The sequence below is a fragment of the Oncorhynchus clarkii genome, chromosome 5, assembly GCF_045791955.1.
Source record: "Oncorhynchus clarkii lewisi isolate Uvic-CL-2024 chromosome 5, UVic_Ocla_1.0, whole genome shotgun sequence".
NCBI classification, from domain to species: Eukaryota; Metazoa; Chordata; class Actinopteri; order Salmoniformes; family Salmonidae; genus Oncorhynchus; species Oncorhynchus clarkii.
The window spans coordinates 96,065,721-96,137,809 of NC_092151.1; the positions used below are offsets into that span (position 1 = coordinate 96,065,721).

At 42.4% G+C, this 72,089-nt stretch overlaps 2 protein-coding genes across 5 annotated transcripts in view; one reads left to right on the top strand and one right to left on the bottom strand.

Moving 5' to 3' along the window:
* Window positions 1-25,425: 25,425 nt before the first annotated feature.
* Window positions 25,426-55,783, top strand: LOC139410295 (cyclic nucleotide gated channel subunit alpha 3a). The gene is made up of 6 exons (XM_071155785.1): window positions 25,426-25,532; window positions 26,127-26,243; window positions 26,398-26,571; window positions 37,754-37,855; window positions 37,993-38,099; window positions 54,393-55,783. Exons 1-6 carry the CDS (start codon window positions 25,426-25,428, stop codon window positions 55,781-55,783), a joined length of 1,998 nt encoding a protein of 665 aa, XP_071011886.1.
* A 12,822-nt stretch (window positions 55,784-68,605) lies between these two features.
* Window positions 68,606-72,089, bottom strand: part of LOC139409592 (ubiquitin-protein ligase E3A-like) — a 50,395-nt gene continuing 46,911 nt past the window's right edge. For all 4 annotated transcript variants that reach the window (XM_071154980.1, XM_071154982.1, XM_071154981.1 and 1 more), the window contains exon 14: window positions 68,606-71,612. In XM_071154980.1, coding sequence (XP_071011081.1) covers window positions 71,492-71,612 — 121 coding nt within the window. In that variant the 3' untranslated portion in view covers window positions 68,606-71,491. The remainder of the gene's footprint in view (window positions 71,613-72,089) is intronic.

Here is a 72,089-nt window from a genome sequence, read left to right on the forward strand (position 1 = left end):
GCTCTGAGGGTCAGGTCTTTCCTACTGATGAATCAACAGGGTCAACAGAAGGTAGGCTCTGAGGGTCAGGTCTTTCCTACTGATGAGTCAACAGGGTCAACAGAAGGTAGGCTCTGAGGGTCAGGTCTTTCCTACTGATGAGTCAACAGGGTCAACAGAAGGTAGGCTCTGAGGGTCAGGTCTTTCCTACTGATGAGTCAACAGGGTCAACAGAAGGTAGGCTCTGAGGGTCAGGTCTTTCCTACTGATGAGTCAACAGGGTCAACAGAAGGTAGGCTCTGAGGGTCAGGTCTTTCCTACTGATGAGTCAACAGAAGGTAGGCTCTGATGGTCAGGTCTTTCCTACTGATGAGTCAACAGGGTCAATAGAAGGTAGGCTCTGAGGGTCAGGTCTTTCCTACTGATGAGTCAACAGGGTCAACAGAAGGTAGGCTCTGAGGGTCTTGACACATTCCTGAATAACATTGCAACATCTAAGGGAATGGCATCTAAAACAATTGCAAAATCTTTAGGTGTTACAGGGACCTTGTAAAGTGATCAGAATTCTTTATAACTGAGTAAAAGACCCTCTGCATTTACCAGTTGGCTCACCAATAGGATATTATTTAGAAACCAATATTCCGAAAACAAATAAGTATTTTTATACAATATATCCCGATTATTCCATATATAATATCTGTGTGGAGAAACATTGTGTTTATAAATTAAGGACCCTGACAAGAAAACCTGCCGATGAAAAGCAGAAAGTTTCACTGGAACTTTGTCAATATTATAATTGCAAAACAAATCAAATCAAATTTTATTTGTCACATACACATGGTTAGCAGATGTTAATGCGAGTGTAGCGAAATGCTTGTAGTGTAGCGAAATGCTTGTAAACATGAAGTTAAGGCCACCAAAAGTAGAGAAGACGTGATGAGGAATAAAATTCTACATGGAAGTGTGTCTTCTTAGGAATTGTTTTATACAATTTATCTTAAAAGTATTATTTAAGGTAGTAAAGTCCGGAAAATTCAGCCCATCATTTTCATAAGTTTTCATTACAACAGTTTTCCTAATGTGGTTTTTCCACAGAAAGTTGAAAAGCATCTGGTCTATCTCCTTGCTTATTTTACGGTCAAGATATAAAGATAGAGCACCATATGCTAGTCTAGCCTTGGTTATTAGGACTCTACCTTTTAAAGATAAGTCCCTCTGTAGCCATTGATTCAGTTTCTTCTGGGTTGTTTTAATAAGAGGGTTAAAATGTAGTAAGCCTCTAGACTTCTGATCCTTTGTAATGGTTATGCCTAAATATGTAAGTTCTTCTTTTACTGGGATACCATAATATGAAGGTGTTACACAATCTTTGACAGCTATGAGTTCACATGTATTAATGTTAAGATATAGACCAGATGCTTTGGAAAAGGATTGTATCACATTGATCGATATGTGAATTTGGTTAGCATCTTTCAGAAAAAGTGTAGTATCGTCAGTCAGCTGACTTATAATAATTTATTTACCAGCTATGGAAATACCTTGTACAGGACTATTATTTTAAGAATTTGTAAGAAGTTGGATGATTAATAAAAACAGGTACGGAGAGATAGGACAAACTTATATTATCCAGTTCATTTAATCTATATATATTATCCAGTTAATTTAATCTATATATATTATCCAGTTTATTGAATCTATATTATCCAGTTTATTTAATCTATATTATACAGTTTATTTACTCTATATATATTATACAGTTTATTTAATCTATATATATTATCCAGTTTATTTAATCTATATTATACAGTTTATTTACTCTATATATATTATACAGTTTATTTACTCTATATATATTATACAGTTTATTTACTCTATATATATTATACAGTTTATTTACTCTATATATATTATACAGTTTATTTAATCTATATTATACAGTTTATTTACTCTATATATATTATCCAGTTTATTTACTCTATATATATTATACAGTTTATTTAATCTATATATATTATCCAGTTTATTGAATCTATATTATCCAGTTTATTTAATCTATATTATACAGTTTATTTACTCTATATATATTATCCAGTTTATTTACTCTATATTATCCAGTTTATTTAATTCTCCTAACATTATGTTAGCATAGCTACTCAGTGTATGGATTCTCCTAACATTACGTTAGCTTCTCAGTGGGAAGAAAAAGTATGTGATCCCTTTGGAATTATCTGGATTTCTGCATGAATTGATCATAAAATTTGATCTTCATCTAAGTCACAACAATAAACAAACATAGTCTGCTTAAACTAATAACACACAAAGTATTGTATTTTTCTTGTCTATATTGAATATGTCATTTAAACATTCACAGTGTAGGTTAGGGAAAGAATGTGAAGCCCTAGACTAATGACTTCTCCAAAAGCTAATTGGAGTCAGGAGTCAGCTAACTTGGAGTCCAATCAATGAGACCAGATTGGAGATGTTGGTTAGAGCTGCCTTGCCCTATAAAAAACACTCACAAATTGTGAGTTTGCTATTCACAAGAAGCATTGCCTGATGTGAACTATGCCTAAAAAAAAAGATCTCAGAAGACCTAATATTAAGAATGGTTGACTTGCATAAAACTGGAAAGGGTTACAAAAGTATCTCTAAAAGCCTTGACGTTCATCAGTCCACGGTAAGACAAATTGTATATAAATAGAGAAAGTTCAGCACTGTTGCTACTCTCCCTAGGAGTGGCCGTCCTGCAAAGATGACTGCAAGAGCACAGCGCAGAATGCTCAATGAGGTTAAGTATAATCCTAGAATCCTAGTGTCAGCTAAACAAGAATGGTGTTCATGGGAGGACACCACGGAAGAAGCCCCTGCTGTCCAAAAAAAACATTGCTTCACATCTGAAGTTTGCAGAAGTGCACCTGGATGTTTCACAGCGCTACTGGCAAAATATTCTGTGGACAGATGAAACTAAAGTTGAGTTGTTTGGAAGGAACACACGACACTATGTGTGGAGAGAAAAAAAGGCACAGCACACCGACATCAAAACCTCAACCCAACTGTAAAGTATGGTGGAGGGAGCATCATGGTTTGGGGCATATTTGCTGCCTCAGGTCCTGGACAGCTTGTCATCAAGACATGTCATCAAGACATTTTGCAGAAGAATGCAAGGCTATCTGTCCACCTATTGAAGCTCAACAGAAGTTGGGTGATGCAACAGGACAACGACCAAAAACACAGAAGTAAATCAACAGAATGGATTCAAAAGAACAAAATACACCTTGTGGGGTGGCCCAGTCAGTCCTGACCTCAACCCGTTTGAGATACCGTGGCATGACCTCAAGAGAGCAGTTCACACCAGACATCGCAAGACTATTGCTGAACTGAAACAGTTTTGTATAGAGGAATGGTCCAAATTCCTCCTGACTGTTGTGTAGGTCTGATCCGCATCTACAGAAAACGTTTTGTTGAGGTTATTGCTGCCAAAGGAGGGTCAACCAGTTATTAAATCCAAGGGTTCACATACTTTTTCCACCCTGCACTGTGAATGTTTCCACGGTGTGTTCAATAAAGACATGAAAACGTATAATTGTTTTTCTGTTATTAGTTTAAGCTGACTGTGTTTGTCTATTGTTGTGACCTAGATGAAGATCAGATCAAAGTTTATGACCAATTTATGCAGAAATCCAGGTATTTCCAAAGGGTTCACATACTTTTTCTTGACACTATGTGATTTGACTCTCTACTCTCACACATGTTTACACCGTTGGTGGCATCTCTCCGTGTGAAACAGTTGGTGGCATCAACGGTGTCAAATGGAGAAATGCCACTTTCTTAACCTCTCTCTCTCCGAAGGAGGTTCCAGACAGAGGCCCCACAGTCCCCCATGCTGCAGAACCATACGCAACAACTGCGTTTCCAGGGTGGCCCCACCAGGGCCCCAGGAGACCCCAGTTAAAGCCGTCATGTCTCCAGACCCAGCCTGAACCTGACGCAGCAGGGGCCTGAGCTCCATCCTGTCTCTAGACCCAGCCTGAATTTTACGCAGCAGGGGCCTGAACTCCATCCTGTCTCCGGACCCAGCCTGAACCTGACGCAGCAGGGGCCTGACCTCCATCCTGTCTCCAGACCCAGCCTGAACCTGACGCAGCAGGGGCCTGAGCATCCTGTCTCTAGACCCAGCCTGAACCTGACGCAGAAGGAGTATACATTGCTCATCGCACTCTAGCGACTCCTTGTGTCGGGCTGAGCACCTTCAGGCTGACTCGGTCGTCAGTTGAACAGTGTTTCCTCTGACACATTGGTGCGGCTGGCTTCCGGGGTTAAGCGGGCGGTTGTTAAATAGCATGGTTTGGCGGGTCATGTTTTGGAGGACGCATGTTGAACTCAATCTTCACCTCTCCCGAGCTCGTAGGGAAGTTGCAGTGAGGAGACAAGATCTTAATAGGATTTGATGAAATTGGAGAGAGAGAGAAAAAAAGAGACATAGCAACTCTTTCAAACGAATAGCGACAAGCAAAATCACATCCTCCAAAGTGTGTGTACAGCGACTTCGGAAAGTGACCCCTTGACCTATTCCTAATTTTGTTACGTTACAGCCTTATTCTAAAATGGATTACAGTTTTCATCATCAATCTACACACGTTACCCCATAATGACATCACAATACCCCATAATGACATCACAATACCCCATAATGACATCACAATACCCCATAATGACATCACAATACCCCATAATGACATCACAATACCCCATAATGACATCACAATACCCCATAATGACATCACAATACCCCATAATGACATCACAATACCCCATAATGAAAAAGCAAAAACAGGTTTCTAGAACATTTTGCTCATTTATTACAAACAAAAAACTGAAATATCACATTTACATAAGTATTCAGACCTTTTACTCAGTACTTTGTTGAAGCTCTTTTGGCAGTGATTACAGCCTTGATTCGTCTTGGGTAGGACGCTACAAGCTTGGCACACCTGTATTTGGGGAGTTTCTCCCATTCCTCTCTGCAGATCCTCTCAAGCTCTGTCAGGTTGGATGGGGAGCGTCGCTGCACAGCTATTCTCAGGTATCTCCAGAGATGTTAGATCGGGTTCAAGTCCAGGCTCTGGCTGGGCCACTCAAGGACATTCAGAGACTTGTCCCAAACCCACTCTTGCATTGTCTTGTCTTTGTGCTTAGGGTCGTTATCCTGTTGGAAGGTGAACCTTCGCCCCAGTCTAAGGTCCTGAGCGCTCTGGAGCAGGTTTCCATCAAGGTTCTCTCTGTACTTTGCTTCGATCCTGACTAGTCTCCCAGGCCCTGCTGCTGAAAAACATCCCCACAGCATGATGCTGCCACTACCATGATTCACCGTTGGGATGGTGCCAGGTTCCCTCCAGACATGACACTTGGCATTCAGACCAAAGAGTTCAATCTTGGTTTCATTAGATCAGATAATCTTGTTTCTCATGGTCTGAGAGTCTTTAGATGCCTTTTGGCAAACTCCAAGCTGGCTGTCATGTGCCTTTTACTGAGGAGTGGCTTCTGTCTGGACACTCTACCAAAAAGGCCTGATTGGTGGAGTGCTGCAGAGATGGTTGTCCTTCTGGAAGATTCTCCCATCCCCACAGAGGAATTCTAGAGCTCTGTCAGAGTGACCATCAGGTTTTTGGTCGCCTCCCTGACCAAGGCCACTCTCCCCCTATTGCTCAGTTTGGCCAGGCGGCCAGCTCTAGGAAGAGTCTTGGTGGTTCCAAATTTCTTCCATTTAATAATGATGGAGGCCACTGTGTTCTTGAGGACCTTCAATGCTGCAGACATTTTTTAATAACATTTCCCAGATCTGTGGCACAATCCTGTCTAAGAGCTCCATGGGACATTTCTTTGACCTCATGGCTCAGTTTTAGCTCTGACATGTGCTGTCAACTGTGGGACCTTATATAGACAGGTGTGTGCCTTCCCAAGTCATGTCCAATCAATTTAATTTACCACAGTTGGACTCCAATCAAGTGGCAGAAACAAGGAAGATAACTGGAAACAGGATGCACCAGAGCTCAATTTTGAGTCTCATAGCAAAGGGTCTGAATACTTATGTAAAGTAAATAAGGTATTTCTGTTTTTTATTTTTAATACATTTGCTGAAGAAAAAAAACAACTGTATTTTGCCTAGTCGTTATGAGGCATTGTGTGTAGATATTCGAGGATTTAAAAAAATATTTTAGCCATTTTAGAATAAGGCTGTAACGTAACAACATGTGGAAAGAGTGAAAGGGGTCTGAATGCTTTCCGAAGACACAGTACAGTATATACATATATGTCTCGTCATTGGGCATAAAGAATATTTCCATATGTTTCTCACTTAATTAAAGATGCGTTATAAAGGTTTTATATCATTTCAGCCAGTAGTTTTGAAAGTAGCACTCAGGAGCCAATGGTGGACGACGCCATCTATATCGTTCTATGTAATGGAGCCAATGGTGGACGACGCCATCTATATCGTTCTATGTAATGGAGCCAATGGTGGACGACGCCATCTATATCGTTCTATGTAATGGAGCCAATGGTGGACGACGTCACCTATATCGTTCTATGTAATGGAGCCAATGGCTCATCATCTATATCGTTCTATGTAATGGAGCCAATGGCTCATCATCTTTATCGTTCTATGTAATGGAGCCAATGGCTCATCATCTATATCGTTCTATGTAATGGAGCCAATGGCTCATCATCTATATTGTTCTATATAATGGAGCCAATGGTGGACGACGTCATCTCTATCGTTCGATATGATGCTTCTTCATTCCCATTTATATGATGTTACCAATTCCAGTTCGTACAATATGTTAACGAATACGTAAGCGCTTAAGATCCCGTGAAACTCTTTTTCAATCTCATCTGGAAACCTTACACAACTTTTATTTTGATGTCAAGGGGAGAGATTTAGAGAGTCAAGGAGAGAGAGAGACCCGGAGGAGGGTTTAACGAGAACACAGTACCTTGACCAATCAGGGAATAATCATTTGCAGTAATACGAGTGGTTTTCTATACTGATTTTTACTGATGATCTGAATGATGTCCAGGTTATAAATACACTGCTGGGGCTCCTAGTCCTGATTATTATGAGTGCTTATGTTCAATTAGCAGATCCAATTGAACGCTGTGTAATTGTGTTGATTACATACAGTATGACGGTGACTGTCCTCTCCTGTTTTCTATGTTGAGAACTCGGTAGTGTGTGTTGTAGCCGAGGACAGACGATTTTTAAGCACTACGCTCCTCAGCGGTCCCATTCTGTGAGCTTGTGTGGCTTGCCACTTTGCTGCTGAGCCGTTGTTGCTCCTTATAGCAGGGCAGAAATTTGACGAAATGACTTGTTGAAATAGTGGCAACCTATGACGGTGCCATATTGAAAGTCACCGAGCTCTTCAGTGCAGGCCATTCTACTGCCAATGTTTGTCTATGGAGATTGCATGGCTGAGTGCTAGATTTGTGTGGCTGAAATAGCTGAATCCACTCATTTGAAGGTGGGTCCACATTATGCTGTATATATATGGGAGCTTTAAAGCTGTTTCATAATTATTTTGTCACCGTTTGATGTGGTGACACAAGAACGGATCATTCATTAATTAATTAATTGCTATTAGGGCTCAAACTTTTAATTGAGTGAATTTGTAATCTTCACATTTTAATTGATTTATATATTTAATTGATTTAAATATATACATATATGTATATATATATATATATATCTATATATATATTGTGTACATTGTAAACTACTGCAGGCCTCTCATTCAGCTCAGGCAGAAATGAAGCCGAGTCTAGAGGTGTCTGAACCAGCCTTGTAAACAGTACATGAGTATGTTGAGTACTGATGATCGCGTGGGTTCGAGAACACACCACTCTACCCTCAATGGGATGGAGACATGACAAAAGATGAGATGACAAAAGATGCTGCCATGGTAACTCAGCAGGAATACGCATGGAGTTAATTTCTGTTGTTCTGCTCAGAACACAACAGGAGCGGTAAAACACACCCACCTCCAGGTGTTCAACAGCATGGGTAATGTGGTTACTGGATGTATGTGTTTCCATAGCCAGGTTCTTCTTCCCCTGGTCCACATCAGTAGCAGAACACTTTACAGTACACCAGGTTAGTCCTCTGGTTAGTCCTCTGGTTAGTCCTCTGGTCAGTCCTCTGGTCAGTCCTCTGGTTAGTCCTCTGGTCAGTCCTCTGGTCAGTCCTCTGGTTAGTCCTCTGGTCAGTCCTCTGGTCAGTCCTCTGGTCAGTCCTCTGGTTAGTCCTCTGGTCAGTCCTCTGGTCAGTCCTCTGGTTAGTCCTCAGGTCAGTCCTCTGGTCAGTCCTCTGGTCAGTCCTCTGGTCAGTCCTCTGGTTAGTCCTCTGGTTAGTCCTCTGGTCAGTCCTATGGTCAGTCCTCTGGTCAGTCCTCTGGTTAGTCCTCTGGTCAGTCCTCTGGTCAGTCCTCTGGTTAGTCCTCTGGTCAGTCCTCTGGTCAGTCCTCTGGTTAGTCCTCTGGTTAGTCCTCTGGTCAGTCCTCTGGTCAGTCCTCTGGTCAGTCCTCTGGTTAGTCCTCTGGTCAGTCCTCTGGTCAGTCCTCTGGTTAGTCCTCTGGTCAGTCCTCTGGTCAGTCCTCTGGTTAGTCCTCTGGTCAGTCCTCTGGTTAGTCCTCTGGTTAGTACTCTGGTCAGTCCTCTGGTCAGTCCTCTGGTTAGTCCTCTGGTCAGTCCTCTGGTCAGTCCTCTGGTTAGTCCTCTGGTTAGTCCTCTGGTCAGTCCTCTGGTTAGTCCTCTGGTTAGTCCTCTGGTTAGTCCTCTGGTCAGTCCTCTGGTCAGTCCTCTGGTTAGTCCTCTGGTCAGTCCTCTGGTCAGTCCTCTGGTTAGTCCTCTGGTTAGTCCTCTGGTCAGTCCTCTGGTCAGTCCTCTGGTTAGTCCTCTGGTTAGTCCTCTGGTCAGTCCTCTGGTCAGTCCTCTGGTTAGTCCTCTGGTCAGTCCTCTGGTCAGTCCTCTGGTTAGTCCTCTGGTCAGTCCTCTGGTTAGTCCTCTGGTTAGTCCTCTGGTCAGTCCTCTGGTCAGTCCTCTGGTTAGTCCTCTGGTCAGTCCTCTGGTCAGTCCTCTGGTCAGTCCTCTGATCAATTCTCTGGTCAATTATCTGATCAATTCTCTGATCAATTCTCTGGTCAGTCCTCTGATCAATTCTCCGGTCAGTCCTCTGATCAATTCTCTGGTCAGTCCTCTGGTCAGTCCTCTGATCAATTCTCTGGTCAGTCTTCTGATCAATTCTCTGGTCAGTCCTCTGGTCAGTCAACCTTGAGGACAACAAAAGCACTTATAGGCTATAGGATGTTCTGCTAACCTATGAAAGGTCAGTCTCTCTGTGTAACCTATGAAAGGTCACATTCTCTCTGTGTAACCTATGAAAGGTCACATTCTCTCTGTGTAACCTATGAAAGGCCACAGTCTCTCTGTGTAACCTATGAAAGGTCACAATCTCTCTGTGTAACCTATGAAAGGTCACAGTCTCTCTGTGTAACCTAGGAAAGGTCACAATCTCTCTGTGTAACCTATGAAAGGTCACAGTCTCTCTGTGTAACCTATGAAAGGTCACAGGCTAAATAAGCCCTTATAGATGTTTAGGACTGCTGTCGTTGTATGTCCACCTCCACCACAGTATTATATACTGGATCCCTTTGCAGAATACCTGACAGAGTAACTGCGTATTTTGATTATCCCCCCAGACGTCTGCATGTATGGAGACCGTTGACTCTGGAGGAGATAGACGGCATCACGGTCACTTTCAACCAGGCTAAAATAGTTCTGGTTCTGGTGGGACTATGCCTTTTTAACTCTGCACCCAAAGACTGTTGATTTATAAACTATTGAGTTGACAAATTCCTGATTCTTTGGTGGATTAAGGTGAACAGAAAATGTTTGCCTGTCTGGCTCTTGTCCGCCAGAGATTTGGAGGTGAGATCATCATGCCCAGGGATCATCATGCTCAGGAATCATCATGCCCAGGAATCATCATGCCCAGGGATCATCATGCCCAGGGATCATCATGCCCAGGGATCATCATGCCCAGGGATCATCATGCCCAGGGATCATCATGCCCAGGGATCATCGTGCCCGGGGATCATCATGCCCGGGAATCATCATGCCCAGGGATCATCATGCCCAGGGATCATCATGCCCAGGGATCATCATGCCCAGGGATCATCGTGCCCAGGAATCATCGTGCCCAGGGATCATCGTGCCCAGGGATCATCGTGCCCAGGGATCATCATGCCCAGGGATCCTCATGCCCAGGGATCATCGTGCCCCCCTGATCCAGGTTCTGGAGTCTCTAAGCAGGCCTGTAGACCAGGAGGACCTGGCTCTCCTGGGGGACCAGGTCACTCACTGCCTGTCCGGCCCTGTCCGGGGTTATCGTCAGACGGGGCCACAGTGTCTCCTGACCCCTCCTGTCTCAGCCTCCAGTATTTATGCTGCAGTAGTTTATGTGTCGGGGGGCTAGGGTCAGTCTGTTGAGTGTTATATCTGGAGTATTTCTCCTGTCTTATCCGGTGTCTTGTGTGAATGTAAGTATGCTCTCTTTATATCGCTCTCTCTCTTGGAGGACCTGAGCCCTAGGACCATGCCTCAGGACTACCTGGCATGATAACTCCTTGCTGTCCCCAGTTCACCTGGCCGTGCTGCTGCTCCAGTTTCAACTGTTCTGCCTGCGGCTATGGAACCCTGACCTGTTCACCGGACGTGCTACCTGTCCCAGACCTGCTGTTTTCAACTCTCTAGAGACAGCAGGAGTGGTAGAGATACTCTGAATGATCGGCTATGAAAAGCCAACTGACATTTACTCCTGAGGTGCTGACTTGCTGCACCCTCGACAACCACTGTGATTATTATTATTTGACCCTGCTGGTCATCTATGATGTCACGAACCGGCTCGAAGCCCGTAACAAAAGGGAGACAAAGTGGAGATAAGTAATAACAAAATATATGTATTAACTGAAGTAACGTAAATACAATTAACAACGGTGTGTGTTTAGTCAGTAGTGTAAGTGAGTGTGTGTTTAGTCAGTAGTCAGTAGTGTAAGTGAGTGTGTGTTTAGTCAGTAGTGTAAGTGAGTGTGTGTTTAGTCAGTAGTGTAAGTGAGTGTGTGTTTAGTCAGTAGTCAGTAGTGTAAGTGAGTGTGTGTTTAGTCAGTAGTGTAAGTGAGTGTGTGTTTAGTCAGTAGTGTAAGTGAGTGTGTGTTTAGTCAGTAGTGTAAGTGAGTGTGTGTTTAGTCAGTAGTGTAAGTGAGTGGTCGCGTGTATACATATGATAATGAGGGGTGTTGAAAGGTGCCAACGCAAACCAAACCATATAGCCACAAAAATGCCACAACCAAAATCTGTCTGTGTCTGCATGGAGAGAGTCTCCCCAATGAATGTGGAAGAGGTCTATTTATCCCCGGGACACACCCAGGCTCAGGTGTTTCCCATGTAGCTGACGACCCTCCCAACTCCGCCCACCGGCATCCTAATAAGGAAACAAGAACAAAGAGAGAATACGGCAGACAGAGTGGGAGGGTCGTCACAATGAACATTTGAACATCTTGGCCATGTTCTGTTATAATCTCCACCCGGCACAGCCAGAAGAGGACAGGCCACCCCTCATAGCCTGGTTCCTCTCTAGGTTTCTTCCTAGGTTCGGGCCTTTCTAGCCACCGTGCTTCTACACCTGCATTGCTTGCTGTTTGGGATTTTAGGCTGGGTCTCTGTACAGCACTTTGAGATATCAGCTGATGAAAGAAGGGATTTATAAATCAATTTGATTGATCACCATGGGACAAACACCTTCCTTCAACAGGCTGCCAAAGAGGCTGAACTGCCACACACTGAGAAGTGTGGTGTCTAGCAGCCTCCATGTTGTGGCTTCCATGTCTCCATGTTGTGGCCTCCATGTTGTGGCCTCCATGTCTCCATGTTGTGGCCTCCATGTTGTGGCCTCCATGTCTCCATGTTGTGGCCTCCATGTTGTGGCCTCCATGTTGTGGCCTCCATTTTGTGGCCTCCATGTTGTGGCCTCCATGTCTCCATTTTGTGGCCTCCATGTTGTGGCCTCCATGTCTCCATTTTGTGGCCTCCATGTTGTGGCCTCCATGTTGTGGCCTCCATGTCTCCATGTTGTGGCCTCCATGTTGTGGACCCCATGTTTCCATGTTGTGGCCTCCATGTTGTGGACCCCATGTCTCCATGTTGTGGCCTCCATGTTGTGGACCCCATGTCTCCATGTTGTGGACCCCATGTCTCCATGTTGTGGCCTCCATGTTGTGGACCCCATGTCTCCATGTTGTGGACCCCATGTCTCCATGTTGTGGCCTCCATGTTGTGGTCTCCATGTTGTGATCTCCATGTTGTGGCCTCCATGTTGTGGCCTCCATGTCTCCATGTTGTGGCCTCCATGTTGTGGCCTCCATGTCTCCATGTTGTGATCTCCATGTTGTGGCCTCCATGTTGTGGCCTCCATGTCTCCATGTTGTGGCCTCCATGTTGTGGCCTCCATGTTGTGACCTCCATGTTGTGGCCTCCATGTTGTGACCTCCATGTTGTGGCCTCCATGTTGTGGCCTCGTTACTGTAATTTAGTAGCATTTCCGAGTGCTCATACTCTTGTCAGTAATTGTACTTCTACTTGAGTAGAATATTTCAGGACTCTATTAATGAATTGCTTTCATTTATTTTCAAATATAAATAGAAATAGAATAATATATTTTTCCATTCAGATGTGCCTTGTAGCAACTCCATATTATGACTTAGTTCCTACAGTAGAATCATGGGGAAAAAATCATGGTTAACAACATTCAGGTAACATTAGTGAAATTGGCTAATTATGAAGATTGTTTATCATTTTTAAAGGAAGTCAATTACTTTTACTCTGAGTACATTTTAAATTGGGTACTTTTATTTCAGATGGGGTTTTTACACCCGTAATTTGACTCCTTCTTGAGTAATATATTTCAGTACTCTTTCCACCTCTGCCATTTTCCCAAATTGCGAATAAATTAGTGTCACTGTGTGTTTCTTTTAAAATGGCAAAATGCTGTTTTTTGTTTGTTTTATGGATTAGATGATGACATTAACTATGAAGCTGCTCCAATAGGATTGCAGATATTGTTGTAGGGATTTTGAATGAGTGGTTGATAGACTGCTGTGTAATAATGACTCTGCTCTCCTTTGGCTGAAAGATTTCTATTGGCGAAGAGGTTGGAAATCCAATCACTCCTCAGCAGTGTAATCAAGCAGAGGATCACAAGCCTCTATTATAGAAACACACACACACACACACACACACACACACACACACACACACACACACACACACACACACGTAATCAGCTGGTGATTGGGAACGACTGCTCAAGTGCAATTATGTAATTTAGTTGACTCATTGAATTAATGAATTCAACTCATTGAATTGTTACTTGTGTTATAAGACCTGCAGCGTTGCAGTTCTTGGACACACTCAAACCGGTGCGCCTGGCAACTACTACCATACCCCGTTCAAAGGCACTTTAATCTTTTGTTTTGCCAAAGGCCATTTTTGCCTTTATCTGTGGTCTAGTAGTCTTTTTGCTAGCTAGGGCCATCTACTTTTAGTGCTAACTGTCTTCCCTGTAGCATGGTTGGTGTGTGAACTGCTGACTGTCTTCCCTGTAGCCTAGTTGGTGTGTGAACTGCTGACTGTCTTCCCTGTAGCCTAGTTGGTGTGTGAACTGCTGACTGTCTTCCCTGTAGCCTAGTTGGTGTGTGAACTGCTGACTGTCTTCCCTGTAGACTAGTTGGTGTGTGAACTGCTGACTGTCTTCCCTGTAGACTAGTTGGTGTGTGAACTGCTGACTGTCTTCCCTGTAGACTAGTTGGTGTGTGAACTGCTGACTCTCTTCCCTGTAGACTAGTTGGTGTGTGAACTGACACTAGACAGACGATGGACCAGACTACCTATCTACATGTATTAGCAGAGTGACTGACACTAGACAGACGATGGACCAGACTACCTATCTACATGTATTAGCAGAGTGACTGACACTAGACAGACGATGGACCAGACTACCTATCTACATGTATTAGCAGAGTGACTGACACTAGACAGACGATGGACCAGACTACCTATCTACATGTATCAGCAGAGTGACTGACACTAGACAGACTATGGACCAGACTACCTATCTATATGTATTAGCAGAGTGACTGACACTAGACAGACGATGGACCAGACTACCTATCTACATGTATTAGCAGAGTGACTGACACTAGACAGACGATGGACCAGACTACCTATCTACATGTATTAGCAGAGTGACTGACACTAGACAGACGATGGACCAGACTACCTATCTACATGTATCAGCAGAGTGACTGACACTAGACAGACTATGGACCAGACTACCTATCTACATGTATTAGCAGAGTGACTGACACTAGACAGACGATGGACCAGACTACCTATCTACATGTATTAGCAGAGTGACTGACACTAGACAGACGATGGACCAGACTACCTATCTACATGTATTAGCAGAGTGACTGACACTAGACAGACGATGGACCAGACTACCTATCTACATGTATTAGCAGAGTGACTGACACTAGACAGACGATGGACCAGACTACCTATCTACATGTATTAGCAGAGTGACTGACACTAGACAGACGATGGACCAGACTACCTATCTACATGTATTAGCAGAGTGACTGACACTAGACAGACTATGGACCAGACTACCTATCTACATGTATTAGCAGAGTGACTGACACTAGACATACGATGGACCAGACTACCTATCTACATGTATTAGCAGAGTGACTGACACTAGACAGACGATGGACCAGACTACCTATCTACATGTATTAGCAGAGTGACTGACACTAGACAGACGATGGACCAGACTACCTATCTACATGTATTAGCAGAGTGACTGACACTAGACAGACGATGGACCAGACTACCTATCTACATGTATCAGCAGAGTGACTGACACTAGACAGACGATGGACCAGACTACCTATCTACATGTATTAGCAGAGTGACTGACACTAGACAGACGATGGACCAGACTACCTATCTACATGTATTAGCAGAGTGACTGACACTAGACAGACGATGGACCAGACTACCTATCTACATGTATTAGCAGAGTGACTGACACTAGACAGACGATGGACCAGACTACCTATCTACATGTATTAGCAGAGTGACTGACACTAGACAGACGATGGACCAGACTACCTATCTACATGTATTAGCAGAGTGACTGACACTAGACAGACGATGGACCAGACTACCTATCTACATGTATTAGCAGAGTGACTGACACTAGACAGACGATGGACCAGACTACCTATCTACATGTATTAGCAGAGTGACTGACACTAGACAGACTATGGACCAGACTACCTATCTACATGTATTAGCAGAGTGACTGACACTAGACAGACGATGGACCAGACTACCTATCTACATGTATTAGCAGAGTGACTGACACTAGACAGACGATGGACCAGACTACCTATCTACATGTATTAGCAGAGTGACTGACACTAGACAGACGATGGACCAGACTACCTATCTACATGTATTAGCAGAGTGACTGACACTAGACAGACTATGGACCAGACTACCTATCTACATGTATCAGCAGAGTGACTGACACTAGACAGACGATGGACCAGACTACCTATCTACATGTATTAGCAGAGTGACTGACACTAGACAGACGATGGACCAGACTACCTATCTACATGTATTAGCAGAGTGACTGACACTAGACAGACGATGGACCAGACTACCTATCTACATGTATTAGCAGAGTGACTGACACTAGACAGACGATGGACCAGACTACCTATCTACATGTATTAGCAGAGTGACTGACACTAGACAGACGATGGACCAGACTACCTATCTACATGTATTAGCAGAGTGACTGACACTAGACAGACGATGGACCAGACTACCTATCTACATGTATTAGCAGAGTGACTGACACTAGACAGACGATGGACCAGACTACCTATCTACATGTATTAGCAGAGTGACTGACACTAGACAGACGATGGACCAGACTACCTATCTACATGTATTAGCAGAGTGACTGACACTAGACAGACGATGGACTACACAGAGTGTAATGTATGTATACGTTCTCCATCAATAACCTAGTAACTACGTGGTAAGCACTTCTTCTACATCTTGATAACGCCCTATAGACTCTGGACAGTAGACCTGTTGATCCCACCCCCTATAGACTCTGGACAGTAGACCTGTTGATCCCACCCCCTATAGACTCTGGACAGTAGACCTGTTGATCCCACCCCCTATAGACTCTGGACAGTAGACCTGTTGATCCCACCCCCTATAGACTCTGGACAGTAGACCTGTTGATCCCACCCCCTATAGACTCTGGACAGTAGACCTGTTGATCCCACCCCCTATAGACTCTGGACAGTAGACCTGTTGATCCCACCCCCTATAGACTCTGGACAGTAGACCTGTTGAACCCACCCCCTATAGACTCTGGACAGTAGACCTGTTGAACCCACCCCCTATAGACTCTGGATAGTAGACCTGTTGAATCAACCCCCTATAGACTCTGGACAGTAGACCTGTTGAACCCACCCCCTATAGACTCTGGATAGTAGACCTATTGAACCCACCCCCTATAGACTCTGGATAGTAGACCTGTTGAACCCACCCCCTATAGACTCTGGATAGTAGACCTGTTGAACCCACCCCCTATAGACTCTGGACAGTAGACTTGTTGAACCCACCCCCTATAGACTCTGGATAGTAGACCTGTTGAATCAACCCCCTATAGACTCTGGACAGTAGACCTGTTGAACCCACACCCTATAGACTCTGGACAGTAGACCTGTTGAACCCACCCCCTATAGACTCTGGATAGTAGACCTGTTGAACCCACCCCCTATACACTCTGAATAGGATGAGAGGTATCATGAGTAGGAGGAGAGGTGTGTCATGAGTAGGAGGAGAGGTATCATGAGTAGGAGGAGAGGTATCATGAGTAGGAGGAGAGGTATCATTAGTAGGAGGAGAGGTGTCATGAGTAGGAGGAGAGGTATCATGAGTAGGAGGAGAGGTATCATGAGTAGGAGGAGAGGTTTCATGAGAGGTGTCATGAGTAGGAGGAGAGGTATCATGAGTAGGAGGAGAGGTTTCATGAGAGGTGTCATGAGTAGGAGGAGAGGTATCATGAGTAGGAGGAGAGGTATCATGAGTAGGAGGAGAGGTATCATGAGAGGTGTCATGAGTAGGAGGAGAGGTATCATGAGTAGGAGGAGAGGTATCATGAGAGGTGTCATGAGTAGGAGGAGAGGTATCATGAGAGGTGTCATGAGTAGGAGGAGAGGTGTCATGAGTAGGAGGAGAGGTGTCATGAGTAGGAGGAGAAGTATCATGAGTAGGAGGAGAGGTATCATGAGTAGGAGGAGAGGTATCATGAGTAGGAGGAGAGGTGTCATGAGTAGGAGGAGAGGTATCATGAGTAGGAGGAGAGGTGTCATGAGAGGTGTCATGAGTAGGAGGAGAGGTATCATGAGTAGGAGGAGAGGTATCATGAGTAGGAGGAGAGGTGTCATGAGTAGGAGGAGAGGTATCATGAGTAGGAGGAGAGGTGTCATGAGTAGGAGGAGAGGTATCATGAGTAGGAGGAGAGGTATCATGAGTAGGAGGAGAGGTGTCATGAGTAGGAGGAGAGGTATCATGAGTAGGAGGAGAGGTATCATGAGTAGGAGGAGAGGTGTCATGAGTAGGAGTAGAGGTATCATGAGTAGGAGGAGAGGTATCATGAGTAGGAGGAGAGGTGTCATGAGTAGGAGTAGAGGTATCATGAGTAGGAGGAGAGGTATCATGAGTAGGAGGAGAGGTATCATGAGTAGGAGGAGAGGTGTCATGAGTAGGAGGAGAGGTATCATCAGTAGGAGGAGAGGTATCATGAGTAGGAGGAGAGAATTCATGTTGACACGGATATTAATGCATTTATGTGTGATCAGCCTCTTCATTTGATGCAGTGACAGACATCATATATTGACAATAACTTTAGTTTGAATCTGTGGATTTCTAAAGCTTAAATTTGCTATTTTGTGATCAGTGAGAATTTTAACGTCTCAAAATCAAATCTCCAAATCAAAATGACTTGAATGTTTTCTTGACATTTAAATGAAGCTGTAGGGCCAGTAATGCTCAGTATTAACCTATGCAATGATTTGGAAATTAAAGAAGTCTACCGTTGATCTGGGTGCATTGTATTTGTTGACTGTTTGTACTCAGTACATGACAGGAAACAAAAATATGAAACAAAACCCTGACCTTTTTTCTGTTTAACCTTTTGTGTGACTTAAAATGACACATAAATAGCAGAGCATCCTTGATAGAAAAATACAGTTTCTTTGCCTGTTGAATATTCATAATTTGAGCACCATGTGGCTCCGCCTCCTGGCAGACAGCACGGTTGATTTTCTCCTGTTAGCGTGAACTGTCTGTCTACTGTCTGTCTGTGGTGCTGAAGATTCCACAGAAAGGGGCTTCTAAAAGTCACTCACAAATTCTCTACTATTTGTATTACAATTGGGATTGGGATTTGTTTTGGGGGTCAAAGAAGAAAGAAACCAAACGACGTAGGATTACAATTATAAAAAAATGTAAAAAAGGAATTATCCAATGTCAACTTGAACTGAATGACTTCGGCTGTCGCAGCGTGAGGAGAGAACACAATAGGCTACATTCAGGTGGGTACAATTGCTTTAGTGGTCTCCATAGGATAGATAGTTTTAGTGTTATCTGTCACTAATCCACAGGTAGACGTGTTAACAGTAGTGGTCTCCACACCACAGATCATATATGTTAACAGTATTGGTCTCCACACCACAGATCATATATGTTAACAGTAGTGGTCTCCACACCACAGATCATATATGTTAATAGTATTGGTCTCCACACCACAGATCATATATGTTAACAGTATTGGTCTCCACACCACATATCATATATGTTAACAGTAGTGGTCTCCACACCACAGATCATATATGTTAACAGTAGTGGTCTCCACACCACAGATCATATATGTTAACAGTAGTGGTCTCCACACCACAGATCATATATGTTAACAGTAGTGGTCTCCACACCACAGAACATATATGTTAACAGTAGTGGTCTCCACACCACAGATCATATATGTTAACAGTAGTGGTCTCCACACCACAGATCATATATGTTAACAGTAGTGGTCTCCACACCACAGAACATATATGTTAACAGTAGTGGTCTCCACACCACAGATCATATATGTTAACAGTATTGGTCTCCACACCACAGATCATATGTTAACAGTAGTGGTCTCCACACCACAGATCATATATGTGGTCTCCACACCACAGATCATATATGTTAACAGTAGTGGTCTCCACACCACAGATCATATATGTTAACAGTAGTGGTCTCCACACCACAGATCATATATGTTAACAGTATTGGTCTCCACACCACAGATCATATATGTTAACAGTATTGGTCTCCACACCACAGATCATATATGTTAACAGTAGTGGTCTCCACACCACAGATCATATATGTTAACAGTAGGGGTCTCCACACCACAGATCATATATGTTAACAGTAGTGGCCTCCACACCACAGATCATATATGTTAACAGTAGTGGTCTCCACACCACAGATCATATATGTTAACAGTAGTGGTCTCCACACCACAGATCATATATGTTAACAGTATTGGTCTCCACACCACAGATCATATATGTTAACAGTATTGGTCTCCACACCACAGATCATATATGTTAACAGTAGTGGTCTCCACACCACAGATCATATATGTTAACAGTAGTGGTCTCCACACCACAGATCATATATGTTAACAGTAGTGGTCTCCACACCACAGATCATATATGTTAACAGTAGTGGTCTCCACACCACAGATCATATGTGTTAACAGTAGTGGTCTCCACACCACAGATCATATATGTTAACAGTAGTGGTCTCCACACTACAGATCATATATGTTAACAGTAGTGGTCTCCACACCACAGATCATATATGTTAACAGTAGTGGTCTCCACACCACAGATCATATATGTTAACAGTAGGGGTCTCCACACCACAGATCATATATGTTAACAATAGTGGTCTCCACACCACAGATCATATATGTTAACAGTAGTGGTCTCCACACCACAAATCATATATGTTAACAGTAGTGGTCTCCACACCACAGATCATATATGTTAACAGTAGTGGTCTCCACACCACAGATCATATACAATGCCTTGCGAAAGTATTCGGCCCCCTTGAACTTTGCGACCTTTTGCCACATTTCAGGCTTCAAACATAAAGATATAAAACTGTATTTTTTTGTGAAGAATCAACAACAAGTGGGACACAATCATGAAGTGGAACGACATTTATTGGATATTTCTAACTTTTTAACAAATCAAAAACTGAAAAATTGTGCGTGCAAAATTATTCAGCCCCCTTAAGTTAATACTTTGTAGCGCCACCTTTTGTTGCGATTACAGCTGTAAGTCGCTTGGGGTATGTCTCTATCAGTTTTGCACATCGAGAGACTGACATTTTTTCCCATTCCTCCTTGCAAAACAGCTCGAGCTCAGTGAGGTTGGAAGGAGAGAATTTGTGAACAGCAGTTTTCAGTTCTTTCCACAGATTCTCGATTGGATTCAGGTCTGGACTTTGACTTGGCCATTCTAACACCTGGATATGTTTATTTTTGAACCATTCCATTGTAGATTTTGCTTTATGTTTTGGATCACTGTCTTGTTGGAAGACAAATCTCCGTCCCAGTCTCAGGTCTTTTGCAGACTCCATCAGGTTTTCCTCCAGAATGGTCCTGTATTTGGCTCCATCCATCTTCCCATCAATTTTAACCATCTTCCCTGTCCCTGCTGAAGAAAAGCAGGCCCAAACCATGATGCTGCCACCACCATGTTTGACAGTGGGGATGGTGTGTTCAGGGTGATGAGCTGTGTTGCTTTTACGCCAAACATAACGTTTTGCATTGTTGCCAAAAAGTTCAATTTTGGTTTCATCTGACCAGAGCACCTTCTTCCACATGTTTGGTGTGTCTCCCAGGTGGCTTGTGGCAAACTTTAAACAACACTTTTTATGGATATCTTTGAGAAATGGCTTTCTTCTTGCCACTCTTCCATAAAGGCCAGATTTGTGCAATATACGACTGATTGTTGTCCTATGGACAGAGTCTCCCACCTCAGCTGTTGATCTCTCTCTCATCCAGAGTGATCATGGGCCTCTTGGCTGCATCTCTGATCAGTCTTCTCCTTGTATGAGCTGAAAGTTTAGAGGGACGGCCAGGTCTTGGTAGATTTGCAGTGGTCTGATACTCCTTCCATTTCAATATTATCGCTTGCACAGTGCTCCTTGGGATGTTTAAAGCTTGGGAAATCTTTTTGTATCCAAATCCGGCTTTAAACTTCTTCACAACAGTATCTCGGACCTGCCTGGTGTGTTCCTTGTTCTTCATGATGCTCTCTGCGCTTTTAACGGACCTCTGAGACTATCACAGTGCAGGTGCATTTATACGGAGACTTGATTACACACAGGTGGATTGTATTTATCATCATTAGTCATTTAGGTCAACATTGGATCATTCAGAGATCCTCACTGAACTTCTGGAGAGAGTTTGCTGCACTGAAAGTAAAGGGGCTGAATCATTTTGCACGCCCAATTTTTCAGTTTTTGATTTGTTAAAAAAGTTTGAAATATCCAATAAATGTCGTTCCACTTCATGATTGTGTCCCACTTGTTGTTGATTCTTCACAAAAAAATACAGTTTTATATCTTTATGTTTGAAGCCTGAAATGTGGCAAAAGGTCGCAAAGTTCAAGGGGGCCGAATACTTTCGCAAGGCACTGTATGTTAACAGTAGTGGTCTCCACACCACAGATCATATATGTTAACAGTAGTGGTCTCCACACCACAGAACATATCAGGTACACATATTAACAGTAGTGGTCTCCACACCACATATCAGGTACATGTGTGAAGCATGGGGGTGACAGCATCATGTTGTGGGGGTGCTTTGCTGCAGGAGGGACTGGTGCACATCACACAATAGATGGCATCATGAGGGAGGGAAAATGATGTGGATATATTGAAGCAACTTCTCAAGACATCAGTCAGGAGTTAAAGTTAAAGTTTGGTTGCGAATGGGTCTTCCAAATGGACAATAACCTAAAGTATACTTCCAAAGTTGTGGCAAAATGGCTTAAGGACAACAAAGTCAAGGTATTGGAGTAGCCATCACAAAGCCCTGACCTCAATCCTATAGAAAATGTATGGGCAGAACTGAAAAAGCGTGCACGAGCAAAGAGGGCTACAAACCTGACTCAGTCACACCAGTTCTGTCAGGAGGAATGGGCCAAAATTCACCCAACTTCTTGTGGGAAGCTTGTGGAAGGCTACCTGAAACGTTTGACCCGAGTTAAACAATTTAAAGGCAACGCTCCCAAATACTAATTGAGTGTATGTAAACTTCTGACCCACTGGGAATGTGATGAAAGAAATAAAAGCTGAAATAAATATTCCGCTCCACTATTATTCTGACATTTCACATATTTAAAATATAGTGGTGATCCTAACTGATCTAAGACAGGGAATTTTTTACTAGGATTAAATGTTAAGGAATTGTGAAAAACTGAGTTTAAATGTATTTGGCTAAGGTGTATGTAAACTTCCGACTTCAACTGTAGGTCTATGTACTTATGTACTTGTCTATGTCATGTTAGTTGAAGCTAACTATTAGTTTTACGCAACGATTGTTTGCTAAGGTGGAATGTTTGATTAGCTTTGCTATCTAGCAAGCTGAGATCTCATTGCTCAAATTGGTAATCCAATGTTTTGAAAACAGCTTGCTAGCCCCCTTCTCCAGTACATAACATGCAAATATCTAATGTATATATAATATATATATAATACATTTCTAATGTTATCCTAGCTACTGTTACTTCTCTGTACTGTTTCTTTAGGCATTGACAGGCTCTACTAGTACCAGTTTATTCCCTGATGTTGTCCATGTTCTTTAATGGATACCCTCCGTTTATACATTCATCAACTGATCACTCATTAATTCTCCCTTCCTCCGATGTATTCCATATTGCCCACTTCCTCACCAGACAGTATCAAAATAACGAATATTCACTCAACATGTCACGTTCTGACCTTTATTTCCGTTGTTTTGTCATTATTTAGTATGGTCAGGGCGTGAGTTGGGGTGGGCAGTCTATGTTTGTTTTTCTATGATTTTGGGATTTGTATGTTTCGGCCTAGTATGGTTCTCAATCAGAGGCAGGTGCCAATAGTTGTCTCTGATTGAGAATCATACTTAGGTAGCCTGGGTTTCACTGTTTGTTTGTGGGTGATTGTCTATGTTGATTGCATGTTTCAGCACAGGTCTCATTTGTAGCTTCACGGTCGGTATTTTGTTTATTGTTTTAGTATAGTGTGTTTCAGTGTTCAGCGTTTTCTTTATTACATTTCATCATGGACACTTACCACGCCGCATTTTGGTCCTCCGATCCTTCTCGCCTCTCCTCTTCAGATGAAGAGGACGACGACCGTGACACAACATTTTTTTAGAAAGGGTAGTATATTTTTTTTACAGATTACAGTCTAGCCCAAAACTAATAAAAACTGTTTCAGCATGTACAGGAATTATTCACAGCCCTTGATTTTGTTCCTCATTTTGTTGTGTTACAGCCTGAATTTAAAATGTATTCAATTGAGATTTTGTCTCACTGTTCTACACATAATACCCCATAATGTCAAAGTGGAATTATGTTTTTAGAAATGTTTTCAAATTAATAAAAAATTAAAAGATCATCTCTTGAGCCAATTGGTATTAAGACTTTTGTTATGGCAAGGAGCCTAAATAAGTTCAGGAGTAAAAATATGCTTAGCAAGTCACATAAGCTGCATGGTCTCATTTTTAAATGACTACCCCATCTCTGTACCCCACAGATACAGATAATTATAAGGTCCCTAATTCGAGCAGTGAATTTCAAACACAGATTCAACTATAAAGACCAGGGAGGTTTTCCTATGTTTCACAAACAATGGACCTATTGGTAGATTGGTAGACCTATAAGCAGATTTTAAATATCCTTTTGAGCATGTTGCAGTTATTAGTCTTACACTTTAGATGGTGTATCAACACACCCAGTCACTACAAAGATACCGGCGCCCTTCCTAACTCAGTTGCCGGAGAAGAAGAAAACCGTTCAGGCATTTCACCATGAGGCCATTGGTGATTTTAAAACAGTTACAGAGTTTAGTGGCTGTGATAGGAGAAAACGGAGGATGGATCAACAACATTGTAGTTACTCCACAATACTAAGATAAATGACAGAATCAAAACATTCCAAAAAATGCATCCTGTTTGTAACAAGAAACTAAAGGAAAATTGCATAAAATATGGCAAATATATATTGTTATGGGGCAAATCCAACACAACACATCACTGAGTACCACTCTTCATATTGTCAAGTACAGTGGTGGCTGCATCATGTTATGGGTATGCTCGCCATCAGCAAGGACTACGCAGTTTTTTAGGATAAAACAAGAGCTAAGCACAGGCATAAACACAGTGCTTCACATACAGCAGCCTACCCACAGTTCTACCCACAGGTTTCACCCACAGTGCCTCACATACAGCAGCCTACCCACAGTGCCTACCCACAGTGCCTCATATACAGCAGCCTCCCCACAGTGCCTACCCACAGTGCCTACCCAAAGTGCCTACCCACAGTGCCTACCCACAGTGCCTACCCACAGTGCTTACCCAGAGTGCCTACCCACAGTGCCTCACATACAGCAGCCTACCGAATATTTCAAAACTGCATTAGTGATCTGTCAGAGGGTCGGAGGACTGATCCTGTGTTGTCACATTGTCTACAGCCTAGCATCTGATTGGATCTCGTGATGGAGTGACTGGATAGTAGTGACGACACACCTTCCAAAACCATACAGGTCTCGCTTTCATTACAACTAGCAGCTTCTGTATAGACAGACGCACTGCTTGTCCTTGATATTTTAGTCTCATGGGATTTATAGAACAGACCACTGAAAGACTGATGAATGAATGGAACCATTCACAGACATAAGAGATATATGCCTAGCTGTCCGTTACATTCAGACGCAGGGTTAAGGTTTCAAAACTAGGGGTTACTTTTCCAAAACATCCAGGTCATCCAGAAATCCTGGTTGGAAGATGCCTATGCATCTTTTTAAGGGCCAATATCCTGATCACTGATTGACTAACCTCTGACTTCTTACAGTGTTTTATTTTTCAGAGTGTGGAGTCCCCTGGCCAGCAAGGCCTGAGAAGTCAACATGGCAAAGATCTGCACAGACCAGTCCTACCCGGCAACGACCAGGCAACAGCCGCTTCTCGGCACGTCCGATGATGACCTGGACTCCATCGACAACGGAACCTCCAGGTGACAAGTCAAGACTCCATTGTTTATTGTCTGGCTTTGACAACGAGTAACACGGATTTGGCATGATAGCACAAACAGATAGGCATTCAGGCTAGGAACACACAGGCTGCCCCAATCCAATGATCTAGCTACAGTCAGGCTAGGAACAAACGGGCTGTCTCAATCCAATGATCTAGCTACAGTCAGGCTAGGAACAAACAGGCTGTCCCAATCCAATGATCTAGCTACAGTCAGGCTAGGAACAAACAGGCTGTCCCAATCCAATGATCTAGCTACAGTCAGGCTAGGAACAAACAGGCTGTCTCAATCCAATGATCTAGCTACAGTCAGGCTAGGAACAAACAGGCTGTCCCAATCCAATGATCTAGCTACAGTCAGGCTAGGAACAAACAGGCTGTCTCAATCCAATGATCTAGCTACAGTCAGGCTAGGAACAAACAGGCTGTCTCAATCCAACGATCTAGCTACAGTCAGGCTAGGAACAAACAGGCTGTCTCAATCCAATGTCAGCTGTCTGTTGTCAGCGTCCTTGTGGATTGTGACTCTCACAGCGTCCTTGTGGATTCTCTCTCTCTCTCTCGCTCTCTCTCTCAGAGCCAACTCAGAGTGTGAAGACACATTGTCAGAGGTTCAGGGTGCTGTCTCTGTGTTAACTAGCCGACACACAGAGTCTCACAGAGATTCCTTTACAGGGTCAGGAGCCCTGGCCAGGTATATCCCACCTCACAGCATTGCACCATCTCACCCATAACATTCAATCCATCGTCACTTGTTGCTTGTCCATTGTCAGTTTCACATCATGCAAAGTCATCCGCTCCTGATTCTCTTGGTCACAACCTGTGTGTTGTTTTCTCTGATCGTCTAGGCTCTCTCACTTCCTGTTCATGCTGCGGACCTGGGCCTCTCACAAGATGCACCACGAGGTGGAGAGACCAGACTCCTTTCTGGAACGCTTCAGGGGCCCTGAGCTCAAAGAGGCCTCCAGCAGAGAGAGCAACGCACAGTCACTGGGATACCCCGACAGAGTCCGCAAGAGGAAGTAAGTCTGGACTAGAGATGGGGATGGTCAACTGGGGTTGCAAAATTTCCTGAATGTTTTCAAAATTCCCTGATTTTTGCAGAAATCCCAATTGGAGGAATTCTGGACTTCCTGCTTATTCTGGGAGTCTTGGAACCCAAACCGTTATTTACGGGAAATTTGGGGAAAATTCACAGAAGTTTGCCACTCTATGCTCAATGAAAAACGTTGTCTTCTTTCAAAAGAGATGTTCTGATCTCAGCGGGTCTAACCTGTACAAAAAACGGTTAAATGAAAACAAACTGAAAAGTTCTAACTTGGAATATCCTTTAATATACCTGTGAAGATGAGTAAGTGGAACTAGAATAGAAGTAGCTCTATAGAGAGAAAGTAGAAAGTAGGAAGTAGCCTCCGATACTAGTTTATACTGGACACTGGAATTCTGAATATTATTATTATTTTTTATTTTTTACTTCAGTTTCAACAATCTCCTGCAACCCGCCTCACCCAATGTGGTACGGATCTGGTATTTTTCATACTTTAGAACCGGAACCCCCAACAGAGGCTAGCCAGCTAACTAGCTGCTAGCTAATAGTCAGTTAGCCACTGCTAGCGGTAATCAGCTAACCTTAGCCTGATCAACTCCTGCCAGTCTGCACAGCACGTTTCAACCCAGAGCATACCGGACTGCTCTTTCTCCATCTCCTGTTTCCTACCTCAAGCTCTGAACCTTTTCACCCGAATCATTGCAGCTAGCTAGCTTTTATCCGAGTGGCTACCCCCCTGGCTAACGTCTCTGTCCAGAAGCAAGCACCAGTGAGCCTGGAACTCGACTCGTGCTAGGCCCATGCTTCACGGGGGGATGGTGTTCTTCGGCTTGCAAGCCTCCCCCTTTTCCTCCAAACATAAGGATGGCCATTATGGCCAAACAGTTCTATTTTTGTTTCATCAGACCAGAGAACATTTCTCAAAAAAGTACGATCTTTGTCCCTATGTGCAGTTGCAAACCGTAGTCTGGCATGTTTATGGCGGTTTTGGAGCAGTGGCTTCTTCCTTGTTGAGCGGCCTTTCAGGTTATGTCGATATAGGACTCGTTTTACTGTGGATAGATACTTTTGTACCTGTTTCCTCCAGCATTTTCACAAGGTCCTTTGCTGTTGTTCTGGGATTGATTTGCACTTTTCGCACCAAAGTACGTTCATCTCTAGGAGACAGAACGCATCTCCTTCCTGAGCGGTATGACAGCTGTGTAGTCCCATGGTGTTTACACTTGCATATTGTTGTTTGTACAGATGAATGTGGTACCTTCAGGCATTTGGAAATTGCTCCCAAGGATCAACCAGACTTGTGGAGGTCTACAATTTTTTTCTGAGGTCTTGGCTGATTTCTTTTGATTTTCCCATGATGCCAAGCAAAGAGACACTGAGTTTGAAGGTAGTCCTTGAAATACATCCACAGGTACACCTCCAATTGACTCAAATTATGTCTATTAGCCTATCAGAAGCTTCTAAAGCCACGACATCATTATCTGGAATTTTCCAAGCTGTTTAAAAGCAGTCAACTTAGTGTATGTAAACCTCTGATACAGTGAATTATAAGTGAAATAATCGGTCTATAAAGAATTGTTGGAAAAATGACTTGTGTCATGCACAAAGTAGACTTGCCTAACCGACTTGCCAAAACTATAGTTTGTTAACAAGATATTTGTGTAGTGGTTGAAAAACGAGATGTAATGACTCCAACCTAAGTGTATGTAATCTGACTTCAACTGTACCTTCCCCTCAATCACCTTCATTATAGCAATAATAATATTTGCCAAATATTTGTAAACTTCCGACTTCGATTGAAGATAAGCACTCGGGGAGCGGTCTAAGGCACTGAATCTCAGTGTTAGAAGTGTCACTACAGACCCTGGTTTGATTCCAGGCTGTATCACAACCGGCCGTGATTAGGAGTCCCATAGGGCGGCGCACACAATTGGCCCAGTGTCATCCGTGATTGGCCGGTTTAGGCCGTCATTGTAAAATAATAATAACAAATATATATATGTATTACTATGGATCGTAAGACCCTCTGCTCTGTCAATAGTAGCCTTGGAATGTATTTGCTCCAGTTGGATTTTAGTATCATTGCAGCTTTAGAATGATAAGACACATTATTATTTGAGAGAACCTGTTTAGGATTGTATGGACCACATATAGTATGAGGTAATGGTAAACTATAAAGAAGTCCATATTTAGAATGCATTATGGACAGTACTGATGGTGATTATACTGGTTATACAGTGCCTTGCGAAAGTATTCGGCCCCCTTGAACTTTGCGACCTTTTGCCACATTTCAGGCTTCAAACATAAAGATATAAAACTGTATTTTTTTGTGAAGAATCAACAACAAGTGGGACACAATCTTGAAGTGGAACGACATTTATTGGATATTCCAAACTTTTTTAACAAATCAAAAACTGAAAATGTGGCGTGCAAAATTATTCAGCCCCTTTACTTTCAGTGCAGCAAACTCTCTCCAGAAGTTCAGTGAGGATCTCTGAATGATCCAATGTTGACCTAAATGACTAATGATGATAAATACAATCCACCTGTGTGTAATCAAGTCTCTGTATAAATGCACCTGCACTGTGATAGTCTCAGAGGACCGTTAAAAGCGCAGAGAGCATCATGAAGAACAAGGAACACACCAGGCAGGTCCGAGATACTGTTGTGAAGAAGTTTAAAGCCGGATTTGGATACAAAAAGATTTCCCAAGCTTTAAACATCCCAAGGAGCACTGTGCAAGCGATAATATTGAAATGGAAGGAGTATCAGACCACTGCAAATCTACCAAGACTTGGCCGTCCCTCTAAACTTTCAGCTTATACAAGGAGAAGACTGATCAGAGATGCAGCCAAGAGGCCCATGATCACTCTGGATGAACTGCAGAGATCTACAGCTGAGGTGGGAGACTCTGTCCATAGGACAACAATCAGTCGTATATTGCACAAATCTGGCCTTTATGGAAGAGTGGCAAGAAGAAAGCCATTTCTTAAAGATATCCATAAAAAGTGTTGTTTAAAGTTTGCCACAAGCCACCTGGGAGACACACCAAACATGTGGAAGAAAGTGCTCTGGTCAGATGAAACCAAAATTTAACTTTTTGGCAACAATGCAAAACGTTATGTTTGGCGTAAAAGCAACACAGCTGAACACACCATCCCCACTGTCAAACATGGTGGTGGCAGCATCATGGTTTGGGCCTGCTTTTCTTCAGCAGGGACAGGGAAGATGGTTCAAATTGATTGGAAGATGGATGGAGCCAAATACAGGACCATTCTGGAAGAACCTGATGGAGTCTGCAAAAGACCTGAGACTGGGACAGAGATTTGTCTTCCAACAAGACAATGATCCAAAACATAAAGCAAAATCTACAATGGAATGGTTCAAAAATAAACATATCCAGGTGTTAGAATGGCCAAGTCAAAGTCCAGACCTGAATCCAATCGAGAATCTGTGGAAAGAACTGAAAACTGCTGTTCACAAATGCTCTCCATCCAACCTCACTGAGCTCGAGCTGTTTTGCAAGGAGGAATGGGAAAAAATGTCAGTCTCTCGATGTGCAAAACTGATAGAGACATACCCCAAGCGACTTACAGCTGTAATCGCAGCAAAAGGAGGCGCTACAAAGTATTAACTTAAGGGGGCTGAATAATTTTGCACGCCCAATTTTTCAGTTTTTGATTTGTTAAAAAAGTTTGAAATATCCAATAAATGTCGTTCCACTTCATGATTGTGTCCCACTTGTTGTTGATTCTTCACAAAAAAAATACAGTTTTATATCTTTATGTTTGAAGCCTGAAATGTGGCAAAAGGTCGCAAAGTTCAAGGGGGCTGAATACTTTCGCAAGGCACTGTATATAGTTCTATATAGCGTATCTAAAATATATACATCTAAGAGTAGAGAGAACATTAAGAATAAAACTTCTACTCCTTATTCAACATGCAGTGAACGGTTGAACTATACTGTTTCATACTTACGTAAATATTACATTAGACTCATGAGGAGTGAACTGTATGGTGAACATAAACAGGAGGGGTTCTGCCACCTGCAGGGCTGTTGAATATCCTGCACTTCCATATTTCAGCAGACACTACATGACCAATATATACACTACATGACCAATATATACACTACATGACCAATATATACACTACATGACCAATATATACACTACATGTACACTACATGACCAATATATACACTACATGACCAATATATACACTACATGACCAATATATACACTACATGACCAATATATACACTACATGACCAATATATACACTACATGTACACTACATAACCAATATATACACTACATGACCAATATATACACTACATGACCAATATATACACTACATGTACACTACATGACCAATATATACACTACATGACCAATATATACACTACATGACCAATATATACACTACATGACCAATATGTACACTACATGTACACTACATGACCAATATATACACTACATGACCAATATATACACTACATGACCAATATATACACTACATGACCAATATATACACTACATGACCAATATATACACTACATGACCAATATATACACTACATGACCAATATATACACTACATGACCAATATATACACTACATAACCAATATATACACTACATGACCAATATATACACTACATGACCAAAATATACACTACATGACCAATATATACACTACATGTACACTACATGACCAATATATACACTACATGACCAATATATACACTACATGACCAATATATACACTACATGACCAATATATACACTACATGACCAATATATACACTACATGACCAATATATACACTACATGACCAATATATACACTACATAACCAATATATACACTACATGACCAATATATACACTACATGACCAATATATACACTACATGACCAATATATACACTACATGACCAATATATACACTACATGACCAATATATACACTACATGACCAATATATACACTACATGACCAATATATACACTACATGACCAATATATACACTACATAACCAATATATACACTACATGACCAATATATACACTACATAACCAATATATACACTACATAACCAATATGTACACTACATGACCAATATATACACTACATGACCAATATATACACTACATGACCAATATATACACTACATAACCAATATATACACTACATAACCAATATATACACTACATGACCAATATATACACTACATGACCAATATATACACTACATGTACACTACATGACCAATATATACACTACATGACCAATATATACACTACATAACCAATATATACACTACATAACCAATATATACACTACATGACCAATATATACACTACATGTACACTACATTACCAATATATACACTACATAACCAATATATACACTACATGACCAATATATACACTACATGACCAATATATACACTACATGACCAATATATACACTACATGTACACTACATAACCAATATATACACTACATGACCAATATATACACTACATGACCAATATATACACTACATGTACACTACATGACCAATATATACACTACATGACCAATATATACACTACATGACCAATATATACACTACATGTACACTACATGACCAATATATACACTACATGACCAATATATACACTACATGACCAATATATACACTACATGACCAATATATACACTACATGACCAATATATACACTACATGACCAATATATACACTACATGACCAATATATACACTACATGACCAATATGTACACTACATGTACACTACATGACCAATATATACACTACATGACCAATATATACACTACATGACCAATATATACACTACATGACCAATATATACACTACATGACCAATATATACACTACATGACCAATATATACACTACATGACCAATATATACACTACATGACCAATATATACACTACATAACCAATATATACACTACATGACCAATATATACACTACATGACCAATATATACACTACATGACCAATATATACACTACATGACCAATATATACACTACATGACCAATATATACACTACATGACCAATATATACACTACATGACCAATATATACACTACATATACACTACATAACCAATATATACACTACATGACCAATATATACACTACATAACCAATATATACACTACATGACCAATATATACACTACATAACCAATATATACACTACATAACCAATATATACACTACATGACCAATATATACACTACATGACCAATATATACACTACATGACCAATATATACACTACATAACCAATATATACACTACATGTACACTACATGACCAATATATACACTACATGACCAATATATACACTACATAACCAATATATACACTACATAACCAATATATACACTACATGACCAATATATACACTACATGTACACTACATGACCAATATATACACTACATGACCAATATATACACTACATAACCAATATATACACTACATAACCAATATATACACTACATGACCAATATATACACTACATGACCAATATATACACTACATAACCAATATTTACACTACATGACCAATATTTACACTACATGTACACTACATAACCAATATATACACTACATAACCAATATATACACTACATGTACACTACATAACCAATATATACACTACATGACCAATATATACACTACATGACCAATATATACACTACATAACCAATATATACACTACATGACCAATATATACATTACATGTACACTACATTACCAATATATACACTACATAACCAATATATACACTACATGTACACTACATAACCAATATATACACTACATAACCAATATATACACTACATGACCAATATATACACTACATGTACACTACATTACCAATATATACACTACATAACCAATATATACACTACATGTACACTACATAACCAATATATACACTACATGACCAATATATACACTACATGACCAATATATACACTACATAACCAATATATACACTACATGACCAATATATACACTACATGACCAATATATACACTACATGACCAATATATACACTACATGACCAATATATACACTACATGACCAATATATACACTACATGACCAAAATATACACTACATGACCAATATATACACTACATAACCAATATATACACTACATAACCAATATATACACTACATGACCAAAATATACACTACATGACCAATATATACACTACATAACCATTATATACACTACATAACCAATATATACACTACATGACCAAAATATACACTACATGACCAATATATACACTACATGACCAATATATACACTACATGTACACTACATGACCAATATATACACTACATGTACACTACATGACCAATATATACACTACATAACCAATATATACACTACATAACCAATATATACACTACATGACCAATATATACACTACATAACCAATATATACACTACATGACCAATATATACACTACATGACCAATATATACACTACATGTACATTACATGACCAATATATACACTACATAACCAATATATACACTACATGACCAATATATACACTACATGACCAATATATACACTACATGACCAAAATATACACTACATGACCAATATATACACTACATGACCAATATATACACTACATAACCAATATATACACTACATAACCAATATATACACTACATAACCAATATATACACTACATAACCAATATATACACTACATAACCAATATATACACTACATAACCAATATATACACTACATGTACATTACATGACCAATATATACACTACATGACCAATATATACACTACATGACCAATATATACACTACATGACCAATATATACACTACATGACCAATATATACACTACATGACCAATATATACACTACATGTACACTACATTACCAAAATATACACTACATATACAAAGTACTGTATATGAACACCCCTTCCAATGAGTGGATTTGGCTGACAGGTGTATAAAATCAATCACACAGCCATGCAATCTCCATAGGGAAACATTGGCTTTGGAATGGCCTTCCTGAGGAGCTCAGTGGCTTTCTATGTGGCACCATCATAAGATGCCACCTTTCCAACAAGTCAGTTTGTCAAATTTCTGCCCTGCTAGAGCTGTCCCGGTCAACTGTAAGTGCTGTTATTGTGAAGTGGAAACATCTAGGAGCAACAACGGCTCAGCCACAAAGTGGTAGGCCACACAGGCTCACAGAACAGGACCACCGAGTACTGAAGCGTGTATCGCATCTGTCTATCGGTTGCAACATACAATACCGAGTTCCAAAAATGCCTCTGGAAGCAACGTCAGCACAAGAACTGTTCATATGTAGCTTCATGAAATGGGTTTCCATGGCCAAGTAGCCGCACACAAGCCTAAGATCAGCATGTGCAATGCCAAGCATTGGCTGGAGTTGTGTAAAGCTCGCCGCCATTAGACTCTGGAGCAGTGGAAACGCATTCTATGGAGTGATGAATCATGCTTCACCATCTGGTAGTCCGACGGACGAATCTGGGTTTGGCGAATGCCAGGAGAACGCTACCTGCCCCAATGCATTGTGCCAACTGTAAAGTTTGGTGAAGGAGGGCTAATGGTCTGGGGCTGTTTTTCATGGGTCGGGCCCCTTAGTTCCAGTGAAGGGAACTCTTAACGCTACAGCATACAATGACATTCTAGACGATTCTGTGCATCTAACTTTGTGGCAACAGTTTGATTTGGATTTATTAGGATCCCCATTAGTCGATGCCAATGGCAACAGCTTACTGTGGTCCGACACATAACGAAAACGACATTAGAGACAAAATGCTTTACAATTTACACACACTACATGTTAATATTTTTAAGTGTGTGTGTGTGCATGTGTGTGTGTGCACGTGTGTGTGTGCATGTGTGTGCGTGCACATGTGTGCGTGCGCATCTATCAATTACACATATACAGTGTATTCGGAAAGTATTCAGACCCCTTGACTTTTACACATTTTGTTACGTTACAGCCTAGTTCTTAAATGGATTAAATTGTTTTATTTCCCCATCAACCTACACACAATACCCCGTAATGACATCACAATACCCCGTAATGACATCACAATACCCCGTAATGACATCACAATACCCCATAATGACATCACAATACCCCGTAATGACATCACCATACCCCATAATGACATCACCATACCCCATAATGACATCACAATACCCCATAATGATAAAGCAAAAACAGGTTTTTAGAAATGTTTGCAAATTTCACATTAGCATGAGTATTCAGACCCTTTACTCAGTACTTTGTTGAAGCACCTTTGGCAGTGATTACAACCTCGAGTCTTCTTTGGTATGCTGCTTCAAGCTTGGCACACCCTTATTTGCAGATCCTCTCAATCTCTGTCAGGTTGGATGGGGAGCGTCGCTGCACAGATTTTTTCAGGTCTCTCCAGTGTCATGACTGTCCTGTGAGGATCCAGATAGGTCAGGTCAGGTTTGCAATGAAGGACTTCAACCAGACCCCCTCTCACCTGCAGAGGGGGGAGGAGGGATCTGGTGGGGGCTAACAACTCACACCCTGTTGTAAATCAAACAGAGAAGATTCAGGTATCCCTCTCCAAATTCACCAAAGGAATGTGCTTTGTTTCAAAATACTTTTTCCCGTCGAAACTCTAACAGATTCTAAAGTGAATACTGGAACAATATTTCTAACAGAACGTGGGGAATGGTCAGAGGCGATCTAAAGAACACTAATGTCATTTTCATTGTTATTTTGTGATGTCATTAAAAATGTTATAAAATAAATACTGTAACTCGGAAAGTATACACACTACATGTAAGAAGTGTCCATCCTATGCGTTGTGCATGAAATATGAACAATTATGAAAGTGTTTTTGTTAAGAGAGGGATGTGATTTGACAAACTATAAAAATAAATTTGTTTACATAGACTTTGCACAGTGACAAGTCACGCCCCTGAGTGAGGTCAGAGAGTGTGTCAGCCCATTTGAACAAACTGTATAAAATGATGGGTCAAAACGTAACATATCAGACCAGACAGATGTAGAGCTGCAGCTTTACATTTAAAGTGGTTTGAACTCTGAATCTCAACACGAGGTAGAGGCGATAAACACATCTCCCGGACAATCACTGGCATGGCTGATTAGATGTCCTAAGTAAAGTATCTTCGAAAGTGAATTGAATTCTACTACTCTGTTCAAACCATCGTATTACACTACTCTCATCACCCCACTGGGAACCATCGACACGGCTGGCTAGCCTATCTTCAAAGTAGCATCTTCCAGAGTGAATTGTAGGAGAATAAACTCTGTAGTTCTGTTCAGGACGACGCAACAAGTCACTGATACCGGACAACTGCAGAGAAGAACAACAGTAGAAGACTTGCTGGAACCAATCAGACCCTTCCAAGCGCGCCGCGAACAGGCCCAACCCTCTTTCTAAGGCGGCCCGGTTCCGAGAGAGATACACGGCGAACCAAGCCATTTCACATAAATACATTCATGACTTCTTACTCCAAGCGAGCCGCAGTTTGATTTTTGTCAGAGGGTCAGGAGGCCCGGAAAATAGACCTCGTAAGTATCATGGTAGTCCATGAGGTAGTCTGCCCCAAGATGTGAAGGACAAGGTGGAGCTCCCGTAAGTATCATGGTAGTCCATGAGGTAGTCTGCCCCAAGATGTGAAGGACAAGGTGGAGCTCCCGTAAGTATCATGGTAGTCCATGAGGTAGTCTGCCCCAAGATGTGAAGGACAAGGCACACCTGGCATCATGCTACATTAACATGAAAAATAGCTCTATTCTGGTTGGATGGGTGGGAGAGTAACACTATGTGGGTGTCGGTAAGAACACACGCAGTAGAAAAGGGTAACCTTTGTACTACCAAGTCCAGGGTTTTGTCACCATTGTGGACATTGAATTTACAATGTCAAAACACACATGAACAATGTGTTCATTGTAATGAACAGTATATGATAGATGGTGGTCATTTTGTTACTTGATCATAATTAAATACTAGCCCTTTTGTGATGACTGAACAATCTGTAAAAAAATATTTTTTAAAAGCTTGCTTAAAAATGAATCCGAAGTCATGTTTCAGGAAAGAGATTTGGATCATGGACCCATCAGCAGACAGATACTACAGATGGCTAACCATCATCGCAGCACCATGCTTCTACAACCTGATGATGCTAGTGACCAGGTCTGTTCTCATAGAGTACAGTTCACTTCTTCATTTAAGCTCATATATTTTTGTTGCTGAATGTTGGTTGTCTTTCTTTTGAATGTTTGTTGTGTTTAATGTTGTATATTGGTTGTTGACTATTTGTCATCCCACAGGGCATGTTTTAATGAACTCCAGAGCACGTACATAACTCTGTGGATTGTCCTGGACTACACCTCAGACTTAATCTACTACACAGACACATTCGTCAGGTCTAGAACAGGTGAGGTTCTATGTTTCTACTACTCAAACATTCTAGAACAGGTGTGGTTCTACTACTCAAACATTCTAGAACAAGTGAGGTTCTATGGTTCTTCTACTCAAACATTCTAGAACAGGTGAGGTTCTGTGGTTCTACTACTCAAACATTCTAGAACAAGTGAGGTTCTATGGTTCTTCTACTAAAACATTCTAGAAGAGGTGTGGTTCTACTACTCAAACATTCTAGAACAAGTGAGGTTCTATGGTTCTATTACTCAAACATTCTAGAACAGGTGAGGTTCTATGGTTCTACGACTCAGACAGTCTAGAACAGGTGAGTTTATATGGTTCTACTACTCAAACATTCTACAATATATGAGGTTCTACTACTCAGACTCATTCTAGAACAGGTGAGGTTCTACTACCCATACACATTCTAGAATAGATGAGGTTTTATGGTTCTACTACTCAGACACATCGTCAGATTCAGAACAGGTGAGGTTCTGCTACTCAGACTAATTCTAGAACAGGTGAGGTTCTACTACTCAGACACATTGTCAGGTCTAGAACAGCTGAGGTTCTTCAACTGTATTTGATCAATTGTGATTTGTAAAGGAAGAGAGGCATGGCACTGAAAAATGTTATTCATGTTTTATTTGTCACATGCTTGGTAAACAACAGGTGTAGACTAACAGTGAAATGCTTACTTATGGGCCCTTCCCAAGAATACACAATAATATAAAAATAATAATATGAAGAATGAATAGAAAATGAGTAACAATAACTTGGCTATATACACGGGGTACCAGTACCGAGTCAATGTGCAGGGTATGAGGTAATTTTGCATATTTGGAAAAAAACAAAAAAAGAAATACCTTCTTGATTCTACTTGAGACGCATATGTCTCAAGTAGGCACCTGGAAATGCAAATGCGCTACGCTAAATGCTAAATGTACTCGTTAAAACTCAAACCTTGATCAAAATTCACAAGCAGGGTATTGAATTAAAGCTACACTCGTTGTGAACCTAGCCAACAAGTCAGATTTTTAAAATGCTTTTCGGCGAAAGCATGAGAAGGTATTATCTGATAGCATGCACCACCTCAAAATGCCTGAATGCGACGTAAACAAAGACTCTGCTTATCCGACGCAGCACAAAACGCAGAAATAAAATATAAAACATTCATTACCTTTGACGAGCTTCTTTCTTGGCACTCCTATATGCCCCATAAACATCACTATTGGGTCTTTTTTTCGTTTAAATCGGTCCATATATACCCAAAATAGCTTTCTATGGAAGCTGTGTCATTCAGAAAAAAACATCGTTTTTAAACGCTGCGTCATTTTTTAAAATTAAAAAAGTCGACGATAAACTTTCACAAAACACTTCGAAATCCTTTTGTAATCCAACTTTAGGTATTAGTAAACGTTAATAATCTATCAAAATGATTACAGGGCGATGTATATTCAATAGCTCCTCGTCTGCAAATCAATGGCTGCCATTGTCCACATTTACAGCGTCCTGGTGGAGACTGGAAGAAACGGAAGCCAGATACTTGGATTTTCCAACAAAAAATTCAATTGAAAATGACGACAATGGCGACATCGTGTGGAATTTGTATGAATTGCATGCAGGTCGATATTACATTTTGTCCTCTTTTAACAACCCATGAAAGTGACTTATGGAAATTATTTTTAGCTTTCAGAGAGCAGTTTTTCTTGCGTTTTTCAATGAAACACACAACCTGTTATAGTCACAGCCGTGATTTAACCAGTTTTAGAAACTTCAGAGTGTTTTCTATCCACACATACTAATCATATGCATATACTATATTCCTGGCATGAGTAGCAGGACGCTGAAAAGTTGCGCGATTTTTAACAGAATGTTCGAAAAAGGAGGGGGTAGAAGTAAGAGGTTTTAACATAAGCATTTAGACCCTTTCGTATGAGACTCAAAATTGAGCTCAGGTACATCCTGTTTCCATTGATCCTTCAGATGTTTCTACAACTTGATTGGAGTCCACCTGTGGTAAATTCAATTGATTGAACGTGATTTGGAAAGGCACACACCTGTCTATATAAGGTCCCAGAGTTGAAATTGCCTGTCACAGCAAAAAGTAAACCATGAGGTCGTAAGAATTGTTCGTAGCGCTCAGAGACAAAACCATTCTGCAGCATTGAAGGTTCCCAAGAACAAAGTGGCCTCCATCATTCTTAAATGGAAGAAGTTTGGAACCACCAAGACTCTTTCTAGAGCGGGCCGCCAGCCAAACCGAGCAATCGGGGGAGAAGGGTCTTGTTCAGGGAGGTGACCAAGAACCCGATGGTCACTTTAAGTGAGCTCCAGAGTTCCTCTGTGGAGAAGGTTGTCCTTCTGGAAGGTTTTCCCATCTCTGCAGCACTCTACCAATCAGGCCTTTATGGTAGAGTGGCTGGACGGAAGCCACTCCTCAGTAAAAGGCCCATGACAGCCCACTTGGAGTTTGCCAAAAGGCACCTAAAGGACTCTCAGACCATGAGAAACAAGATTCTCTGGTCTGATGAAACCAAGATTGAACTCTTTGGCCTGAATGCCAAGCATCACATCTGGAGGAAGCCTGGCACCATCCCTATGGTGAAGCATGGTGGCGACTGCACATGCTGTGGGGTCGTTTTTCAGCGGCAAGGACTGGGAGACTAGTCAGAGTCGAGGGAAAGATGAACGGAGCAAAGTAAAAAGAGATCCTTGATAAAAACCTGCTCCAGAGCGCTCAGGACCTCAGACACGGGCGAAGGTTCACGTTCCAACAGGACAACGACCCTAAGCACACAGCCAAGACAATGCAGGAATGGCTTCAGGATGTGTTTCTGAATGTCCTCGAGTGGCCCAGCCAGAGCCCGGACTTGAACCCGATCGACCATCTCTGGAGAAAACTGAAAATAGCTGTGCAGCGACGCTCCACATCCAAACCGACAGAGCTTGAGAGGATCTGCAGAGAAGAATGGGAGAAACTCCCCAAATACAGGTGTGCCAAACTTTTAGCGTCATACCCAAGAAGACTCAAGGCTGTAATCGCTGCCAAAGGTGCTTCAACAAAGTACTGAGTAAAAGGTACATTTTCTAAAAACCCGTTTTTGCTTTATCATTATGGGGTATTGTGATGTCATTATGGGGTATTGTGATGTCATTATGGGGTATTTTGTGTAGATTGATGAGGGAGATGATTATTTGTTTTAATCCATTTTAAAATAAGGCTGTGACGTAACAAAATGTGGAAAAAGTCAAGGGGTCTGAATACTTTCCGAATTCATTGTATAGGTAAAGACTAGAAAACAGGACAGATTATATCAATCAAATTCAATCACATTAATTTATAAAGCCCTTTTTACATCAGCCGATGTCACAAAGTGCTACACAGATACCCAGCCTAAAACCCCACACAGCAAGAAGAAGCACGGTGGCTAGGAAAAACTCCCTAGAAAGGCCAGAACCTAGGATGAAACCTAGAGAGGAACCAGGCTATGAGGGGTGGCCAGTCCTCTTCTGGCTGTGCCGGGTGGAGATTATAACAGAACATGGCCAAGATGTTTAAACGTTCATAGATGACCTGCAGGGTCAAATAATAATAATCACAGTGGTTGTAGATGGTGCAACAGGTCAGCACCTCAGCAGCATTCAGAGTTGGAGACAGCAGATCAGGGACAAGGTAGTACGTCCGGTGAACAGGTCAGGGTTCCATAGCCGCAGGAGGAACAGTTGAAACTGGAGCAGCAGCAAGTCCAGGTGAACAGCTCAGGGTTCCATAGCCGCAGGCAGAACAGTTGAAACTGGAGCAGCAGCAAGTCCAGGTGAACAGCTCAGGGTTCCATAGCTGCAGGCAGAACAGTTGAAACTGGAGCAGCAGCAAGTCCAGGTGAACAGGTCAGGGTTCCATAGCCGCAGGCAGAACAGTTGAAACTGGAGCAGCAGCAAGTCCAGGTGAACAGCTCAGGGTTCCATAGCCGCAGGCAGAACAGTTGAAACTGGAGCAGCAGCAAGTCCAGGTGAACAGCTCAGGGTTCCATAGCCGCAGGCAGAACAGTTGAAATTGGAGCAGCAGCAAGTCCAGGTGAACAGCTCAGGGTTCCATAGCTGCAGGCAGAACAGTTGAAACTGGAGCAGCAGCAAGTCCAGGTGAACAGGTCAGGGTTCCATAGCCGCAGGCAGAACAGTTGAAACTGGAGCAGCAGCAAGTCCAGGTGAACAGCTCAGGGTTCCATAGCCGCAGGCAGAACAGTTGAAACTGGAGCAGCAGCAAGTCCAGGTGAACAGCTCAGGGTTCCATAGCCGCAGGCAGAACAGTTGAAATTGGAGCAGCAGCAAGTCCAGGTGAACAGCTCAGGGTTCCATAGCTGCAGGCAGAACAGTTGAAACTGGAGCAGCAGCAAGTCCAGGTGAACAGGTCAGGGTTCCATAGCCGCAGGCATAACAGTTGAAACTGGAGCAGCAGCAAGTCCAGATGAACAGGTCAGGGTTCCATAGCCGCAGGCAGAACAGTTGAAACTGGTGCAGCAGCACGACCAGGTGAACAGGTCAGGGTTCCATAGCCGCAGGCATAACAGTTGAAACTGGAGCAGCAGCAAGTCCAGATGAACAGGTCAGGGTTCCATAGCCGCAGGCAGAACAGTTGAAACTGGTGCAGCAGCACGACCAGGTGAACAGGTCAGGGTTCCATAGCAGCAGGAAGAACAGTTAAAACTGGAGCAGCAGCAGGTCCAGGTGGACTGGGGACAGCAAGTCACCAGGCCAGGTCATTGTGAGGCATGGTTCCAGGGCTCAGGATGTGAGGGAGAGAGAGAATTAGAGGGAGCATACTTAAAATATCACAGGACACCAGATAAGACAGGAGAAGTACTCCAGATATAACAGACTGACCCTAGCACTCCGACACATAAACTACTGCAGCATAAATACGGAAGGCTGAGACAGGAGGGGTCGGGAGACACTGTGACCCGTCCGACGATACCCCCGGACAGGGCCAAACAGGCAGGATATAACCCCACCCGCTTTGCCAAAGCACAGCCCCCACATCACTAGAGGGATATCTTCAACCACCAACTTACTATCCTGAGACAAGGCCGAGAATTGACTAGGAAGATCTCCCCCACGGCACGAACCCAAGGGAGGGGAAGCGCCAACCGGGACAGGAAAATCACGTCAGTGACTCAACCCACTCAAGTGATGCAGCACTCCTAGCGACAGTATGGAAGAGCACCAGTAAGTGACTCAGCCCCTGTAATAGGGTTTGAGGCAGAGAATCCCAGTGGAGAGAGGGGAACCGGCCAGGCAGAGACAGCAAGGGTGGTTCGTCGCTCCAGTGCCTTTCCATTTACCTTCACACTCCTGGGCCAGACTACACTCAATCATAGGGCCTACTGAAGAGATGAGTCTTCAAAAAAACGTAAAAGTCGAGACCGAGTCTGCATCTCTCACACGGATAGGCAGACCATTCCATAAACATTGAGCTCTATAGGAGAAAGCCCTGCCTCCAGCTGTTTGCTTAGAATTCTAGGGACAGTAAGGAGACCTGCTTCTTGTGACCATAGCGATTGATTAGGTATGTATGGCAGGACCAAACCAAAAAGATAGGTCGGAGCAAACCCATGTAATGCTTTGTAGGTAAGCAGTAAAACCTTGAAATCAGCCCTTGCCTTAACGGGAAGCCAGTGTAGAGAGGCTAGCACTGGACTAATATGATCACATTTTTTGGTTCTAGTCAAGATTCTAGCAGCCGTATTTAGCGCTAACTGAAGTTTATATAGTGCTTTGTCCAGGTATCCGGAAAGCTGAGCATTGCAGTAGTCTAATCTAGAAGTGACAAAAGCATGGATTCACTTTTCTGCATCATTTCTGGACAGAAGGTTCCTGATTTAGCAATTTTACGTAAAAAAAAACTGTCCTTGAAACAGTCTTGATATATTTGTCAAAAGAGAGATCAGAGTAATGCCGAGGTCCTTCACAATTTTATTTGAGACGACATCAAGATTAATTGTCAGATTCAACAGAAGATCTCTTTGTTTCTTGTATTTAGAACAAGCATCTCTGTTTTGCCCGAGTTTAAAAGTAGAGCATTTGCCGCCATCCACTTCCTTATGTCTGAAACACAGGCTTCCAGGGAGGACAATTTCGGGGCTTCACCATGTTTCATCGAAATGTACAGCTGTGTGTCATCCGCATAGCAGTGAATGTTAACATTATGTTTCCGAATGACATCACCGAGAGGTAAAATATATAGTGATAACAATAGTGGTCCTAAAACGGAACCTTGAGGAACACCAACAACATTTACAGTTGATTTGTCAGAGGACAAACCATATACAGAGACAAACTGATATCTTTCCGACAGATAAGATCTAAACCAGGCCAGAACTTGTCCGTGTAAACCAATTTGGGTTTCTAATCTCTCCAAAAGAATGTGGTGATCGATGATATCAAAAGCAGCACTAAGGTCTAGGAGCACGAGGACAGATGCAGAGCCTTGGTCTGATGCCATTAAAAGGTCATTAACCACCATCACAAGTGCAGTCTCAGTGCCAAGATGGGGTCTAAAACCAGACTGAAGCGCTTCGTATTCATTGTTAGTGTTCAGGAAGGCAGTGAGTTGCTGCGCAACAGCTTTTTCAAAAACTTTTTGAGGGGAATGGGAGATTCGATATAGGCCGATTCGTTTTTTATATTTTCTGGGTCAAGGTTTGGCTTTTTCAAGAGAGGCTTTATTACTGACACTTTTAGTGAGTTTGGTACACATCCGGTGAATAGGGAGCCGTTTATTATGTTCAACATAGGAGGGCCAAGCACAGGAAGCAGCTCTTTCAGTAGTTTAGTTGGAATAGGGTCCAGTATGCAGCTTGAAGGCTTAGAGACCCTGACTACTTTCATCAATGTGTCAAGAGATACAGGATTAGAAAAATTGAGTGTCTCCCTTGATCCTAGGTCCTGGCAGTGTTGTGCAGACTCAGGACAACTGAACTTTGGAGAAATACGCAGATTTAAAGAGGAGTCCGTAATTTGTTTTCTAATAATCATGATATTTTCCTCAAAGAAGTTCATGAATGTATTACTGCTGAAGTCAAAGCCATCCTCTCTTGGGGAATGCTGCTTTTTAGTTAGCTTTGCGACAGTATCAACATTTTTTGGGAGATTGTTCTCATTTTTCTTATTTAAGTTGGAAAAATAGGATGATCGAGCAGCAGTGAGGGCTCTTGACGTTACTGTCTTTCCAAGCTAGTCGGAAGACTTCCAATTTGGTGTAGCACCATTTCCGTTCCAATTTTCTGGGAGCTTGCTTCAGAGCTCAGTGTTTTCTCTATACCAGGGAGCTAGTTTCTTATGACAAATTTTGTTTTTAGGGGTGCGACTGCATCTAGCATGTTACGCAAGGTTTAATTGAGTTCCTCGGTTAGGTGGTTAACTGATTTTTGTAGTCTGACCTCCTTGGGTAGGGAGTCTGGAAGGGCATCTAGGAATCTTTGGGTTGTCCGAGAATTTATAGCATGGCTTTTGATGATCCTTGGTTGGGGTCTGAGCAGATTATTTGTTGCGATTGCAAAAGTAATAAAATGGTGGTCCGATAGTCCAGGATTATGAGGGAAAACATTAAGATCCACAACATTTATTCAATGGGACAAAACTAGGTCCAGAGTATGACTGCGGCAATAAGTAGGTCCAGAGACATGTTGGACAAAACCCACTGAGTCGATGATGGCTCCGAAAGCCTTCTGGAGTGGGTCTGTGGACTTTTCCATGTGAATATTAAAGTCACCAAAAATGTGAATAATATCTGCCATGACTACAAGATCCAATATTAATTTAGGGAACTCAGTGAGGAACGCTGTGTATGGCCCAGGAGGCCTGTAAACAGTAGCTATACAAAGTGATTGAGTAGTTTGCATAGATTTCATGACTAGAAGCTCAAAAGATGAAAATGCAGTACTTTTTCTTTGCAAATTGAAATTTGCTATCATAACTGAAATGTTAAATGTTAGCAACACCTTCACCTTTTCAGGATGCACGGGGGACATGGTCACTAGTGTAACCAGGAGGTGAGGCCTCATTTAACACAGTAAATTCATCAGGCTTGAGCCATGTTTCAGTCAGGCCAATCACATTACATTTTTTTTTTTATATATACAGTATATATATATATATATATATATATATATATATTTCTACTTTATTTAACCAGGTAGGCCAGTTGAGAACAAGGTTTCATTTACAACTGCGACCTGGCCAACTGCGACATCAAGATTATGATCAGTGATTAGTTCACTGACTATAACTGCCTTGGCAGTGAGGGATCTAACATTAAGTAGCCTTATTTTGAGATGTGAAATATCACAATCTCTTTCAATAATGACAGGAATGGAGGAGGTCTTTAAAGTGAACACCGTCATGTTTAGTTTTGCCCAACCTAGGTCGAGGCACAGACACGGTCTCAATGGGGATAGCTGAGCTGACTTCACTGACTGTGCTAGTGGCTGACTCCACTAAGCTGGCCGGCTGGCTAACAGCCTGCTGCCTGGCCTGCATCCTATCTCATTGTGGAGCTAGGGGAGTTAGAGACCTGTCTATGTTCGTAGATAAGATGAGAGCACCCTCCAGCTAGGATGGAGTCCATCACTCCTCAACAGGCCAGGCATGGTTCTGTTTGTGGGTGAGTCCCAGAAAGAGGGCCAATTATCTACAAATTCTATCTTTTGGGAGTGGCAGAAAACCGTTTTCAACCAGTGATTGAGTTGTGAGACTCTGCTGTAGAGCTCATCACTCCCCCTAACTGGGAGGAGGCCAGAGACAATTACTCCATGCCGACACATCTTTCTAGCTGATTTACACGCTGAAGCTATGCTGCGCTTGGTGACCTCTGACAATTTCATCCTAACATCGTTAGTGATGACGTGGATAACAATATCCCTATACTCTCTACACTCGCCAGTTTTAGCTTTAGCCAGCACCATCTTCAGATTAGCCTTAACGTCGGTAGCCCTGCCCCCTGATAGACAGTGTATGATCGCTGGATGATTCGTATTAAGTATAATACTACGGGTAATGGAGTTGACAAGGGTTTTCAATTTGTCAGAGCTAATGGTGGGAGGCTTCGGCGTCTCAGACCCTGTAACGGGAGGAGTAGAGACCAGAGAAGGCTCGGCCTCTGACTCCGACTCGTTGCTTAATGGGGAAAAATGGTTGAGCGTTCCTACAGCATTTCCTTCCAGAAACCGTGAGAAAGTTGTCCGGCTGCGGGGACTGTGCCAGGGGATTTATACTACTATCTGTACTTACTGGTGGCACAGACGCTGTTTCATCCTTTCCGACACTGAAGTTACCCTTGCCTAACGATTGCGTCTGAAGCTGGGCTTGTAGCACAGCTATCCTCGCCACAAGGCGATCGTTCTCCTGTATATTATTAGTACAGCGACTGCAATTAGAAGGCATCATGTTAATGTTACTACTGGTTGGCTGGTGGAGATCCTGATGAACCACGTCCAGATAAAGCATCATGTTAATGTTACTACTGGTTGGCTGGTGGAGGTCCTGTAGAACCACGTCCAGATAAAGCATCATGTTAATGTTACTACTGGTTGGCTGGTGGAGGTCCTGTAGAATCACGTCCAGATAAAGCATCATGTTAATGTTACTACTGGTTGGCTGGTGGAGGTCCTGTAGAACCACGTCCAGATAAAGCATCAAGTTAATGTTACTACTGGTTGGCTGTTGGAGGTCCTGTAGAACCACGTCCAGATAAAGCATCATGTTAATGTTACTACTGGTTGGCTGGTGGAGGTCCTGTAGAACCACGTCCAGATAAAGCATCAAGTTAATGTTACTACTGGTTGGCTGGTGGAGGTCCTGTAGAACCACGTCCAGATAAAGCATCATGTTAATGTTACTACTGGTTGGCTGGTGGAGGTCCTGTAGAACCACGTGCAGATAAAGCATCATGTTAATGTTACTACTGGTTGGCTGGTGGAGGTCCTGTAGAACCACGTCCAGATAAAGCATCATGTTAATGTTACTACTGGTTGGCTGGTGGAGATCCTGTAGAACCATGTCCAGATAAAGCATCCGGGGTGAAAAGGTTGAATGAAAAAAGTTGAGCGAGGGGAACAAATAAAAATATAAAGTGGTCATTAAAAAGTAAAAACCGTAAAGTTGGCAGGAAGCAAAGTAACGTTAGCAAAACATACCCTCGTAAAACTGACCATCCTACCGATCCTTGATTTTGGCGATGTCGTTTACAAAATAGCTCCAAACACTCTACTCAGCAAACTGGATGCAGTCTATCACAGTGCCATCCGTTTTGTCACCAAAGTCCCATATACTACCCACCACTGCAACCTGTATGCTCTCGTTGGCTGGCCCACACTACATATTCGTCGCCAAACCCACTGGCTCAAGGTCATCGAGAAGTCTTTGCTCGGTAAAGCCCCGCCTTATCTCAGCTCACTGGTCACCATAGCAACACCTACCCATAGCACGTGCTCCAGCAGGTATATTTGACTAGTCATCCCCAAAGCCAACACTTCCTTTGGCCCCCTTTCCTTCCAGTTCTCTGCTGCCAATGACTAGATCGGATTGCAAAAATCACTGAAGCTGGAGTCTTATATCTCCCTCTCGAACTTTAAGCATCAGCTGTCAGAGCAGCCTGTACACAGCCAATCTGTAAATGGCACACCCAACTACCTCATCCCCATTTTGTCCTCTTGCTCTTTTGCACCCCAGTATCTCTACTTGCACATCATCATTTGCACATCTATCGTTCCAGTGTTAATGATAAATTGTAATTATTTCGCCATTATGGCCTATTTATTGCCTTACCTCTCTACTCTTCTTCATTTGCACACACAGTACATATATTTTTCTATTGTGTTATTGACTGTACGTTTGTTTATGTGGAACTCTGTGTTGTTGTTGTTGTCGCACTGCTTTGCTTTATCTTGACCAGGTCACAGTTGTAAATGAGAACTTGTTCTCAACTGGCCACCTGGTTAAATAAAGGTGTTCTCAACTGGCCTACCTGGTTAAATAAAGGTGTTCTCAACTGGCCTACCTGGTTAAATAAAGGTGTTCTCAACTGGCCTACCTGGTTAAATAAAGGTCAAATTAAAAAAAGGAAAAAAAAATAATTACTAAATAAATATAATACAATGAAAAAATAATAATAATACATAAAGAATGTTTTTTTATTAATCAATATATTTGAGTTTAACCATAAAATTTGTTGTAATATTTGTTCTATCTTTTCTGGAGGATAAAACTGAAATTGTATTGTTTAAGAAAGGGCGATACTTTAAACAAAATGTCGGAAATGAGAAGCTGTATGAAGGCAAAAAGCCATTTAAAGGATGAGCCTTTTTTAATCTACTGGAGAACCATTTTGGGTTTCAGTATAATTTATGTATGAAGGAAGCTTTTAGTGAGAGGTTTAAAGCTTTAATATTTAATAATTTTAGCCCCCCTAACTCATGTCCATTATATTAATAGGCATGTTTAATTTTGTCTGGCTTAGCGCCAAGTAGGTAAACTGTGATAAGGACCAAAGATTTCATCAGTGTGATTTTCCATAAATAGATAGTATTTACCATGGTATTTACCATGGTTGCAGAATCTTATCTATTTTTACTAACTTTCTATTGAAATTGATTGTGGTAATTTTGTGGTAATTCCTTTAGATGTGAATAACAAAAGTTTGGGGTCACTTTGAAATGGCCTAGTTTTTGAAAGAAAAGCACATTTCTTTGTCCATTCAAAGAACATAAAAATTGTTTGAGAAACCTATCGAGAAACGGCTGATTTTATTAATGGAATATCTACATAGGCGTACAGAGGCCCATTAATAACAACAGCCATTACTCCAGTGTTCCAATGGCACGTTGTGTTAGCTAATCCAAGTTTATAATTTTAAAAGGCTAATTGATCATTAGAAAACCCTTTTGCAATTATGTTAGCACAGCTGAAAACTGTTGAGCTCATTAAAAAATCCATAAAACTGTCCTTCTTCAGACTAGTTGAGTATCTGGAGCATCAGAATTTGAGGGTTTGATTACAGGCTCAAAATGACCAGAAACAAAGGACATTCTTCTGAAACTTGTCAGTCTATTCTTGTTCTAAGAAATGAAGGCTATTCCATGCGAGTAGTTGCCAAGAAACTGAAGATCTCTTACAACGCTATGTACTACTCCCTACACAGAACAGCGCAAACCTGCTCTAACCAGAATAGAAAGAGGAGTGGGAGGCCCCGGTGCACAACTGAGCACGATGACAAGTACATTAGAGTGTGTCTGGTTTGAGAAACAGACGCCTCACAAGTCCTCAACTGGCAGCTTCATTAAATAGTACCCACACAACACCAGTCTCAATGTCAACAGTGAAGAGGCGACTCCGGGATGCTGGCCTTCTAGGCAGAGTTGCAAAGAAAAAGCCATATCTCAGACTGGCCAATAAAAAGAAAATATTAAGATGGGCAAAAGAACACAGACACTGGACAGCATAATAGTTACAGGGGAGATAAATGAGCCAATTGTAAGCTGGGGATGATTAGGTGACCATGATGCTAGACCCAGATATTGCTGGAAGATTAGGAATTTAGCCATGAGAGCAGAGTAAACAATAAGTGCCATCCCAACAGCCTACACAGGGAAATGTCCCCAATATTTGTTGGGACCAGAAGAAAGAGTGCCTCCTACTGTTCCTCCAACAACTCAACTGTCCAGAGTAGACCCACTACTGATCCTTATCAACTGTCCAGAGTAGACCCACTACTGATCCTTATCAACTGTCCAGAGTAGACCCACTACTGATCCTGAAAAACTGTGGAGAGTAGACCCACTACTGATCCTGAAAAACTGTGGAGAGTAGACCCACTACTGATCCTTATAAACTGTGGAGAGTAGACCCACTACTGATCCTTATCAACTGTCCAGAGTAGACCCACTACTGATCCTTATAAACTGTAGAGAGTAGACCCACTACTGATCCTTATCAACTGTCCAGAGTAGACCCACTACTGATCCTGAAAAACTGTGGAGAGTAGACCCACTACTGATCCTTATAAACTGTGGAGAGTAGACCCACTACTGATCCTTATCAACTGTCCAGAGTAGACCCACTACTGATAATTTTAAACTGTAGAGAGTAGACCCACTACTGATCCTTATCAACTGTCTAGAGTAGACCCACTACTGATCCTGAAAAACTGTGGAGAGTAGACCCACTACTGATCCTGAAAAACTGTGGAGAGTAGACCCACTACTGATCCTGAAAAACTGTGGAGAGTAGACCCACTACTGATCCTTATAAACTGTGGAGAGTAGACCCACTACTGATCCTGAAAAACTGTGGAGAGTAGACCCACTACTGATCCTGAAAAACTGTGGAGAGTAGACCCACTACTGATCCTGAAAAACTGTGGAGAGTAGACCCACTACTGATCCTTATAAACTGTGGAGAGTAGACCCACTACTGATCCTGAAAAACTGTGGAGAGTAGACCCACTACTGATCCTTATCAACTGTCCAGAGTAGACCCACTACTGATCCTGAAAAACTGTGGAGAGTAGACCCACTACTGATCCTGAAAAACTGTGGAGAGTAGACCCACTACTGATCCTGAAAAACTGTGGAGAGTAGACCCACTACTGAGAGTAAACTGTCCTTATAAACTGGAGAGTAGACCCACTACTGATCCTGAAAAACTGTGGAGAGTAGACCCACTACTGATCCTGAAAAACTGAAAAACTGTCCTTTTAAACTGTAGAGAGTAGACCCACTACTGATCCTTATAAACTGTCCAGAGTAGACCCACTACTGGAGAGTAGACCCAAACTGTGGAGAGTAGACCCACTACTGATCCTTATAAACTGTGGAGAGTAGACCCACTACTACTGATCCTTATAAACTGTCCAGAGTATCCTTATCAACTGTCCAGAGTAGACCCACTACTGAGAGTAGATCCTTGTAAACTGTCCACTACTGATCCTTATCAACTGTCCAGAGTAGACCCACTGTCCTTATCAACTGTCCAGAGTCGACCCACTACTGATCCTTATCAGATCCTTATCAACTGTCCAGAGTAGACCCACTAGACCCACTACTGATCCTTGTATCAACTACTGTCTAGAGTAGTCCACCCACTACTGATCCTGAAAAACTGTGGAGAGTAGACCCACTACTGATCCTGAAAAACTGTGGAGAGTAGACCCACTACTGATCCTTATAAACTGTAGAGAGTAGACCCACTACTGATCCTTATCAACTGTAGAGAGTAGACCCACTACTGATCCTTATCAACTGTCCAGAGTAGACCCACTACTGATCCTTATCAACTGTAGAGAGTAGACCCACTACTGATCCTTATCAACTGTAGATAGTAGACCCACTACTGATCCTTATAAACTGTAGAGAGTAGACCCACTACTGATCCTGAAAAACTGTGGAGAGTAGACCCACTACTGATCCTTATCAACTGTCCAGAGTAGACCCACTACTGATCCTTTTAAACTGTAGAGAGTAGACCCACTACTGATCCTTATAAACTGTCCAGAGTAGACCCACTACTGATCCTTTTAAACTGTAGAGAGTAGACCCACTACTGATCCTTATAAACTGTAGAGAGTAGACCCAATACTGATCCTTATTAACTGTAGAGAGTAGACCCACTACTGATCCTTGTAAACTGTGGAGAGTAGACCCACTACTGATCCTTATAAACTGTGGAGAGTAGACCCACTACTGATCCTTATAAACTGTAGAGAGTAGACCCACTACTGATCCTTATTAACTGTGGAGAGTAGACCCAATACTGATCCTTGTAAACTGTCCAGAGTAGACCCACTACCGATCCTTATCAACTGTCCAGAGTAGACCCACTACTGAGTCCAGAGTAGACCCACTACTGATCCTTATCAACTGTCCAGAGTAGACCTTATCAACTGTCCAGAGTAGACCCACTACTGATCCTTATCAACTGTCCAGAGTAGACCCACTACTGATCCTTGTAAACTGTCCAGAGTAGACCCACTACTGATCCTTATCAACTGTCCAGAGTAGACCCACTACTGATCCTTATCAACTGTCCAGAGTCGACCCACTACTGATCCTTATCAACTGTCCAGAGTAGACCCACTACTGATCCTTATCAACTGTCCAGAGTAGACCCACTACTGATCCTTATCAACTGTAGAGAGTAGACCCACTACTGATCCTTGTAAACTGTCCAGAGTAGACCCAATACTGATCCTTATAAACTGTCTAGTGTAGACCCACTACTGATCCTTGTAAACTGTCCAGAGTAGACCCACTACTGATCCTTATCAACTGTCCAGAGTAGACCCACTACTGATCCTTATCAACTGTAGAGAGTAGACCCACTACTGATCCTTGTAAACTGTCCAGAGTAGACCCAATACTGATCCTTATCAACTGTCCAGAGTAGACCCACTACTGATCCTTATACACTGTCCAGAGTAGACCCACTACTGATCCTTATACACTGTAGAGAGTAGACCCACAACCTTTCCAAATGGAATGAAACATTCAAATCACAGGGCTTTTGCGCCATTATTCAAATGACATTTTCACTGCAGTTTACAGCCTAGAGTAGAATGTTGTACTCATTAGAAAATAATAATGCAGTTATTCATTGCCTTGTGGTATTGTAGGCTAGTCTTGGCAGGATCATTGTATTGTTCCTTAACAAGATCAATAGGGGAGTTTTTTGAACAGCGTGTCCTATTGTCTTCACTGTTCTTTCATACGCAATGATGCACCTGGCTTCTCCTCTGCCTATCAGCTATTCCTATTGGTTCTTGTGGATTCATATTGACAATTGATGCAGCTTTGAATGCTTTTATGTGTGGTATGATTGCTAGTTCGCCTATTGCAGATCTGTACAAACGATCCACCTACCACTATTGTCACTATGGATGGTGGATAGAAGGCAGGATAGACAGTTAGATTGGTAGACTATATTGACCTTTGGTATGTAGTACAAGTTAGAGTGCAGAAAAAGCACAGTGCATAAGGAATGTACCAAAACACTTTGATTATAGGGGAGGTGCGCATGCAAGCAGATGAGACAATTTGGCTAGGATGGAAGAAATGACATAGTAAAACCTGCAAAAGAGGGAATTTAAACCAGGGAGAAATGTTACTACCCTCCCCTGTGCCCAATAAAAAAGCACAGCCCTCCCGAAAGCAAAAAGTAAAGTTAGACAACCCTCCCCTATTTTAGCAGCCCCCCCAGTAAATGTAGAACTGTCCCTTATTTGGTATCACTAATTTCTCTTGAATTATTTCAACAGGTTTTCTGGAACAGGGACTGCTTGTGAAAGACGACAAGAAGCTTAGAGACAAATACAAATCAACGCCACAGTTCAAATGGGACATGATTTCAATGATACCCACAGACCTGCTGTTTCTGAAAGTGGGTTTAAACTACCCCGAGCTCCGACTGAACCGACTCGCAAAGATGAACCGTCTCTTTGAGTTCTTTGACCGCACTGAAACCAGAACCAGCTTCCCCAACGTTTTCCGAATCAGTAACCTGGTACTTTACATCCTGATCATCATCCACTGGAACGCCTGCATCTTCTTCGCCATCTCCAAGACCATCGGGTTCGGGTCCGACACCTGGGTGTACCCAAACATCAGTCATCCTGAGCACGGCCGCCTTGCCAGGAAGTACATCTACTGTCTCTATTGGTCGACCCTGACCCTGACCACCATTGGAGAAACCCCGCCACCAGTTAGAGACTTTGAGTACCTCTTTGTGGTCGTCGACTTCCTCATCGGTGTGCTGATTTTCGCCACCATCGTTGGTAACGTTGGTGCCATGATCTCAAACATGAACAAAACCCGTGCGGAATTCCAGGCTAAGATCGACTCCATCAAGCAATACATGCAGTTCCGTAAGGTCTCCAAGGATCTGGAGGTCAGGGTCATCAAGTGGTTCGACTACCTCTGGACGGAGAAGAAGACCTGCGATGAGAAGGAGGTGCTGAAGAACCTGCCAGACAAGCTGAAGGCCGAGATCGCCATCAACGTCCATCTAGACACCCTGAAGAAGGTGCGTATCTTCCAGGACTGTGAGGCTGGTCTTCTGATTGAGTTGGTGCTGAAGCTGCAGCCTCAGGTGTTCTCCCCAGGAGATTACATCTGTAAGAAGGGAGACATCGGCAGAGAGATGTACATCATTAAGGAAGGGAAGCTGGCTGTGGTGGCAGACGACGGGGTGACACAGTTCGTGGTGCTCAGCGATGGAGCGTACTTCGGAGAGATCAGTATCCTGGGCATCAAGGGTTCCAAGGCTGGCAACAGGAGAACGGCCAACATCAGGAGCATAGGTTACTCTGACCTCTTCGCCCTGTCGAAAGACGATCTCATGGAGTCCCTCACTGAGTACCCCGATGCCAAGAAGGCTCTGGAAGAAAAGGGAAAGGCTATGCTGATGAAAGACAACATGATCGATGAGGACGTCGCTAACGCGGGTGCCGACCCTAAGGACATGGAGGAAAAGATCCAAAGGTTGGAGAGTAATATTGAAATCATCAAGACTAAGTTGGCCAAGATCATGGCTGAGTTCACATCCAGCCAGAGCAAGATCAAACAGAGGATCACCAGCATAGAGTCAACAGTCAAGTCAGTCCGGCCCGAGGATATATCTGAGGTGGTGGCCGACAACAAGACTCCTTAGTCCCACAATGCAACGTATTTACCCAGAGACTTTTTCTATTGAACCTTTATGTTGACAGGGAGCCATTCTGAGATCAATGTCTCTTTTAAGAATGATGAGCATGTAAAAAATATACACATCACAGCCTAGTTAAATAAAAGTAAATACAATAGATTGTTAGCTAGCTATAGCCATTTACATTTCATATTTTGTATGTTTAGCTAGCTGGCTAGCTAGCTTAATCCCATTCACATCTTTCTAGTTTCTAAAGTTAAGAGATTGTGCCATTGACTTGACTGGCAGCTGATTGAGTGGATGTTTGTTCGCTGATCAATTTCAGTATGGCTCTGGCAGTCTACATGTATTAACAAGATATAGTCGATTAGTAAATAAATAGGGAATTGATATTCATATGAAGTCTATTATTCATGTCCGTATTGCAATACTCCAGTGTCTCATATCCTTTACCAGCAACATTGTTTCTTTGATCACATCAGATATCATCCTCAGAATATCCAAAATACAACAGCCACAGGACAACTTTGTTAGGAAGTCGTAAAGGACCATTCGCCGAAACTGAAAAGATATAGCTAGCTAACAACCTCCTTTTCCACATGGAAAAGATCGTGTACAAAGACTTGCTAGCTACGTTAGCTAGTTAGCTGGGGTTTTCCACAAGGAATCTGCCTCCAGAGAAAAAGCTTCTCCCAAGTAGATGTGACACCTACTCCTGTTGCTTGCTGCACAGCTGCTTGGATTCCACCTGGCAATCTGTTCACCGGCCTGTCTCCCCCTGGCTGGTACAGGTACCCCCGCCACACTCCCCCCTCTCTCCCGAGCTTTCTCTCACCTCCAGCACACACGTACTGTTGGGGCAAATGACTCTGAACTTTCAATGGCTATCCCCAAGTTATTATATCTTTATGCTTTTTGCCTCATGACTCCTGGTTGCTTTGTTAACTATGAACTTGCTTGTTTACCCAACGTAAACAGATTATGTTTGTTCCCACACTCGACACTCTGACTCTCTATTGGTGACACAGACTCTTGGCCTCCCATCCTATTCTAACCACCTCTCGCTGGCTTTGTATTCATGTGATGAAATTGCTGTACAATGTGATCTTGTTGCCATCGAATGCAAATTCAAATGTTATAGCTCTCCCTGTCCTCTGCCATACCCTAATTGTATTTCTGCTGATTATATCTGGAAATGTGCATGTACACCCTGGCCTATCTACTGTTGCTAGCCCCAATTCTGATTGGTGCTCTGATATCTGCTTCATGCTCGTAAAAGCCTGGGTTTTCTGCACGTTAACACTATAAGCTTTTTATACCTAAAATCTATTGAAAGTGTGGGTTCACAGCTCCAATCCAGATGTGTTGGTCATTACTGAGACGTGGTTCAGAAAAGAGAGTTCGGAATACTGATGTCAACCTTTCTGGTTATAACCTTTTTCAGCAAGACAGATCTTCCAAATGTGGTGGAGTGGCAATCTTTACCAAGGATCACCTTCAGTGCTCAGTTGTCTCCACCAAGTCTGTCCCCAAACAATTTGATTTGCTGGTTTTAAGCATAACATTTTCAAATAACTCTTTGTTGACTGTTGCTGGGTGTTATCACTCATCATCAGCATCGGCCTGTACCGTAAATGCCCTAAGCTCTCTACTGGCCCCTTTCACTAAGTCTTTTTTTTGTCCTGCTAGGTGACCTAAACTGGGACATGATTAAACCACCAGACCAAGTCCTAAAGCAATGGGATTCCCTAAATATTTCTCAATCGCCAAAAATATGACTCCAAACACCCAGAACAGGCTAATCTCCTTGATGTTATCCTTACAAATAATCCTGATAGGTATCAGTCTGGTGTTTTCTGTAATGACCTTAGTGATCACTGTTTTACAGCCTGTGTTTGTAATGGCTGCTCAGTGAAACAACCTGTCCTGATTAGTCATAGACGCTTGCTAAAAAAACTTTAATGAGCAAGGCTTCCTTCATGAACTGGCCTCTGTAAAATGGTATAGAATCAGCTTGATCCCCTCTGTTGAAGACGCTTGGAGCTTCTTTTTTGATATTTTCAGTGATATCGTCAACAAATACGTGCCCGTGAAGAAAATAAACATTTAAAACAGGTTCAGCCCCTGGTTCGCCCATGATCTGATAGAGTTACTCCAGCTCTTGGCAAATCGCTCTGCACACGCATATTCAGGCTGACTGGCTCTTGTTCAGGCAAATTAGAAATAAGAAGGCTGGAAGGCCAAGGTTAGTTACTTTAAGGAGCAGTTCTCTCTCTGTGGGTCTAACCCCAAGAAGTTCTGGAAAATGGTTAACGACCTGGAGAATAAACCCTCCTCCTCACAGCTTCCCATGTCCAACATTTTCTCATCTCCCACCCCTTCTTATGTCTTTTATCCCCGATGCGCCTCCCTTTATTTCCCCGCTACAAAATGTCTCCCTGCAGGCGGTCACTGAGTCCGAGGTGCTAAGGGTAGCTCCTTAAACTTGACCCCATTATCTGGGTCAGATGGTTTAGACCCTTTCTTCTTGCTGCCCCCATCATCGCCAAGCCTATCTCTAACCTTTTTAACCTCTCCTCTCTGGGGAGGTTCCCATTGCTTGGAAGGCATCCATGGGGATTTAAACGGGGAGATCAAGCTGTATTTAACTGTTATAGGAATTGTTCTATTTTGCTCTGTTTATCAAAAGTGTTAGAAAAACTTGTCAATAATCAACTGACTAGCTTTCTTGATGCCTTTGGTCTGGTTTGCTAACTACCTCTCTCAAGGAGTGTAGTTTATAAAGTCAGAACATCTGCTGTCTCATTCACTGACTCTCACCAAGGGAGTACCCCAAGGCTTGATCCTAGGCCCCACACTCTTCTCAATTTACATTAACAACATATCTCAGGCAGTAGGAAGCTCTCTCATCCATTTATATACAGATCATACAGTCTTATACTCAGCTGACCCCTCCCCGGATTTTGTGTTAAACGTTCTACAACAAAGCTTTCTTAGTATCCAACAAGCTTTCTCTACCCTTAACCTTGTTCTGAACACCTCCAAAGCAAAGGTCATGTGGTTTGGTAAGAAGAATGCCCCTCTCCCCACAAGTGTGATTACTTCCTCTGAGGGTTTAGAGCTTGATGTAGTCACCTCATACAAGTACTTGGGAGTATGGCTAGACAGTACACTGTCCTTCTCTCAGCACATATCAAAGCTACAGGCTAAGGTTAAATCTAGACATGGTTTCCTCTATCGTAATCGCTCCCCTTTTCACCCCAGCTGCCAAACTAACCCTGATTCAGATGACCATCCTACCCATGCTAGATTACGGAGAAGTAATTTATAGATTGGCGGCTAGATGTTCTTAACCATTCGGCCATCAGATTTGGCACCAATGCTCCTTACAGGACACATCACTGCGCTCTATACTCCTCTGTAAACTGGTCATCTCTGTTTACCCGTCGCAAGACCCACTGGTTGATGCTTATTTATAAAACCCTCTTAGGCCTCACTCCCCCCTATCTGAGATATCTACTGCAGCCCTCATCCTCCACATAAAACACCCGTTATGCCAGTCACCTTCTGTTAATGGTCCCCAAAGCACACACATCCCTGGGTCGCAACTCTTTTCAGTTCGCTGCAGCAAGCGACTGGAACGAGCTGTAACAAACACTCAAACTGGACCATTTAATATACATCTCTTCATTCAAGACTCAATCATGGACACGCTTATTGACAGTTGTGGCTGCTCTACCTTCTTGCCCTTTGTGCTGTTGTCTCTGCCCAATAATGTTTGTACCATGTTGTGTTGCTGCCATGTTGTTGTTATGTTGTGTTTCTACCATGTTGTTGTTATGTTGTGTTGCTACCACGTTGTTATGTTGTGTTGCTACCATGTTGTTGTCATGTGTTGCTACCATGTTGTCATGTTGGGTTGCTACCATGTTGTCATGTTGTGTTGCTACCATGTTGTTGTCATGTGTTGCTACCATGTTGTTGTCATGTGTTGCTACCATGTTGTCGTCATGTGTTGCTACCATGTTGTCATGTTGTGTTTCTACCATGTTGTTGTTATGTTGTGTTGCTACCACGTTGTTATGTTGTGTTGCTACCATGTTGTTGTCATGTGTTGCTACCATGTTGTCATGTTGTGTTGCTACCATGTTGTTGTCATGTGTTGCTACCTTGTTGTCATGTTGTGTTGCTACCATGTTGTTGTTATGTTGTGTTTCTACCATGTTGTTGTCATGTTGTGTTTCTACCATGTTGTTGTTATGTTGTGTTTCTACCATGTTGTTGTCATGTTGTGTTTCTACCATGTTGTTGTCATGTTGTGTTTCTACCATGTTGTTGTCATGTTGTGTTTCTACCATGTTGTTGTCATGTTGTGTTTCTACCATGTTGTTGTCATGTTGTGTTTCTACCATGTTGTTGTCATGTTGTGTTTCTACCATGTTGTTGTTATGTTGTGTTGCTACCATGTTGTTGTTATGTTGTGTTGCTACCATGTTGTTGTTATGTTGTGTTGCTACCATGTTGTTGTTATGTTGCTACCATGTTGTTGTCATGTTGTGTTGCTACCATGTTGTTGTTATGTTGTGTTGCTACCACGTTGTTATGTTGCTACCATGTTGTTGTCATGTTGTGTTGTTGTCATGTTGTGTTTCTACCATGTTGTTGTCATGTTGTGTTTCTACCATGTTGTTGTCATGTTGTGTTTCTACCATGTTGTTGTCATGTTGTGTTTCTACCATGTTGTTGTCATGTTGTGTTTCTACCATGTTGTTGTCATGTTGTGTTTCTACCATGTTGTTGTCATGTTGTGTTTCTACCATGTTGTGTTTCTACCATGTTGTTGTCATGTTGTGTTGCTACCATGTTGTGTTTCTACCATGTTGTTGTCATGTTGTGTTTCTACCATGTTGTTGTCATGTTGTGTTTCTACCATGTTGTTGTCATGTTGTGTTGCTACCATGTTGTTGTCATGTTGTGTTTCTACCATGTTGTTGTCATGTTGTGTTTCTACCATGTTGTTGTTATGTTGTGTTGCTACCATGTTGTGTTGCTACCATGTTGTTGTCATGTTGTGTTGCTACCATGTTGTTGTCATGTTGTGTTGTTACCATGTTGTTGTTATGTTGTGTTGCTACCATGTTGTTGTTATGTTGCTACCATGTTGTTGTCATGTTGTGTTGCTACCATGTTGTTGTTATGTTGCTACCATGTTGTTGTCATGTTGTGTTGCTACCATGTTGTCATGTTGTGTTGCTACCATGCTGTGTTGTCATGTGTTGCTGCCTTGCTATGTTGTTGTCATAGGTCTCTCTTTATGTAGTGTTGTGTTGTCTCTCTTTATGTAGTGTTGTGGTGTCTCTCTTTATGTAGTGTTGTGGTGTCTCTCTTTATGTAGTGTTGTGGTGTCTCTCTTTATGTAGTGTTGTGGTGTCTCTCTTTATGTAGTGTTGTGTTGTCTCTCTTTATGTAGTGTTGTGGTGTCTCTCTTTATGTAGTGTTGTGGTGTCTCTTTATGTAGTGTTGTGGTGTCTCTTTATGTAGTGTTATGGTGTCTCTCTTGTTGTGATGTGTGTTTTGTCCTATATTTTTATTTATTTTTAATTCCAGACCCCATCGCTGCAGGAGGCCTGTTGGTAGGCTTTCATTATAAATAAGAATTTGTACTTAATTGACTTGCCTAGTTAAATAAAGGTTAACTAAAAAGTTCACAAATTGAGGTCCATACAGAAATAGTAACAAAAAAAAATAAAAATCAACCACATATGAATCACTACAAAACTTATTGTATGACCTCTTATACACTATATTAGGCCCAGCCTTTGGAACTGTGGTTTTCCTAGATATGGCTGTTATATTGTGATCACTACATCCTATGGATCTGGATGCTGCTTTCAAGCAAATATATGCAGCATTAGTAAAGATATGATCAATACATGTGGATGATTTCATTCCTGTGCTGTTTGTAACTACCCTGGTAAGTTGACTGATAACCTGATCCCGGTTGCAGGCACTGGTTGAAGCCTTTTCCTGAGTGATGATGAAAAACAGTCAATATTTAAATCACTCAGAAAATATACCGCTCTGTTGATATCACATACATTATCAAGCATTTCACACATGTTATCCAGATACTGCTAGTACTTGGTGGTCTATAGCAGCTTCCCACCAGAAGGGGCTTTAGGTGAGGCAGATGAACCTGTAGCCATATTACTTCAACAGTATTTAACATGAGATCCTCTCTAAGCTTTACAGGAATGTGGTTCTGAATATAAACAGCAGCACCTCCACCTTTGTCATTCCTGTATTCTCTGTAAATGTTATAACCTTGTATTGCTACCACCGTATCATCAAAGGTATTGTCTAAGTGAGTTTCAAAGATATCAAATAAAATTAAATCTCATTAGTCACATACACAGCGGGGTACCAATACAGAGTCAATGTGGAGGCTATATACAGGGTGTTACGGTACAGAGTCAATGTGGAGGCTATATACAGGGGGTACCAATACAGAGTCAATGTGGAGGCTATATACAGGGGGTATCGGTACAGAGTCAATGTCGAGGCTATATACAGGGTGTTACGGTACAGAGTCAATGTGGAGACTATATACAGGGGGTACCGGTACAGAGTCAATGTGGAGGCTATATACAGGGGGTACCAGTACAGAGTCAATGTGGAGGCTATATACAGGGGGTACCGGTACAGAGTCAATGTGGAGGCTATATACAGGGGGTACCGGTACAGAGTCAATGTGGAGGCTATATACGGGGTGTTACGGTACAGAGTCAATGTGGAGGCTATATACAGGGGGTACCGGTACAGAGTCAACGTGGAGGCTATATACAGGGGGTACCGGTACAGAGTCAATGTGGAGGCTATATACAGGGGGTACCGGTACAGAGTCAATGTGGAGGCTATATACGGGGTGTTACAGTACAGAGTCAATGTGGAGGCTATATACAGGGGGTACCGGTACAGAGTCAACGTGGAGGCTATATACAGGGGGTACCGGTACAGAGTCAATGTGGAGGCTATATACAGGGGGTACCGGTACAGAGTCAATGTGGAGGCTATATACAGGGGGTACCGGTACAGAGTCAATGTGGAGGCTATATACAGGGGGTACCGGTACAGAGTCAATGTGGAGGCTATATACAGGGGGTACCGGTACAGAGTCAATGTGGAGGCTATATACAGGGGGTACCGGTACAGAGTCAATGTGGAGGCTATATACAGGGGGTACCGGTACAGAGTCAATGTGGAGGCTATATACAGGGGGTACCAGTACAGAGTCAACGTGGAGGCTATATACAGGGGGTACCGGTACAGAGTCAATGTGGAGGCTATATACGGGGTGTTACGGTACAGAGTCAATGTAGAGGCTATATACAGGGTGTTACGGTACAGAGTCAATGTAGAGGCTATATACAGGGTGTTGAAGGTAGAGTTATTAAAGTGACTATGCATAGATGAAAACAAAGAGTAGCAGTGATGTAAAAGGGGGGGTGCAGTGCAAATAGTCTGGGAATGCAAATGCAAATTTGATTAGGTGATCAGGAGTCTTATGGCTTGGAGGTAGAAGCTGTTTAGAAGTCTCTTGGACCTAGACTTGGTGCTCCGGTACCGCTTGCCGTGAGGTAGCAGAGAGAACAGTCTATGATTAGGGTGGCTGGAGTCTTTGACAATTTTTTGGGCTTTCCTCTGACACTGCCTGGTATAGAGGTCCTGGATGGATGGCAAGCTTGGCCCCAGTGATGTACTGAGCCGTTCACACTACCCTCTGAAGTGCCTTGTGGTCGGAGCAGTTGCCATACCAGGCAGTGATGCAACCAGTGGCTCTCGATGGTGCAGCTGTGGAACCTTTTGAGGATCTGAGGACACATGCCAAATCTTTTCAGTCTCATGAGGGGGAATAGGTTTTGTCGTGCCCTCTTCACGACTGTCTTGGTGTGCTTGAACCATGTTAGTGATGTGGACACCAAGGAACTTGAAGCTCTCAACCTGCCCCACTGCAGCCCCGTCGATGAGAATGGGGGCGTGCTCGGTCCTCTTTTTCCTGTAGTCCACAATCATCTCCTTTGTCTTGATCACGTTGAGGGAGAGGTTGCTGTCAGAATATGAATGTCATCTGTTACGAATCCCTTTTGGCCCGACCGTCTAGGGGAGATGGTAACGAGACCCGTAACATAACTCATGCAAATTATAATAGTGAAAAAGTAAAAGTGAGAACGAAATAACCCCAGACAACTAAATTAGAAAACACACAGTAATGGGGGGGGAAGCAGGAAAAGGGGCTGAGCTGGACCCAAGGAAACAAACAATAAGCATCCAAAACACCCCTAAACTAGACTAGCCTATTTCAACAACAGCTAACTAACCAAAAATACAGTGGGTGGTCCGCCCAGTTCTAACTAGTGTTTTTAACAAAGTTTACCTACGGGTAGTGTATGCCCATGGGCGACTTGTATTGGTTCCCCCTTTTCCCACCAGCAAACAAACACAAACACCATAACCAAAAACAATACTCACAGGTGAGGACAAAGTGATATGGAGGTGCTCAAACAAAAGATAGCTCAATACATAAAGAGCGATAGAGAGACATAGTAGGAGAGGGTGAAACGGAGCAATCTACAGACATATGGCATTTACAGAGAGATTGAGCTCTAGAGCAAACAACTGACAGGGTTTTTAAACCAAGGGAAAGGAACTGTGATTGGGTAGGAAACAGGAGGAAGTGTGTCTTCTGATTGATGATTGATTGGTGAATGGTTGGGGAGTGATGATTTTCACCTGTGAGGGGAGAAGGAGAGAAAAGAACACGGGATACAAACACACAGGATAACTGTATCCGTAACACTAGCAAATTATTGATTTCATGAACCTTGTTTCTTACGCTACATATATTAACGTGGGCTATTTTGAGCACTTGTCTTCTGAGATGCTTACATGCTTTCATTGCTTTACAGGGAAGCTTAGCAACAGTAGATGTGCTTATGTTCTTTATGTTAGTGCAGGGTGAGCTGTTCACAGTGGACCTACTCCCAGGGAACATCAGCTTAGTGCTAACAGTATAAATCTGGTTCATAGACACATGTTTACTGCATACAATAGAGCTGTAGGATCAGCAGAGGCATTCAGAGCAGGTAGAGGGACATACATTAGGTTACATTGTGTCTACTGACACCCCTGGTATCGTGTACATTTACTGAAGCATTATGATGACTCAGGGACACAATGGTAGGGATTAGCTGAGCTGGGCTTGGGTCATTGATAAGTCACTGTCTCAACGCAGTCTGATAATGCTGTGAAAGGATCCAGGAACCCAAATCCTTATAAAATGTGTTTTATTTGCAAAAAGTATTGAAATTGTCAACAAAAGTTACATCCATCGAGCTGCAATAATCACGTAGCCAGTTGTGAGGAGAAAGAATCCTGCTAAAGCGTTCAATGTCTCGATTCAGAGATGGGCACAGGGCCAGATATGATGGGTCTTTATTAGTGTCGAGCAGAGAGTCAATAAGCTCTTTAAAATCCAGTTTCAACTTTTCCAAACTGCCCTTCATAATGTCATTAAGACCCACATGGACTAGGATAGAATTGATGTCCTGACGTTGTCCATTCAGGAGCAGTGTAGTGATGTCATTTACTCGAGCTCTGGGAAAATACATTGTTTTTGCACCAGGAACGGTCACATTCCTTACCATGGAGCTGTCCAGAATCACGGCTGGCGAGAAGGACGAGGAAATCCGCCCACTCCCACGCTTCTCAGGATTCGGAGAACCCTTTATGGACGGGTGAGAGGCAGGATAGCTTGAGCATGTTGCTCGCGGCACCTGTGGCAGGCCTCTGACAGATGGAGAAGCCCCGCTCGATTCAGAGCAGGGGCGGAAGGTTGTCGATGTCGACTTCGAAGTAGTAGGCACTGCGGCCGCAGACACAGGCACCCCCAGCGACGAAGATACAGGAAGATCAGGCTCCAGGACAGCAAAACTATTTGTTGTTTGTATCCTCTCCAGGGCTCTTGTTGGGAGTGTGGACTGCTTTGGGGTAGGTCGTTGTCTTCGGCTTCCACGGCTCGTGACCATCGTTGATTGTCTTGCTACTCTTGCTGTGTTCCTTCAACTACGAAATCAGATGGGGGAGCCCCGGGCAACACCGACCAGTCGGATAACGACAAACGACAAGGCGGAGATGCATCCAACAAGCGCTAACGCCATCCAACCACCAGCGTAGAAAAGGTCAACATTCCACTCTGCGTTTTCCCCAGTTTCTTACGTAGGCTGGCTACCTGCTTGATCAAGGAAGACACCTTGAGCCTATAATCCTTGGCAAGTAAACAATTGCTGCATTGGAACTCTTGGTGATCCAGTTTGTCCTGAAACAGTGCGTAGTAGATACAGATCCTACAGTGCTGGAACCGTTCATTTAACTCTCCAGACAAAGCTCCATTGGAAAACTCATCTGGTACCAACTTCGTTAGCTTGATGGCTAACAGCTTAGCGTCTCTGTCAAGCAGGATTGCGGGATTCCCTGTCAAGCAAAATTGCAGGATTCCCTGTCAAGCAGGATTGCGGGACAAGAAATAGCTGTCCTAGCTGTCAAAAGCTAACCGTGTTTTTGCGGAATCCTCGCATTAACAAGTTCTGTATTCGTATTTAATTAAATCAAACATAACAAACCGAGTGTTTTCCAGCATACAATGTTCAGCTGCGCACTCTGATGACATGTGATGTTTAACAGCAGATACAGAGGAAGAGAAGGTAGAGAGGGAGTGAAATGTCCTCCTTAATTTCAGCATAGCCTGAAATGAACTCAAAGTTCTTGACCGCAGATTGGCAGTTCAGGTATAGAAAACACACACACATAGTTGAGAAACCGTTTTGGCAACGAGACCACCACTGACATGACCACCGCTTAAACTTGCCGCTCAGAAACCAGGGGAGACTGAAGAGCACAACCTTTCTGTACTAATTGCTGATTGTCTTGGAGAGGAGAAACCACTCCCTCTCCAATACAGCCACCGATTACCAAATCCTGGTTGATGTGTCAACAATCATCAGCAAATTATGAGCAGTCAGCAGTTCACACACCAACTAGGCTACAGGGAAGACAGTCAGCAGTTCACACACCAACTAGGCTACAGGGAAGACGGTCAGCAGTTCACACACCAACTAGGCTACAGGGAAGACAGTCAGCAGTTCACACACCAACTAGGCTACAGGGAAGACAGTCAGCAGTTCACACACCAACTAGGCTACAGGGAAGACAGTCAGCAGTTCACACACCAACTAGGCTACAGGGAAGACAGTCAGCAGTTCACACACCAACTAGGCTACAGGGAAGACAGTCAGCAGTTCACACACCAACTAGGCTACAGGGAAGACAGTCAGCAGTTCACACACCAACTAGGCTACAGGGAAGACAGTCAGCAGTTCACACACCAACTAGGCTACAGGGAAGACAGTCAGCAGTTCACACACCAACTAGGCTACAGGGAAGACAGTCAGCAGTTCACACACCAACTAGGCTACAGGGAAGACAGTCAGCAGTTCACACACCAACTAGGCTACAGGGAAGACAGTCAGCAGTTCACACACCAACTAGGCTACAGGGAAGACAGTCAGCAGTTCACACACCAACTAGGCTACAGGGAAGACAGTCAGCAGTTCACACACCAACTAGGCTACAAGGAAGACAGTCAGCAGTTCACACACCAACTAGGCTACAGGGAAGACAGTCAGCAGTTCACACACCAACTAGGCTACAGGGAAGAGAGTCAGCAGTTCACACACCAACTAGGCTACAGGGAAGACAGTCAGCAGTTCAAACACCAACTAGGCTACAGGGAAGACAGTCAGCAGTTAAAGTAGATGGCCCTAGCTAGCAAAAAGACTACTAGACCACAGACGAAGGCAAAAAATAAATGTATCACTCCTGGAGATATCAGGAGTCCTCTAACTATAGAAGGAAATGCAACACAACAATATCATAATACATGGAGTGTCTCGGATTTACGTACAGGATAATCCACAATACTCTGAGACCAGGTTGGTCCTCAGGAAGTGTTCTTACCAGTCAGCGCCATGAAGAAAGCTAGCTATTGGCTGAGGATACTTCAGGCTGAGGAGTGCTATTTGCTACACATCTACAGCAGCTGGAAGGAGACACACCACATGTTTTTTGTTAGTGGTTGGGATTTATAAAACATTACAACTGTGCAGTTGAAACTACACTTAGTATACAAAACATTAAACACAACAGCTGCTCTTTCCAGCTGAATGCTATGACCCCCTTATTGATGTAACTTGTTAAATCCACTTCAATCCGTGTAGATGAAGGGGAGGAGACAGGTTATAGAAGGATTTTTAAGTCTTGAGACAAATGAGTTATTGCTTGTGTATGTGTACCATTCAGAGGGTGAATGGGCAAGACAAAGACTTAAGTGCCTTTGGAGAGGGTATGGTAGTAGGTGCCAAGCGCACCGGTTTATGTCAACCACCCAAAGGACATCAGCCAACTTGACACAACTGTCGGAAGCAATCGGAGTTAACATGCCAGCATCCCTGTGGGACACTCTTCCGACACTTTATAGAGTCCACGCCCCGACAAATCGAGGCTGTTCTGAGGGCAAAGGGAAGGGTGGAACTCAATATTAGGAAGGTGTTCCTAGTGCTTGGTATACTCAGTGTATAATTCATAGAAGGGGAATTAAAGTGAAGCATTTTGTCATAAGAATGTCAGTGAAGATGGAGTTGAATGTTAATATGATGAGAATGACAGTGTAGAGTTAATACGATGACAGTGTCCACAGATACGATTACACCGAGACAGGGTTAAAAATGTATTATTTTATTTTGCATTATGTTGACACATCAAGTGTTTAATTAAAATGTTTGTACTTTCCTTAATTTCCATTATATCAAAATAAACCAGGCAGCAAACAACTAAATACAATCGCATTCAGAAAGTATTCACAGCCGTTGGACTTAATCCACATTTTGTCTTACAGCCTGAATTGAAAATGGATTAAATAGAGATTCTTCACTATGAGGCCAATGGTGACTTTAAAACAGTTACAGAGTTGAATGGCTGTGATAGGAGATAACTGTGGATGGATCAACAGCATAACCTAAATGACAGAGTGAAAAGAAGGAAGCCTGTACGGAATAAAAAATATTCCAAAACATGGATCATGTTTGCAACAAGGCACTAAAAGTAAAACTGCAAAAAATGTGTCAAAGAAATTAACTTTATACCCTGAATAAAAAGTGTTATGTTTGGGGCAAATTCAACACATCACTAAGTAAGTACTAATCTTCATATAATCAATATGTGTTATGCATAGTGGCGGTTGCATCATGTTATGGGTATGCTTGTCATCAGGAAGGACTAGAGAAAACCTGGTTCAGTCTACTTTCCAACAGACACTGGGAGACAAATTGACCTTTCAGCAGGAGAATAACCGAAAACACAAGGCCAAATGTATACTGGAGTTGCTTACCAAGATGACATTGAAGGTTCCTGAGTAACCTAGTTAGAGTTTTGACTTAAAATCTGCTTGAAAATCTACGGCAAGACGTCCAAGTGGCTGTCTAGCAATTATCAACAACCAATTGACAGAACTTTAAAATTTTTTTAAAGAATGTGCAAATATTGTACGATCCAGGTGTGCAAATCTCTTACAGACTTATTCAGAAACGGGATTCTGACATGTCTTGATTTAGGGGTGTGAATACTGATGTAAATTGCATCGATTTTATGTAATATATTTGATAAAATTGTGGGGTATTGTATGTAAAAGGGTGGGGAAAAAATCATTCATATTGAATCTATTTTGAATTCAGGCAGTAAAACAACATGGGGAATGAATCCTTTATGAATGAACTTTCCTGCCAAGACTGTTGTACACATCACAGGATATCAAACCATTAAACCCTTCCTGCCAAGACTGTTGTACACATCACAGGATATCAAACCATTAAACCCTTCCTGCCAAGACTGTTGTACACATCACAGGATATCAAACCATTAAACCCTTCCTGCCAAGACTGTTGTACACATCACAGGATATCAAACCATTAAACCCTTCCTGCCAAGACTGTTGTACACATCACAGGATATCAAACCAAAATGTTCTGCATGGCTTGGCAGGCTTTCAGGTGTATAGCATAATGAAAACCAAACCACAGTCACACCAAATCAAACACCAACGAACCAAAAATACTTTGGAGAATAACACACTGTTCTGAGCATTGATGTGGCGCATCAATTCAGTGGTATTATTATAAAACACTTTTCTCCAAGTCAATATTTCACATTATATGGGTCAGATTAACTGTGAAGTCAGAATAGGGTTGCAGAATTCTGCTAACGTTCCCAGGTTTTCCAAAACTCCTGGTTGGAAGATTCTGGATTTCCTTCCGATTCTGGGACTCTTCCAACCGGGATTTCTGAAAAACTGAGGGATTTCTGGAAAACCGAGGGATTTCTGGAAAACCAAGAGATTTTGGGTAAAGCATTCCCCCCCCCCATTTTTTTTTTTTGCAGCTGTAAGTGAGAGTACAGCTACCAAAGAACTAACATGACCTGACAATTCACCGGAGCTTTTGTAAAGCTAATTACTTCCTTTGTGTCTGTAACCATGCATTAAAATAAAATACAAAAAAACTGAAAGCACTCCGTCAGGGCTAAGAGAGCGTGCTCTGTTCTGTCTGGCATACAAAATGAACATTGCAAAAAAAACATACACGTATTGAACAGCAAGCTATTCAACACATTAGAAAGAGTGCAGAGGAACCGCAGCCAAAAGTAGCAGGGAGATTTGCCAAAGAGGCAGCAGGTACAGACGACGATGCAACGCCATCATACACAAGGCGCCCCAAATGGCACCCTATTCCCTATGTAGGGGCCCCTTTGGTGAAAAGTAGTGCACTATGTAGGGAATAGGGTCCCACTTGCATAGCTTACAGCAGAGCAGGAACACTGTGTTGGTGTACTGGTTAGAATAGTCCTGTGCCTTACGCGACACCACGCTAACACGTCATATGAACACCCCCCCCCTTCAAGTACAGTGAAAAAGTATTTCACAGTACTTGTGCACGTGACAATAAAACTTGAAACAAAGCATTATAGAGGTCTATGAGCAGCTATAAAACACCTGGAAGGCATTATAATGCATTATGCATAGCTCATAAATGTACTTTTGAAGAGGGTATTATATTAGGAAGTGTTACCGACAACACTGCTGGCATTAAAGAATATCATAAAACTAACAAAATGTCCTAAGATGGCAGTGTACAGTAATGTATATACCATTCACTAACATTCAGAAGGTCTAGTTAAGTGCACTTTCACAACAATCAATGATAACCTGCTTCTTCTTAAAAAAGTTTTTACACATCAAATAAACCCCAGCGAGCTCCAGTAAGAATTATAACTGATTTCAACAGCTTGAATAACCTAGAATGTAAGGAGAGGTTCTAACGTATATTAAATGGATCTGAGGGGGGGCTAGATCGAATGTCTGCTAAATTGAGTCTATTTGCTGTTCAGGCACACAGTCTCTGGAGCACTTCCTTGTCGTAATGCCACATTAATTTCAACTGTTGCATCATTGTATAATTCCTTCCTTCTCCATTACAAAACATAAAACCATTGAACTGAAGCCAGGAAGTTTTTGTTTTGTTTTTGCAGAGTTGTCATTTTTTGCTTGTTTCACAGCATTCCAAATCCTTTGGCATAAGTGATGGCTTTGAGAAGTCTCTCCTTCAGTTTCTCCTTTGAATCGTATTCAGGGAGCAGCAAAGCATTAAAACACGTGTGAGAAGTAGGTAACCTGACGAGACAGAGAGGGGGACAGAGAGAGAGAGGGACAGAGAGAGAGAGAGAGGGACAGAGAGAGAGAGAGAGGGGTATAGAGCAACAGAAGTTACAGATCTATCCAAGTAATCTGGGAGGACCCAATGAAACAGGTCAGGTATAAGATATGATTCTGCGTCCAAAATGACACCCTATTGCAGGGTTCCCCAACTGGCGGCCCGCGGGCTGAATTTGGCCCCAGGGTGCTTTTATTTGGGCCCCCCAAACTTTTCTGAGCAGAAAATAAAGAAATACTTCTAACATTTTCATTGTTGGACATAAAAGATTGTAAAAACACCAGGAAATAGGCTGATTTTAATTTAACACATCTGTATTCCAAGTTTTCCCGCGCATAATAGAGAGACACATACAAATGTAAGCGTGGTTTGAAAGAATTAGGTTTTAGTGGTCTTCTTGCAGTGAATGTGCAGACTACAAATTATTTGCAATTATT

Bases quoted from the DNA above. Each gene is read 5' to 3' on its own strand.
- LOC139410295 (XM_071155785.1), top strand. From the start codon at position 25,426: ATGGCAAAGATCTGCACAGACCAGTCCTACCCGGCAACGACCAGGCAA. The intron at 26,244-26,397 runs GTATATCCCACC...CTGATCGTCTAG, and splicing joins GGGTCAGGAGCCCTGGCCAG to GCTCTCTCACTTCCTGTTCA. The intron at 37,856-37,992 runs GTCTGTTCTCAT...GTCATCCCACAG, and splicing joins CTGATGATGCTAGTGACCAG to GGCATGTTTTAATGAACTCC.